The sequence below is a fragment of the Scomber japonicus genome, chromosome 19 (assembly GCF_027409825.1).
Source record: "Scomber japonicus isolate fScoJap1 chromosome 19, fScoJap1.pri, whole genome shotgun sequence".
Lineage (NCBI taxonomy): Eukaryota > Metazoa > Chordata > Actinopteri > Scombriformes > Scombridae > Scomber > Scomber japonicus.
In genome coordinates, this window is record NC_070596.1 from 14,451,797 (window position 1) to 14,522,326 (window position 70,530).

A 70,530-nucleotide genomic window follows, 5' to 3' on the forward strand; every position below is an offset into this window, starting at 1 on the left:
CACTGCATCTTCTGCTATGGATCCTCCTGTATACCTCCCACTGCTGCAACTGTGTTCTGGCTTCTGTTCAGTAGCCTACTCATCATCTTTTCCCCTATCCCATCTTTATGAAGTTTCACAGTCAGGTGTCTTATTTGTTCAGCTGAAAATGTTGGTCAATTAATTGTAAACTAATAGTTGTAAACTATTAAATTAATTGCTAATTATATTGATAATCAATTGATATTTTAGTCTTGTTTTTAATGACCCCAGAGGGTAGAGGAGAGTAGCATGACCATAAATGACAGCAAAACACAGTAGAGACTCTGACACTGAGCTAAAATGAAACAAGTGCACATAAACAAATAAGGTAAATGACATAAATAAAGTCTGTATTGTGTTTTTTTGTCTTTTATGGTCGCGCTATCCTCCTCTGCTCTCTGTGAGACCATGAACCAGGTGAAGTACTCAAATAGACAATGACTATACTCATTACTTTACTGTAAGTGCAATAAAAGCTTTGTGAGTAAAAAGCCAAGAAAAGTAATTTATTAATACAATCATCAAAAAAGATGGTCAAAGCTCCAAATGATGAAAAATATTAAACGATAGCTGGTTTTCTATCATCATATGTATACGATCATGTTCATTTGTCACCTGTCATTGAAGTCTTCTCTATTTACATTATCACCACTGTATACAATTTAAAAGGGCCAAGCTCACCCGAGACCCACTTAAATTCTTCAGGATTTTCCCAAAACCCATAATGTAAAGCTTTAGCTCTTAAACTTAAGTAAAAAAGCTCAATTTCTCTATTTTATTTTTCAAGTTGTTTGGATGCTAGCTGAATGAAAGCAGCCTTTGAATATGCAGCTGCGTATCATTCACATTACTTACAATGATTTAGGAGCAGGTCAGTTTACACTTCGTCTATACTTGATTTTCTTTTGTTGAGTAACAGACATTTGTGTAACTTTAACACAACAGCAGCATTGCCAGAGTTACACAACATTTTCACCCACTCCCTTCTTCATTTTGATAACTCCAACGTCTTGTCTTGTCGCCAAGTCCTCTCCTTAATTCCAGTCTTCCCACATGTACAGACCAGTGAGCCATCACTTGATATCAGGTATATGGTTACCTTGACACCCATAAACAGATGCATGAGTTGAATCATCATTACAAAAAGAAATATTTAGCCAGATGGTCCTCTACATTTGCATGTTACCATTGTCATATTCGGCCAACAAACATCTCTGTTTACTTATTACAGTTAGCGTGTGTGTTACTTGGTGCATCAGGGAGGATTTGGATTTCAGAGACTAAAGGGGATCTGCAATCAGGCTTCTGGCCCACATTATTCACATGGGAATGGATGTGTTATAAAACCTTAAATAATCTTATATTAACGTGCAGCTGCATATTGAATATTTGTGGATACAAGATCGTAGTTAAAATATATATATATTGTAAGACATGATTAGATGGTATTATCTGTTCATTAATCAAAATATTCCACCAGGTCTTTGTCAGATCAGCTAGTAACTTACTTTGTGTACTTAAATGGAAAATATTGGGAGTCAAGGCAGGTGATCTGTGCATTGGCACCACACAGCGGGACATTATTGGAACAGAAGATAAACTGGCATCCCAAAGTATAATAGTTGAGGGTTGAAATCTTCCACTTGATTCCTTCTCTAATGTCCTGTGATTAGTAACAGCTTGGGCCCAGTGTACAACAATGGGAAGATGATCCCTCACTCCATCTCAGGCAATAAAATCCCCCAATCATCTGCTGTATTTCTCACAGAATGACAAAAGGATGAGAAAAGTTGGTGGACTTTCTTTTGAAAACTTCAACCAAATCTGAGGCACAACTTTGTGTGAACAGGTCGGTCAACACAGAGAAGGTGTAAATGAAAGACCTGCATCAGTTTGCCAGGCCCACCCACTGCCTCATATGCTTTTTAAATCTGGGCCCACAGAGTAAGCTGCAATCTCGCCTACAACCCAAGAGATAACCCAGACTGTGTGGCATCAACCTTGAGCACAGCATCAAGATAAAAGTCCATACAGCAGCATATAGAGTAATCATGATGGAGCATGTCAGCAAAGCTGCAACAGTCAGAGTGGAATCCATCCATTTACCCCCAGTTTCAGTTTTGCTTCCAATCTGCCTGAACAACTTTAAGTTTGTGTTCAAACAGGAATTAGGAGCAAGACCACATCACAACCCTGTGGGGAGTTTCAGTTTGGCGGCGTAGCATGGACCATTCATTCACCCAGCTTTGTATAATTATAGGTCAAAGACACCTCAAGGTTTGTGACCACATGCATGTAACAATTCAAAGGGGGGAAACTCCCCCGAGGGTACCTCCCGCACTGTAAATAAAAGGATCCTGCCATTTTTCTTTGGCGGTCCTTGTACGTGGATTTATGGATCACTGTAGTGATCCATAAATTGTTTTGTGGGGTGTTTTATAAAGCACTCAACAAGCTCTGGGGTGGGAAACGCATTTATGAAGTGATTTAATGCACAATATTCTGTATGGTTTTTAGAGTAATATAAAAGACTGCAACATTAAGATATTTGCTGCTTTCAATACTGCATCCAAAATAGAGTGGGCTGGATCTATGTCTTATCCTGCCCCATCTTGTATCATCAGTATCTTAATCAGTCAGCATGCAGAGGCTAATGTTGAAGCACACATAAATTACATTTCCATATTTAGTCGGTGTTCTACAGGGTGTCATACTGGGAAATCCTCCACAGGAGCAGCAGCAGCAGTTTATCTGAGCCTTGAGCAGGGCAGAACAGCACATAGCAGTAGAGCATGATTCAAGATTCAGGATTCAAGATTCAAGAACTTTATTTGCCATTTGTGCATGCACTCTTGTGCGGTCATTCGTTCAAAGAGTCAAGTTAAAAAGACACACAAGAAAGACACATAAATCTATAAAACATATACTTATCTAGAAATAAAAAGGTCATAAAACCCTATATAAAGGGAAAGTGAGAGCAGTGTATATTGCATAGGTATATTGCACAGGCCCAGGAGACAATATAATATAATATCATATGATATGAGATAGGTCATGACGTCAGCCATCTGATGGTTGACAGCATTCTCTAAATGTATTTCAGTCAGGAACACTCTCGTCATAGATTAAACCATTTATTGCAACAAATGGTAATACAGCTTTACTAACCAGCTTGCTAACCCTCACCCTAACCCCCCCCCCCCAGATTGACACTAGAGCCATGATGGGACCCTGAACCAGAAAGGTGGAGGCTGGGATGGTGGAGGCAAGCTTTGCCAGCAGCAGTGTGAGCAATGGTGAAACTAGATCAGTGTAGGTGGGAGTCATATTTAAAAGGGATGCCTGTGATTGGTGTGTGACTGATAAGGTGTGCTGATTCAATCAGTGGCTGTAGCTGATCACACCTGGGGCATATGACTTCCGTGTCCTGCATGAATGCTTCATTATGTAAATGTATATATTCATATTTGAATTTGTAACAGATTGTTCACATAAGGATACAAACATGACAGTGATTTGGCTAGTGATCAAATGACATTACAAGTGGTGCTTTCGTTACACACATATACATTTTAAGAAACCTGCTTCATTAAAAGGTTATGTACAACACTCTCAGGTAAAACAGTAGATATATGCTTCCAAAGTGGAATTAAGCATTGCTTACTCATACTGGATTGCATGTAGCATTAGTGTGCTAGGTGAATACAAACACAAAAATACATGTGTTGTCATCATTAGATACCCAGTCAGTCACTCTTTCCCTCTCTCCCTCTCTCCCTGTGGTCCCTCATCCCCCTTCTTTTGAAGTCTGTTCTGAGACCCTGACTCTTTTTAATCATGTAGAGGACCTGAATTTTAAGGCCAAAATAAGATGAACTCTGGCTACAGAATACATCTGGCTGGAAGAGCTCTGCTGGTAAAACAACAGGAGAGAGAAAGGAGGAGAGATGTCAGGTTAAGGGCAGCTGCAGTGGTTTGAAGAAGAGGAGCTGGAAATGTGAGCTAAGAGTTTATAATTGATCAACCCATAGCTTCTGAGAGTTTGGATTTTGTCAGATAATCCTCATTATATGTTGTAAACTTCTATCTACAAATCTTCAGTTAATTTTGCCGCTGGATTAGCCAAGTTTTCTTTTCAAAATAGGTCTCCTCCCTGTAGTAGATCTTTGCTGGTTAAATGTTGGTGAAAATTAATGTGATGAGATGTCAGAACCCATCAAAAAGTTGTTTTAAAACAAATCCATCATCTTTATATTTACTTAAAGAAAGATTTAGGGTCCCTGATTTAGGGTCCCTGTTAGGGAATATTATACATTCAGCTATAGTTGAACAGAAAATCAGTATTTGATTGTGAAAGGTTGCCTGCCTTGCAAGTTCTCATGTGGTCCTGGGTCGCTCAACACAATGTCAATTTCATTGATTTGAAAATGAAATGCAGTTCAAGCTGAAACAAGCAAATAAGAGCCATGTGGGAGTGACGAAGAGTTCACAACCTAACTCGTCCGCAGAGAGTTAACACCTGCCCAAACGAATGGCACCAAGGTAATTCAACTGAACTAAACAAGTCAGGTGTGAAAGTGTCCTAAAAGCCCCATTTAGAAATACTTTGGATTTTGGTAACCAGTATGATAGATAGCCTTTTATAGATAGATAGATAGAAGTTTTTGATAATTATAAGTAATGTGGATATAATGATTGAGTGGGTAAATGCAAATAAGAGACCAGTCTGAGTTCAGAAAATTAAATCACTTTACTTAAATGCAGCCTCTAAAAGCAGGAAAACACATATGCAGTTCACGTAACACATAATGATAATATAACAAAATCTAAGAAGACATCTAGTCTCATATTACAATATTGATATAATATTACCCAGCCTTAATGAGCTCAGTGTGGTGTGGTACAGAAGCGAGTCATTAGGTGATAAAAATATATATGAGCCGCCCCACCACCCCACACACACACACACACACACACACACACACACACACACACTGCAATTGAAATTGGGTGTCAGACACAGTTAGAGGTAGGTCTACCTTATCAGAGACATATGGAACTGAAGAGAATTGGGCCAAACCTGTAATAAACACTGGTTTGTGTTTCTGCATGCAAGTGTGAGCCTTTGCTTGAATGTATATGTGTATGTGATTGCATATGGATGTTAATTATGTGTGTCTGTATCCCCTTGTAGTTTACTGTACATTTGCCAATGTTTGTATGGATTTAACTGTATCAATAACTGTGTGTGTGTGTGTGTTTGACGTAAAGTACTGTGAAAGCTCTGGGAAAAGCTCAGGCCGTCATCAATTCTATCCGATCCATTTCATGCAAGAAAAAGCACATCATCATAACACCCACCATATGGAGATTGTTACTATGGAAAGCAAAGCAAAAGAGGCTGCTTGTGAATGCAGGTCGCACAGACTGGACTCTGCAGGAGGAGACGGAGTGTGTACTACACACACACACACACACACACATGCGCACACACACACACACACTAAGGATATTGGACAGTTACCAGGGAGAATCAGAGATAAGGAAATTGAAGAGTCTCTTTCCTCTGTCTCATTCGGCTTGTTTTCTCTCTAAACAAACAGCCGGCAGCAGCACAGCATTTAGGGGCCTTTTATGAAATAGTCTGACATTCTTTATAGGACACTAAAAAGTTTTTAAAAAACTCCAGTTAGACACACATGCACAACAGAGCTTAACTCATTTTAGCAAAATAACCCTTCCCGCCAAATTTAGCAGCTGCAAGCTCTGAACACTTTGAACTGCTGGAGGTCCCCACCAGACACGACCAGAGTCGCAGTAGGTTACGAGCTATCTCACATCTGGATCTGTGGATGACCTGAGGCGATAGACAAAGAATGCCAGTCTAAACCACCACTGTCCTCGCACAGTCTTTATGCTATAGTGATCAAACAGTGGGGTGGTTGGTTGTCCAGCTGCAGCTTGGCATGAGGGATGAGAAATAAAACACACGGATGCACACATACTGTAGATGCTCACAGATGTACATGCAGCACTTTTACAAACGCATATAAAGCCTTTTTTTAGCACACGCTCTCAGACATACCCACAGAGAGTCTGGGCACAGCACTCCGAGTGACAATGCGGTTGGCCGTCCTACTCATGCTCTGCCATAACCACCGTTCTCCCCACAGTAAAAAGTCTGTGAGGCTGGCTGCATTAGATCCAGGCCACAAAGTCTCAAGTGAGCTGCGGTTCCTATTAGCCAGCCATCATTTTTGACAGTCTAATAAAGCCAAATCTTTTCAGGAAGGGCTTTTCCTTTTGTTTTCGCTTGTTTTACGCTCAAGTTCTGAAGTTAATGTCTGGTGCTATTGTCCACAGTGTCTAGAAAAATATGAGCAAGAATGTATTGTGGGACAGTTTTGTCTTTAGTTTTATTTGTTAAAGCTGTAGCAGTGTTGATTTGTGTGCCCATGTGTGAATCGGGGTGCCAGCCAGTGTCGCCTAAGGACACGATACTGTAGCTACTGTATCAGCAGGGACACGCATTACAGTGAGGTCACCTGCATGTAGCACATGTACAGTAACTGCTATTCATATTTACAAGTCAATATCTGACTGCTAGCCTATTAAAAAAATGAAAACTATTAGGATCAAATGAAGTCTCTGTTTGTGGGGAACATTATTATTGAACTCTATAAACTATAAAGAAATATCCAATATCAAAAAATGAAATTACATTATTGCATTTCAGTTTCTCATCGTAAGCCAGTGTAGCAGTATGACAACTTCTGACATTCTTATAATAGCAAAATCAACTTATTACTTAGAATACACAAAGCTTTCACACATGACTTTGATTACAATTTCAAACTGTGTGATTAATGGCAAACAATTGTGCCTCATATAACCTTGGGGGCTTGAAAGTACCATACTAAATAATTAAATGCAATACATGTGTTTTAGACAGTCATCGTTGCTATTATCTACGCTCGCCCTGTATGACGGCTGGAATTGGGGACATGGGGCCAGAAGCTGTTTATTGCTTTCATATGGAGCCAACATGTGTTTCACATTTGCCAGAAGATTTTTTTTTTTACTGTAGCATGTACACTCATGATGATCTTACCATTGAGACATCACACTGCCTCTATTGCAATGTTGTTATTTGTTAGTAAAACGAATACATCAACTAAGAATAACCAGCCATGAAAAAAACGACATGAAAACCGCAGTATTTTATTTTGGTCCTTCTTGTATTTCTACACCGTAAATGGATTAGAGAGTTTTCTTTCATAATGAATTGGTGCAGAACACATTGTGGTACACACTAACAATATTAAAGTCTAACATTACACTACCTGCATAAGCATGGTTGTGGTTTGTTTATAATTCATCTAGTAAGTTTATTTGGCAGCTTTTGATGAGTAGATTGTGATTTGATCATTTCAGTGTAAACAAATCCAGTTTAGAGTAACCAGTGTTTTCTCATCCATTTCACTCTTGAGTGCTCCTGTTCCTCCAAGCATTTTGAAGGAGACTTTTAATTGAGATCAGTTGAAGTTAGTGCAGTCCAGTGATGATACACTGTCATGAAGCGCTTGCAGAATATGAATCAGAATATGATCAATGGGATGTCTTCTACTGTGCTGAAAGGAAAAGTGCATCACTGAAAACCTCATCAGTGTTACTGTGGGCTCTGTGCTGTTAAGACCACATGTATGCATGTGTGTGTGTTTGTGTGCACTCACATACTGGACACCACAACCTAATCAACCCAGGACTCATCCTCTCCATCATTGCCATTTTCTGAAGTCCAGTAGGATACTGCTCAGTAGAAATGAAGTAAGCACTGTTTTCATTGTAAAGCAGATAGGAAGGGAGAGAAATGTGGGATTTGAAACATATTTTGTCAGAGCCATGTCCTGTCTCACCAAGTGATGGCTAGTTAACTTTAAACTTTAAACTAGCCTTTTGGTGTTACATGCAGCCCATGATCTTTTAATCATGGTTACTGTGCAACTCTGCTCTCAATCAGGTAATGTCAGATTTCTAAAAAGCCTTGGCTGAAAACATGGCGTCATCTTTCCCACAGTATTCTGTCAACGTTAAATAATTTTAAATACTTTAAATCTGTAAATTAATTTCAAGACAAGATTGTTTTCAAAGGATTTAGGACATCACTTGCAGATACCATCCATTCACAATCATAAATGTCAACCTCATTGTGGTGCTAGAGGAAAGTTCCCAGAGTGATTATCTTCTGTGGACCATGAATTTTAGGATGTGCCAGTCTGAAACAAAGGCCAGATGTCAGACCAACACTGCCATCCATAGTCATGCTGCTAGCACGGCTACAAATCAGATTTTGGTATTATGAAAAGTGATTTTCCTAATGAAATTTAATGTATGTTTTATATATTAAAAAGTATTAGTGTTAAATTGAGGCTTAAGGTGACCCTTACCTTTGTTAAATTTTTTATATATTTTTTTGTTTAGGTTAAAATACTATTAATAAGGTAATGGCACTCTAAAATGTTAGAGAGATCCACCAGGCATAGAACTCATCATTATTCCATTCTCATATGGTTCTGTGAAAACTCTGACCAATCATATCATTCAGTCCGAATGATATGATTGGAGGGGAAGGGAGTGTGGGGGTGGGACATAGGAGGGAAGAGGGGTTGTTGCTGTTCAAGTTTTTTCAAAGTGCTGTGTGAAATGCAAGAAAGGTAAGAGTCGCTTTAATCACCAAATGTTAAATCACCTGTTTCTCAGCAGCAATCATGAGTTGACAGAACAAGTTCATGATAATCTTCCTAAAACAACAGTTTGCGGGAGTCGTGGTGGTGTTGTCAATTATCGTCAAGAAACTATGTTGAACTTGGCTAGTGAGACACCCCTCTGGTGTCCATGGCTTTGTGATTCAGTGCAGACTTCCAAAGTGATATATCCATACATCCTGAGGCTAATGTTTCCAGGCTCCACTCTGCCATTTGAAACCCTGATGTGGTGCACCCACATAGACCCCTCTCAGTGCAAAACCTCATATTGCTTTATTACCACACTAAGTCTGTGTCATACCAGACTATTTTTACACTGATTCCAAACCCAACTGAGACATTCCAACCATTGGGCTGAATCTGGGATCGAGGGACACTCTGGCCCAACAGTCTGTGCAAATGATCATGTATGACAGGTTTGAAGACTACAGAGTACGTGTGAGTCACTTTTCTCAAATGTATAGATTTTCTTTGCTTGTCTGTCATGAAGTAGTCCAAGACTGTCCAAGAATGAGCTCAATTGTAGCAACAGTCAGTAAGAGTTTAGCTCAGGGGGTGGGGGTGGGGTCCCGCAGTGTCTTTAATGTGTGTTTATAATTCCTATGAAGAAATAACATTAACAACTCTTCCATGTTTATCAGAATACAAACACAACCTTTCCAAATAACCTTTCTACCTGGAAACGGCACCAATAGTGAGATTTTATCGACTTATTAAATTAACCATGCTCTGTACAAAAATGGAAAGAAAGAAAAATGTTTTTAGAGGCGAGAACAACAGAAGCAGCTGTTCAAGATGCTCAAGAAAGATGACGCAAGGTGGGGGGGAGCTTTAAAACTCAGTCAATTTGGTCTACAGCCTTTTCATTTGACTTTTCTAAGGTCCTTGTGCCTGTTTTTTGAGTCCTGCAGTAAATACATGGGCCGTATTTATCGAAAAGACCGTTCACAATCTATCAGATACATCTATACTAACATTTAATACATTATGCTGCTCACCTTACTTTAAGGTTGTATATACAAGTTGTCAATATTAATAAGGCTGCCACTAAAAACGTACAGTTCTTGCCCTCTCAGCTAACTAAAGGTATAAAACATCTTTTTGTGCTATAGTTGTATCCTTGAGTTATCACAAATATTGAAATGTCTATCTAATAAGATTTAAAGAATTAGAAAGTAGTCAGATTAAATTACTGGATTAATTATTAGATTTGAATTTGATTAGTTCTATCAAACTACGTCCGAGATTATGCTAAACATGGTGCAGATGGAAAAAGAAAAAAAACCTTCCTTTCTGTTTTTTTAAAAGAGCAGAAGGGAAGGTGGTGATGCAAAAAGAAAAAATGCATTAAATAGAGGCTTGTGTATCCCTAAAACCCAATTATATATCTGATTACTGTAAAGCAAACAAATAGTAGCCACAGTGTTTTGGTTTGTGTTCATCAAACTTGACCAACAACAAATTATAAAATTACTGCAGGTTGCAACTATATATTTTTTTCCTTTTTAAGACATTTAAAGTGTCTCTTTAGTGTTCTTTTGACATTTAGTTTAGTATTAACATTCATATCAACACCATCTCCATCTCCACCCAGTCCAGGGGTTGACTGCGTAATGACCTGCTGTCTTAGTAAATCACACACTGACCACACGCAGATTGTGGATGAAAACTAGTGAAATCTGCTGCATACGTTTTTGCAGTGCCATTATCTTAGTAAATCTATCCTTCAGTGTCTGAGGCTTTGCATGCAAGTACTGAAATGAAAATAGATGCTATTGAGGCATTTTAGAGCACAATATTTTTTGATATATTTCTCTCTCTCGTCATGCACAATTCACATATCTATTTGCACTTCATAGTTTTAAAAATGTTGTAACACCAACCTCATATAAATCTTAGGTAATGTATCTCTAGCACATATACACAGTCACTCTCTGATTCCCCTAAAATAGCACTCTCCTGCCACAGTACCAGTTGTAGGCAGGAAATCTCCCCACACTACCACAAAACCCACTCAATCCTTTTGCCACCTTACCTCATGTAGAGCACATTCAGCCTGTTCTTACTTTACACAAAGCCTCACCACACATATAAAACACAACCCCCAGCCACAACCACTCACATTATCAACCCTCTGACTACAAGTAGTGTATGGGTAGCTATACTTCCCTGCATGTGGTAAGGAACTGTGTGTGTGTGTGTGTGTGTGTGTGTGTGTGTGTGTGTGTGTGTGTGTGTGTGTGTGTGTGTGTGTGTGTGTGTGTGTGTGTGTGTGTGTGTGTGTGTGTGTGTGTGTGTGTGTGTGTGTGTGTGTGTGTGTGTGTGTGTGTGTGTGTGTGTGTGTGTGTGTGTGTGTGTGTGTGTGTGTGTGTGTGTGTGTGTGTGTGTGTGTAAAGATAGAACTACAAAGGACTGAGAGAAAGCATATTTCCACCAAGTCTATATAATATATAATCATGGTCTTATTATACAAAATGTTTAGTAGTTATTCATTTGGATCTGTACCAAAATATTTAGTGACGGATAATCATTTTGATTATTGGAAAAAAATGTCAAACTTTGGGAATATTAGTGCCTTGTACATGACTAATTGTCAATTTTTAACAAATTATAATCACTCAATTATGCCCATTTAAAGTTGTCTTGTTTCTGTACTGTAATTTCACCCTTATGGGAAGAATAGGAAGAAGGTTCTGCAGGATAAATTAGAGTTGATGTGCACATTTGTTATCGAAACATGGTTGCAATGGTTTGAATTTGCTCAAGAATTTCAGCAATTTATACCAACTTGACTAGTGTGTCTAAATCCCAGCCTGGCCTATATGTGTGTCTTCTTGGTGTTTTCCCTCTGCCTCCCAGTCTGTCTCTGTGTTTCTAGCGTATTTCTCTCCCTCCACACCTGCTGCTCATCCCGAACCTGCACAGCTGCCATGCTTCTTGTCAGTAACTACCTGCTACGAATACCCTGCTCAGTCTACCGTCCGTCCATGCCGGATCTTTGCCAAACAAGTTCCTAGTCTCAGTTTGTCCTGTTGGCACACATTTTTCCTTACTGCATTCTGCTTGTTTGCCTTGCTTGCCTTGTTGCTTTACCTGCCAGTAATTCTGTGTCTCCGTGTGCTTAGTTTGTCTGCCCTTCCTGCCTGTCTGCCCCTGTCTTGAATCCCTCAGCTGTGCACACCTGCAGCTCAAAACTCCAGCCAGCTCATCCTCCCACCTGTGTGTGTGTGTGTGTGTTAATAAAACGTTTTGTTAACTGTTACCAGTCTGTTTGAATTTGCACATGGGTTCACCTGTTAAGCCCCGCATAACATAGTCTTCCATTAGACTTTGTTTGATGTTGTTTTCTATTCTGAACATCACTACCTGTATTTTGTGTTCTGATGCAGCTTTTACTGTAAGACCTGACTTTTTCCTCCAGGGATCAACAAAGGTTATGCTATTTTATCTTATTTATGCAAGAAATTACAGGAAATTGTACAGTATATAAAATGAATAATACTTTTTAGGGTTCATAGATATGTTATATAGCAAACATTTGTAGAAAAAAGTGAAAAATGTGTTGAAAAAAACAAGAGCAGAGCATCAGTGATGGTAGAAATGGGTATGGCCTACATGGATGAAAATGTTGAACTGTAAAGAAACTACGTTTTGCTTCTGCACCTTAGTGTTCACTTTTATGAATAAAAACATAGTGTTTCATAAATGGCTGTGTGATCATGCAGTTTCTGCCCTAAATTAATCAGCTTTTCCTTCCTTGGCTTGTTGCCTAGTAGTTAACCAACTTTACCCTGAAACTACCTGATAAACCTTGGTGGAGGAAAGAAAAATGGCTGGAACCCTAAGCAGCACTGGAGTTTCCTTGGTTTGATTCTGTATAGTCTCTCCAGACAATGGGAGATCCCCCCCCCCCCCCCCCCCTCCGCCTAGCGATCATTGTAGTATTTCTAAATGCACGGTAGTTGTTTGAATGGCGACAGTTAACAAACCTACATGCCTTACATTTGATCAAGAACACACCTTACCAGAAATGATGTTCTTCCCCCATTTTTATCTTCAAGTCAACACTCAAATATGAAGGACCACTTTGAAGACTTTAGATTTTTACAACAAAAGCTGGAAAATTGTCATCAGTCTAGTTGAGCAAAGCTTTTAGAATATCTGCCTTGTGAGTGTAGATACTGTGATACTACTGTAGGTAAATGTGGTGCATAATGAAGACTTTACTGCAAATACAATGACCTTGTATAACCTTGTCATTACCCCTTTTTTGTGAGTGTGACTTACATTTGGTTCACAGCAGTGATGTTTTTTAGCCTACAATCAGCTTTACATTAAATTTGGAGGTCTGTGCAATTAGAAAAAAGCCCTGAAGGAGAGTGAGAGTCTCAGTTTGATGACACTTTCCTACATGAAAGTCCTCACAAATCAATAGCAGATGCTAAAGGCATTCTCTATCATAACAGTGTCTAATGCTTTGTATCAGAATCTGTACCCTTTGATGTAAACATGACATTCAACAAAATCCTCTTTTAAATCGGCTAATGCCTTCGAGTAGTGGTGATGGGGGAGGTGTGTGGGGGGGGGGGGGTCTGGTTGGCAGTAATGTTGCCTTTAAATTAAATCATTATGATTTTGGCTGTCAAATCATCTGTTGTTGACGCTCAAACCAGTTATGAATTGCAAGAATCCTCATCCCTGGTAGACCATATGTGCAATATATTTCATTGTTTCCACTCCTTTCTCCATATTCCTCTTTATCAGTAGTATAAAACATTTCTTCTTCCTTTGTTTTCTTTTGCTCTTGTAAAAATAATTGCCCCTCTTGTTCATTTACTTCCATTATTCATTTTAGCTAATTTAATTATTAAAAAACAAATCCAGGAAAGGGAATGGTTAATGTGGTTTTACTATATACAGGCACCCAATAAATTAGTCTTTATTTGATCCCATGTCAGGCCCTAATACTCTGCATGTTGACTCTGCTGTCAGGCAGCCAGTGATCAAGGACTAATAGAGGCTTTCTGCTGCCATAGCCGCTTCCAGCGACCCTGGGTCTAAGGCTAAATACGCCAGTGGAGTTAGAGGAGAGAAGGCCAACGAAAACAACAAATATATTTTCATTTAGACTGTAGGCTTATTTCTCTGGAGATTTGGGGGGGGGGGGGGGGGGTGAAGGAGGGTGGAGGAGTAAAAGTGAGGAAAGGAGAGGAGAGGTAAGCAGAGCAGAGGGGAGAGAGGAGAAACAAAATCAAAGTGAAGCAGATATGAGAAATGAGAGAAAATGCTGTTGGAGAAGAGAGGAGAAGAGAGACTAATTTTAGGGGTTTGGCTCTGCTTTGGCTCAGGCTCTGGAAAATGTTACATAGGTTTATCAAAGTCTTGACAAAAATATTAGTACAAAATACAAGTTTACATTCTTGTTTTATCTCCATGTAGCGAATGATGCATTAAGATGAAACACACTTGACTTGAGTGACTCACATTTTAGGACCTTTGTGTCAGGGTGACTTTCCCTGAGTATTTCTCTCTCCTGCCGACATGCTTTCACTTTATCGGGGGTTCTTTTTTTTTCTGTCTCTCCCTCCCTCTCCTAACTCTCTCCTCACTCTTTCCGAATTGATAAACAGAGGCCTCACCTTAGTGCAGGCCAAGGCAAATGTTTGAGCCACCTGTTGCAGGAAACTTGAAGCCCTCAGGAGATGTGAAGACGGAGCTGGAGCTATACGGCTGCGCTCCAGGTACAGGTCGCCTCTGAACCTGAACAGAGAGGGAGACGGAAAACGCAGAGTATAGTGAGGTGCGTGTTTGTGTCGGGGGCCAGGCAGGGGATGAACTACCTGATACGAGTGTGTGTGTGTGTGTGTGTGTGTGTGTGTGTGTGTGTGTGTGTGTGTGTGTGTGTGTGTGTGTGTGTGTGTGTGTGTGTGTGTGTGTGTGTGTGTGTGTGTGTGTGTGTGTGAGAGAGAGAGAGAGAGAAAGCACCTTTACAAAATTATTTCTATATTTAAACTTTGAGTTTAGTTTAAATCTGCTGACACCTTGTTAAAGAGGAAATAACTGATCTTCAATTTAATATGATTTTGACCTGCTTTTTGACATAATCATGTTCAAATGTCAAATAATACTGACATTTATATCTTTGTATCCAAGACTAAACAGCTATAAAATAAAGGTAAGGCAACGGCCGCTTTTTATCTAATGACGATTAAAAAGCACAACTGTTCTTCTGGATACAAGCATCTCAAAATGTATATCATTCTTCTAATGTTCAGACACACTGAGCCAAATTTTTTTAGATTCCACTCGCACATCATGTTTGTTCTCAACAGCCGACACAATGATAACAATTGTTTCACTCTATTTGTGATGTGTTGAACCACTTGAAAAGACCACTGTTTCTGTGTGTGAATGACGTCTGGCAAACTGAAGAAAGACTTATTATAGCTCTCTTTTGGTCACCAGTATCTCCTGAGACAAATGTGTGTATACTGGAGTGTGATTGTGTCCTTGTGTGTTTGTGTGTTTGTGTGTTTATTTCGAACTCGGCATCTAACTGAACTCAAAAGTCGCCAGAAGCTCCAGTTTTTTGTGTTAATTACCTTCAGCCTTCTTTTTACTCTTGACTCTGTACATTTATTAAGCTATTCATGCACATTTTCCAATGAAAGAGTTTCAACTCATGTGGATGCTTCTTCGTGAATTCCTCTTTCGAATGTACGTATAATTCCATCTTTACATTAACTATATGGAGTTGTGCCACATCTAACATGGGGATCGGTGGCAGCAGTGAGACTGGGTTTCTTAGTACAAGCAACAACTCTTATTTTCCATATAGTCATTTGCTTTATTGTTTTTATTTGAATATACATAATATTGATTAATTTAGCTTGAATGTAAGTAAAAGGTGTAAAGGTATTATTTATTAGTAATGACAATAAAGACAATGACAAGCAGGTGAAATATGGAAGACTAAATGGTGAAAGAGAAGAAGTAAAAATGAGCTGAGCATTAGAGAAGGAGGAGGAGGAGAGCTCCTGGTTCACCTCCTGGGTTCCAGGAACTCCCTTGGTCTGCTTCCAATGATTGCCCCCAAGCACCCCCACCACCACCAACACCCCCACCAACCCTCTTTACATCTGCAAATAACCCTCAAACCACCCCCACCCTCCAACCCCAAATTTTCTGGCAAGTTCTTTAATCGCCCCCATCACCCCTTCTTCCTCTCAACCACTCACCTCCCCCGCCCCCTCACCCCCTCACCCTCACCCCCACCCCCCTCCTCTCACCCTTTGGCATCATGTCCTTGCTGCTTCCCTCTCAGCAAACACCCCGACTGCCGTAAATACCCCCAGGACTGTGGTTCTTTTCAGCTATTCACCTCTCCTCCAAACCCACACATCTTTCTCTGATTCAATGCTTACAACCCCTCTCTCTCTCCCTCTCTCTCTCTCTCCCTCTCTCTCTCCCTCTCTCTCTCTCTCCCTCTCCCTCTCCCTCTCCCTCTCCCTCTCCCTCTCCCTCTCCCTCTCCCTCTCCCTCTCCCTCTCCCTCCCTCCCTCTCTCTCTCTCTCTCCCTCTCTCCCTCTCTCCCTCTCTCTCTTCCTCTCTCTCTCCCTCTCTCCCTCTCTCCCTCTCTCTCTCTCTCTCTCTCTCTATCCCTCTCTCCCTCTCTCCCTCTCTCTCTCTCTCTCTCTCTCTCTATCCCTCTCTCTGTCTCTATGACTCTCTCCCTTCTCCCCGGGATGTAAAATATTCACAGCTGCTGCTGCGGTCACGTCGCACGGCCACAAGGCTCTCTGAGCAAACAGAGGAGCTGTGAACGTGTGAAGCCGATGGTGTACGTTTCATTTGAGGTCCGACACAGGTCCGATAGATCCTGATGTAGTCAAAACAGAAACCGCATACTGAGCCTCGCCGCATGCCTCAACAAACCAAACACTAACCAAACATACCCAAGCACAACAAGAAAAAATGACATTGGCAAACAGTTTTTAGAAACATGTTAGGCATACTGTAGAAATGGGAGAAATGATGCGTGGCTCGGTGCCGCTGAACAGACTAACTCAGATGTCACTGGGGTTGATAATCAGTGTGAAACATCTGTCTTAAATAAATGCCCTGCTTTTAAAGTCTGGCCTTGTAATGCATTACGGTTAAAGGCAAGACCACATTAAGTCATGTTAAAGCTGCAATAAAACTACACCAAACTATTCCAAGGGGTCTACAGTACACATGATATATTTGCAGATTTGATTCCAAGTTCGCTGAATGAACAAGCAAACTTATTTCTCTCAAATATCTTCCAAATTTCCGTCTCTCTCTAATGCCGACTTCAACAGGAAGTTTTACATATATGTGGATCTATGATGAAGTCGTACCACCAAATAATAAAGACATCTTGGCACAGGAATGCCAGCCCTTGAACTTTATGAGGGAGGGCGAAGGTGGGGGGAGGAGGAGGAGGAGGGGATCAGTGTCTTGAACACATTTCAAAGTAATTGTACTTGATATGTCGTTTACAGAACACCCAAGTAATCATATAAACAAAGGACTAGATGCCCTGGGAGGATGAAAGGAAATTTGAATCTCCCACTGATGCTTACTCACGTTTTGACATGAGTGTTAGGCGCTGAGGATTCCTGAGCTAAAAAAGAGAATCGAGGACCTTTTTTGTAATAAACACAGCGGGACGAGTCGAGTCTGGTGGATTTCATCATACTCGGAAATTAACTTCCACACACAGAGAGAGAGAGAGAGAGAGACAGAGAGAGAGAGAGAGAGAGAGAAAGAGAGAGAGAGAGACAGAAGAACAGATGGTAGAGAGTTGAAAGTGATGGATGCAATGAACAAATTACAACTGCTGCAGCCCTGGGCAGAGAAAGGCTGTGTGTGTGTGTGTGTGTGTGTGTGTGTGAGTGTGTGTGTGTGTGTGTGTGTGTCTCTGTGTGTGTGTGTGTGTGTGTGTGTGTGTGTGTGTGTCTCTGTGTGTGTGTGTGTGTGTGATAACCTTGCTCCAGGTCTGATCCCTCTAATTGCTGGAATTTGTCTGAACTTAACCAAGACATGACAAAAGTTTGGAGGAGAAAAAAAAAAAAAAAAAACCCAACTGAAAAAGGATGTGAATGTGGCACACAGAGAGAAATCACAGGACCCAGACAGCAACAACACGAGAGAGAACAAGTTTTAAGAAAAAGAAAAAGGCAAAGCGAGAGATGAATAAAGAAAACATGACATCATAGTTAATTAGAATCAGGTGATAAACAAGAGAGTGATATTTACATTATACCATATGCCCCGCTCTCCATGTGTCTTTCAGGTCTCGGGGGGGTGGGGGGGGCGAGCAACAGGTTTTCAGACAAGTAAGGTCAAGGAGGAGGCTTTTCCCAGCTGCTAGACCACACTGATGCACACACCTCTTTACCCAGCCGCCCAAGTGTCTATCTGTGTGTGTGTGTGTGTGTGTGTGTGTGTGCTCGGCGGCCATTTCTAAAAGCCTGTTTTGTCTTTGTTGTTATCACATAAAAGACAGTGTTTATCCTCCAGGAAGCCATGTTTGCCATGTGTACTTGTAAGGGGAGCTGTTTTTTTTTTGCACAGAGAAATGAAAACCCCTGAACTCATTAACCAGGTTGTCTGCTGGGCTTCTTTCAAAAGTCTAATCTCTTACAGATTTGTGATTCACGTCTTGGTTTTAAAATTAATCCAAACACTTCTTCACAGTTTGTCACGGACCTTGTTTGCTTAGATAAAGGTTTACTTAGAAAAAAACAAGGATTTTGATGCTTTAGAGTAGAGTTGGCAACTACTTTTGAATATTTGAAGTGTTGAAGTTCGTTCTTGACATTTTGAAACCGTAGTTTAAAATATTCTCTCAAAGGGGAAAATTCAGCACTGTGAATATGTTGTCCTAAAACAGTGTAGTAGAAATGTGTGATTATGTTTGAAATTGGTGGTGACTAGAGGAAATTGGGCGAAAGGCTGTAGATTCCTCATATCACCCTTAAGTTGGAATCCTACAACAACCAGAATGCATTGCGTGCTTCCAATCCAATCAGTCTGCCCCACTCTGCTGACAATGTGTTTTACGGCCAGCGGAGTTATTGAGCTGTTCCAAAATGGCTTAGCTCATTGAGTCTGGATATAGGTGTGTGAGGATCAACAGACAGCACAGAGTTGTAATGTTACACAAGCCTGAATGCTGTCAGAGCTGCCAGTGGACAATCAAAAGCCCTCTGCTCTATTTCAGCTTTTTTTTGGGGAAATAATCATGGAAGAAGGAGTGAAAAACTCCAACTAGATGAGTTAAAGTGTGTCAGGTTTAAAAAGCACTGCGTGATGCTAGTGCAGGCATCTTTCTCTTAGCTGCCGCTGTAATTTAGCTTCATTCTGATGATGGTTTCCTCCCCCACACTGTATCATGTCTGATTCCACAGCGCAATATTCAGCCTTGTATCATGAACCTAATTTTCTTCCAAATATTGTGATATTGTAATTTTAAAGCATTTAATAGTATGATATATTAGCGTCTGCTTCTCCATGTCGCAAGCATAGGTGGAGTGTTTTGGGAGACCCACATTTGGCAAAACTGATATAGCCTGTAGTTCTTTCCTACACCCAACTACATCATTCTACATGTCAACTGATGGTGAATAAGAAAAACAGATTGTTCATTCATGCCGATACTTGCAAAACAACTACTTTTGTAAAATTTGGATATATAGAGATAAGGTTGAAAATGTAGCAAATTGGTCCTTTAACTCAAGGTTCACTTAACAGCTTTTCCAGAGCTTTTAACCACATCTCTTTTTGTCAGCAGATGGCGTGTGATCAATCAACTGAGCAGACTGTAAGATGCTGTAGAAAGCTCTGGAAACAGCTGATAAATACACCTTGAGTTAAGATTATGTAGTCAAATAATCTCTTAAAAAATGCCTTTTACATTTGTGTGATTATGATTATATATTTACATTTAAAATGGAAATGAACTACTGAATGTAATGTAGTTATGTAATCAGTTTTGTACAATCTACCACAGTGTAGCATTGAATTGATTAATTCCCAGCACTTAAAAAAATACAGTAAATCAATTATCTGTCAACTGAAGAGTTTCCTTTGATGTTTATTTATCCATTAATTTCTATCTATTTGTTTTCTATTTACAGTAGAGCAACCAATAACTGAGCCATAAAATGATCTAAAAAGAATTGAAAGTCAGTCAAACAAGTTAAAGACAAATATATTTTTTATATTTATTCAGGTTTAAATGATTAGTATTCAAAAAAGAGAAGCATAAATGGTTTTTGTGTTTTTGTTCTTTTTTGTTTAAATATTACACAAAATAAATAAATTTAAAGAAAAAAAACATGGTAGTGTTAGACTTGCTGTTGTGTTGGTGCTTTCTTGACTCTCATCATTCTTGTCTTTTCTTCTGCTTCCCTCTGCTTCTGCGTCTCTCTGTCAGCAAAACTTCCTCCTCCTTACTCTTCATCCTCCTCTTCCACATTTTGCCACATTTATTACATTTACTTCCTAGTCAAGTGTTTCACTTGGACACAAATCTAGAAATGTGAGTTAAGAATCACATTTTGGCACAGAAGTCATTTCTTTTCATATTCATCTACTGTGCCAATGTACTTTATAATTTAAAACAGAAAATAATATATACATTGTATAGTAATATATTTCTTTCTTTAAAAATAGAAATGTCTTTATCCAACATGAGATAAAATGTCTACAGGTTTCCTTTCTTTTCCTCCTCAGTGCATCATTCAGATCTGACTGAGATCTGTCCAATGTAGCCATCACTGTCACTTCAATAATGTCTGATCTCCCATGGCTGATATGTCCAGTCATCGCGGTTGTACCACAATGGGCAGGAAATGAGTAGCTGTGTTTTTCCTCCGCGTTTTCTTCCCCTTCATTGGCTTGCCATTGGCATTGAGTCCCACAAACATGTGCTTCTTCCTGTTGCGCCACTCTGCTGAAGCGTAGGTGTTGTACTTGTTCTCCTCGATGCGTTCAATCAGACGACAGTCCAGACCAAAGTCCCTCTGCAGGGGAAAGAAAAGAAGAAAGTGTAAATGGGAGATATACACATAGAGGTCAGTACAGAGACAAAGATTTGAGATGATTTACAGTTGTTGTGATGTATTTCTGCTCTGTCTGGTAAGAGCACACAATAGGTCATCTGTCATAGGGCAAATTCATATATCACTATTTGAATGACAAATGAATGGTTTAAAGTTACCCTGCCATCAAAATAGTGTTTAGTGTTCTTGTTCCTACAGATGTTCTAGTTTCACTGTGCAGATTGATTGTGGAGAGTTTGACACTAGAAGGCTTTTTCCACATTAATCTGCTGAACGGGGAAAGTGTGAGTTGAAGGGTGCCTATGATGATTTGTGACAGCAATCACAGCCAATTGATTTTTAATGTCCTAAAATATGTCTGACGGGGATCTTTTGAAGTTATTTTTCAAGCAAATTTGCCAAATTTTCTTAAATTCCAAATAGAAGGATCTTGCTGCATTTCTTTGTCTTAAATGTTAATAAACTGAATATCTTTCAGGATGTTGTTTGAACAAAGCAAGAAACCTGATGACATCACCATGACCTTCAGTAAATTGTGAAGCATGTATCACTATTTTCTGACATTTTATAGACTGAATGATTTGTGAAGAAAATAATCATTAGATGAATTAATAAATGCCAATAAATAATGAAAATAATGTGGAGCTTTAATGGTTTTGAAAGCAGATTTATGTAGACTGGTGTAAATATGGGCCAATGACAGGACTTGGATGATGCTACATGAGATCTGTGGATATGTCGGGGGTCATATTTTTTGCCTTTTTTGAATAACTAATCACTAAGTCATGAGGCTGTTACACAGTACAGCTGTGCTTGCTTCATCGCTGCATCTTTTATTAAACAGTTTGACTTGTAAGTGAATAAATCATATCAATAGATGATTTCAATTTGGGGTGAGTCATTCTGTTAATACAGCCTCAGCTTATTGTCTTGTCATCTTGTCCTCAGTTTATTTTCTTAATCTTTCAGGTCATTATCATCCTTTTTATTTTACCATCATTAGTAGCTGCAAGTGATTTCTCTTACTGGACTGGACATAGCAGACTTTGTCATCTCTGTTGCTTTTTGTTGCTGTTTTCATTCTTATGTTTTTTCTTTTGGATCTTGTCTGAGCCCAGCAACATCATGTCGATATTCTTGTATCAACACAGATCAACACACGGTCGGCTATTGCTTAAGAATAATCCCCAGTGTAATCAAGGCCGATTGTAAGCTGGACATGAAATGATGGTAAATGTTTGTGTGTCAGCAGACTGGACGAGTGAGGGGCGGGAGATCTGATGTCTTAAAGATTAAGGGCTTTTTGCCAGCAAAGAGCATCGTGACACCATGTTTGTGGCTTACATTACCACAGTGACCACCCACTGGTAAATGAAGAGAAAATGATCTGAGAGAGTAACATTTGTCAGTTTACTGGAAGCTGCCCTTGTGCTTCAGGCGAATGTCACTTAAACAGGCAGTTAACTGGATGCAGTTGATATTCGCAAGCAAAAATGTACTTGCCCCGAATGCACAACACACACACACACACACACACACTCACACACACACACACACAATATAACTCTCTTTCTCTCTCTCTGTATCTAGCCGCAGCTGTTCAAATTGGTTCCAGAAGTAAAACTGAATGTTCCCAAAGCAAAATGAGAATATTTTACAGACACTGTGCAGTTTTTTTAACTAACAGTGGTCTCTCGGTACGACCAGACTGTGTGTGTTCGTGTGTCTGTGTCTGTGTCTGTGTGTGCTGGAAGAATTTCAATTAAATGATTAGAAATGGGGATTAAAAAAAAAAGAAACTGTAATCATAAGTGACATCAAATTATTGGAATGAAAAATAATAATGTCAGTACCATTTTACTTACTAGAGTAAGTGGGCTAGGTAGAAAGTCTAATAAAATCTTTTATTGCAGACAACTGTGTGAATTTGTAGGTTTTCCTTTATAATTTTCTACAAATTGAATCATGGTAAGTCCTAAAGGCAATCATAATCCTCTGTGTAACATCGATGTATTGATCTGGCAATATAATGAAACAATGATTTCATTTGATTATCACTGGATAAAGAAGTCACTGTGTAAACCCATCAAGTGTAATCGAATGCCGGCCCTTCGAGCGCTGTGTTACTGTGGCTTGTGTTGCACGGTGCAGAAGACGTCATGGGAATTCAGTTTCAGGCCATGCAACAGAATGCCTCTCTTTCTTTTCTACCGTGTGTCATTTCATCTGTGGTGTGGCTCCCAGAGAGACACGCTGAAAGTTAGGGCTTTCAAAAGTAAGGAAAAAGAGGAGAAAAAAAAGGAAAGGGAAGAGAATGAGATGAAGAAAAAAAAGAAAGGAAAGAGAGAGAGAGAGAGAGAGAGGGAAAACAGATGAAACAAGGGCTGCTCTCCCCCCAGAGGGACTGAAGCAGAATACAGAAACTGAAGGATTGTGTTTCCTGTTTCTGAATGGAGGGGAGAAGAGAAGAGAAGAGAAGAGAGGAGAGGAGAGGAGAGGTAGGTAGCAGCTCGCACTGACTAACTGCGGTTCCTATTTCTGGAAAAGAGTCTTTGCTGCCTCGTCTGTTGTTTTAAAATGTATTTCAAAGCTCCACAGTCACACGTTTACACAGAAAAGTGTCTCGTTTGACTTTGATTCATTAAGATTGATGAATGGATGAGCACATAATGGATCTCCTGTGTAATTAATAGTCAGAAACAACTACTCACCGCTCCGTATAGATCTCCCTTCTTGCTGATTGCCAGGTAGTAGTTACTGCTGACGCCCCTGATGGCCACAACTCCCACATCCACTGACTTGATCTCCAAAATACCTGTAGAGCAGGGACAGAGAGACAAATATATCAGAACTTATTGTCATTATATATCACAATTTTTCTTTTTTTAAATGTCAGTACAAAACCCAAAGACAAGTGACAAAATAACAGAGAAAAGCAAAGAATCATCACACTTGGGCATTTATTATCAGAATTGATGTTGAATATTTTTTATCTAATTGATTAATTGACTGATCCTTCCTGCACTTGCTCTCAAGTTTATGGACATTATTGTTTCATATGAGTGTAAGTGTGTATGAAAATTGAGGGATTGTGGGATCTAAAACACCAACGTAAGAATATCGGTTTAAAATCCCTGAATATTCAAGCCGTTAAACCCTGAAATTGTGCAGGAGAAACCTAAATCATCTCAGTTTCTTCCTCACAAGTGAGCCCCAGTGTCGTCTCTCTCCTCTCTCTCTGCCTCACTATGTGACAGTCAGACCTCAGACCGGCCTCTTGCCCCCTGTTCATTTGCTGGTTAGCTTGTGGGCTGCATGCCCTGGGACCGAGGTGTAAGCCAGGAAAAAACATTTCTCTGCTCTATGTTTGTTTTTCTGACCAGGGGAGCGCAGGCAGGCAGGCAGGCAGGCAGGCAGGCAGGCAGGCACACGGACAGGACGGAGAGAGGCTTTCTGGCTGCCAGTTTGGCAAGAGGTCAAGGCGTCCGTATCAGTTTTCAAGCCTGAACCAATTACTGGTTTAAGCTGTGGTCTCCGGCCCTTTCTTCTCTCATCCTAAAGTCAGTTACACCAAGCCATAAAACTATCAGGGGTTTGAGAGGATTAGCTAACAGGGGCCAGTAGGAAGTGCAGCAATAGTGGTTGCAGGAATAGGAGGGAGGATGGAGGATGGAGGGAGAAACAGGGGGAGTACATCCAGAGTATCTCTAAAGATCTGTTATTGTCATTCTTGAGCTTTCAAAGTGTCAGATTCTTGTTCAAGTCATGAATGGACAAACCGAAAATCTATTTAATCTGTGTATTTCCATCATTAAAAAATGAATTAGTTGGACCTAATGTTCCAGTTACCAAACATGACTTGAGGCCAGAATCCAGTCGAATAAATGGTGATGAGCAGGAAAAGCAGCAAACGATAAATACAGTATGAGAAGATGATCAAATGGCTTCTACTTTAACTCTAAATCTTAAATCTATACCTGTCTGTTCACCAGATGCCATTTGCTGCCATCATTCCTCTTTCTCTTATACTCAGAAATTCACAACATCCTCCAGTCAGTCCTGATGTGATTGTTGTAGCTTCACATAAAGACATCTGGATCTGAAAGCATCGACTCACTGACTGCTCTGAATGTTGAGCTTTACTGCTCTCCAAAAATCTGTTTCTAAACAATAAGAGACACTTCTGCATTTCGAAATGTGTTTTTGAAAAAAAAAGGTTAAAAAATTAGCTGTGATGTTTTGAAGTGGCTAAGAGCTTTTCTTTGTGTACTTTATGTGTGCTGTTGGTTTATTTTTAACTGTTTATGGCCTTCGTGTTTTGTTTCTCTTTTTGTGTTAAATGTAGTCTTTGGCTGAGGTGCACTGGCATTAATCCATCCCCCTCAATTCCCTTACTTAGTCAATAAAAGGTCGTTAAACTTCTAAAGTTCAAGAAGATTTTTGTAGCTTCACAGTGCATGATGTTGGCTTGTTTTGTTAAGTCTATTACTCACACAGACACGCATTAAAAGCAGTCGCTGTACCACAACACAGCGCTGATCTATCAGCTTCAAAATGTTCCATCTCACTGCACCACAGCTGACATTTCTGAGCTGTGATCTGTCAAAAAAAAAAAAAAAAAAAAGAAATCTGTCTGTGCTGTGCTAGAGGCCGGTCCACCTGTTCAAACCCTTTCCCCCCCCCCTCATCCTGTTTGATGTGGTTTGTCAGAAACCAAAGCACAGGGCTCTTTTATGGCCCCCTTTACCAGTTACCAGAAGCAGCCCGTCTGCCTGTGAGTTAAAAGGCCAGGCTGCAACAAAAGGCTTAGATTGCAGCAAAAGAGTTTATGGCAAGGAGACGGAGAAAAACAGGACCAGAGCTTAAAACACACATCAGGTTTTTGTGATAAAAGCACACACACACACAGATGCAGGCAAATACACACCTTGAAAAACGTTTTAACTTCTGCTGTTAGACCTACAGTACTCTTAAAACCTTTTTTTTGTTATTTTACTCTAATATTCCTCATTCAACACCTTGTTATATTGGTGTCTTGAGACTTTTCATGTATTTTATTCCCTTTTCTGAACAGGGAAAAGTCTGTTTTTTCCCTCCCTGCGTTCCCTGAATCACAGGCCAACAACTTTATTATGAATTTAAGTGTAAAGGAAAAAAAAAAGTTATGACCCAACACTGAAAGTGCAAATAGCACACAGGATTCACTTAATATAAAAGGCATGAACATTTTCCGCTATCAACATTTTTGAAAGAAATTACCAAGGGCAAACACCTGTGTATAACAGGGCAACACTACAACTTTCATAAAAACGAGCCAAGTGGGTCTCTGCCAGTCAAACCCAAACCGTAACACTGACAGAGCCACAAGTACAAATAAACACAAACTGGCCCTCTAACAGTAAGAAACTGTTCATTAACCACTTCTTAAAGACCACTACCATATTAAATGGGTTTGTAGCCAAATCCCAACTCCACTGTGACTGTCAAATCCACAACATGACTAGAAATCTGCCTTTTTGAACGTGTAATACAAAATCAAACATACAGAATACAGGAACTCAACAGCAGCTTTTGTCAATTGAAACCATTTTCTGATCTATAGCTTTGGCTGTAGTCATGATTATTTGTGGTATTGGCAGGTCAGGAGTGCTGGTGTCTTGAGATTTTTACGCTCACCACATTCTGTGGATAGTTGTTGTTGCTTTGTTGTCTGGTTCCCTTAAACTTTCTAACCTCTGCTTAGTATGTGGTATAATTTCTTAACCTCACAAGCCAAGTTTCCATCCAGATTAACCACTAATTTTGGCAGAGTTTCCAGAATACAGTCAAAAGGAAATGAAAATTAAAGTGCATTTCTATCCTGTACTGTTATGTGAATATTATGCAGAAGAAAAGGAGGCAACGAGATACGATAGTTTGACTTGTTTTAAGATTTAGTGTTTCCATTTTGCGCTCATTGCCACTCTTCTTTTCTCTTTTCTCCTCTCCTCAATGATGCTGTTGTCCTCATCATTATTCTCATTAAACCAATTTCTTTTGTACGTTGAGCCTCTCAGGTTTACTCTGTTGGTCAGAATTTCAACTTTCCTCCCTCTCCTCTGTAGATTTAAGTCTTTAAAAATGACTAACCAGAAACTGGGGACACTGAGATCTTGTAAAGCTGTACCTTCATAACACACTCCGGCATTCAGTAACAATGGGCTTGGTGGGACAGTGAGTAGTCTTTTGATAATCTATTAGTCTCCATTCAATAAGAACTACAGAGGGTCCTGCTGGCCCAATTAAAGAGATACGCATTTCTGTTTAAAAAGTGTCACTATCAGAATTGGATGTACTTTTGACCTTATGCTACAGAAAATAAAGTCATTAGTTTTAATAAATATAAATTGTAAATATAAAAATAAATAAATTGAAACTTGCCTGTGTTACCTCCTTCAAAGTGAAACCATCAGTAACAAGTTTTGAGACAATTAATAATAACAACTACGGACAGCAGACTGAGGTAGACAATAGGACCAGTATCACAAATTGTGCAACTACAAAACTCACTAAATCTCACTCATATACATAAAAACACGCTCATGGATACAAACAGGAACACACACACACACACACAGAGGAACACACACATACGCAGACCTCCTCTCGACCTCCGGCCGGCCTCTTTGGGAACACTGTTAGTGAGACTCCAGCTGAACCTAAAGGTTAAGGGAGGTTGTGAAAATGTTTCCACTGTTTATCCAGGGGCTTTTTTGAAGATTATACTGCGGTTGTTCACATCGTGACCTCGACACGGCGACCAGCTGTGAGTGGGTCGACTACATGCCAGCAGCCCGGAGAGGTCTCGTTCTTTATTGTGAAATATTGTCACTAGCTTGTGTCATGAACTCCCCCCAGTGAGATGAACAGGGGAACGGTCCGCTTCTTTTATTCTAGCTCCAATGCTTGGATATTTGGATGAACCCCCCTGACTGTTCCTGTGTTTCTCTGCAGTGATTAATTCTCACACTGTTTGTTAGATTTAAACATCTGAGACACTATTTTATTTTATGAAACAAAAACGTCCCTGTTGTATATTATTAAAGAAAACAACTTTAATATGTGATTAACATCAGTTGAGGTCTACAACCAAGATCATTTTTCTCTTTGAAACTATGGCAACAGAGTGACTGACGATGTGTTGTATTAATGGTGACATGAGTGTTCATCCATTCAACCACTAAAGACTCAAAAGAAAAGAAAAAAAAGAATAAAAGGAATCAGAAGAAAGAAATGGACCACCAATATACTCAAATCAGATATGAATTGAATATATCAAACTGTATTTGATCATTCAAATACAATAACAATGAATGAAATGCTTTCGCACAAAGGTTTTTATGCAGAAAGACTCTCTCTTGGCTGCTTTCTAGCCACCCGTGGTTTGACAGGATTCATCTATTTCCTTTGCATTATTTTTCTTCGGAGTTTGGTGGAAGATTTCCGGCTCGTTATGAAGTCTGAGAGAGAACAAACATGTCTCGGTTGCGCAGTTTTCTGGGCGAGAGCTGGCGAAGATACTGGGTTGGAGTAGAAACTGCTGTATATTATGTGTTTTGAGGAGCATTGAGGTATTGGTTTAGACTGATGTGGTTGACAACAGTATCATCCTGTGTTAAGTGGCCACATCAAAAGCCTGCGCGGCTGACGGTTTTGACTGAAGATGGAAAAAACAGAGGCCTGTTTCTGATTTTCAATATATTTCTTTTTTTTTGACAAAGAGAAATTTTGGTGAACAGATTTGTGCTCAGAATGTGTTTTGCACATATTACATTTCTGGGTTGTAAATCATGTAAAACAGATACGATGTGCCCTTTGCGCACTACATTGAATTGGTTTCTTCTCAAGTCTTTTTTTCATTAGCTGGGTGGTTCTATTTGACCTGCACTCACTGTATTATTTAACTTTTTCTCACTCCCATAATGGTTTTATTTCCTTCCCTGACAGGAACACTCACATCACTGTCTTGTCGGACTGAAATAGCCGTAACCACACTGTTCAAGCTGTGTGTGATTTCGAAATTGGCAAAGGTAGGAAAAGAAAAACAAACCCAGATTATTCCCAAAAAAAAAAAAATTTTAAATAAAACAAAACGGATCACCTGAGTGAAATCCCTGTGTTTAAAATACCAGAGGTCTGTCCGCCTAGCCAACAGATAGCGTTAAGTTTCGTCTGCGTGGGTCATTCCAATCCGTATAATTTGAGATCACTTTACCGCGCACAGCAAGCTCACAGCGAGTTATGTCACACACATTTAAGAACAGCTGGGAGGAAACCCAAAAGAAATTCACTGCCATGTTAATGGTGATTTTGATCGGGAGGAGAGAAAAAAAAGAAAGAAACATTACCACCTGAGTTATTGTGATTCCTTTAACACAGTTGACTTTGTAACATGATAAAGTGCCAAAGCTGCCAGTTTCTGTCAAAACATTTCACAGGCCTGACATGGCAGGAGTTATGTTTTCAGGCAATGTGCTGTGACGCTTGTCTGCATTTCACACATTTTTCATTTACAGTTCAGCTGCCAGTGTGATGTTGCCCAACTGTTGTGGTTTGAGTTGTTGGCGCTGGACTTTCAGCTTCAGAAATCGTGTTATTTTACACCACAAATATTATTATATTTGCACAGACATGTACAAATATTATTCTGTTTGTCAAATGCATCTTTCTCTGTGTATTATTTTATTTGTTTCACGTTAAACTTGAATTTATGATCGTATACATAGTGTATATACACACACACACACACACACACACACACACACACACACACACACACACACGGTGTAATTAGCTGGCATTGCTGGCTGCTCTGTTCAAACGACCAGGCTGTCCAGATGCTTCTCTGGACTCAGCTCTGAGCTCTCAGCTCTACCTTTGATGACTCCATTAGGAGCCTCACTTTCATGGTGTGTGTCTTTGTGTGTGTGTGTGTGTGTGTGTGCATGTGTGTGTTTTTTTTACCTCTTGGGGACCTCTTCCGGTATAAACACCGGCCTTGTCGGGACCAGAAGTCCTCATGGGGGACTAAAGCCTGGTCCTAATGAGGCAAAACTTTATTTTGATGTTCTGGTTAAGGTTAGGTTAGGTTATCCACTATGAATGGAAGTCAATGCAATGTCCTTACAAGGATAGCTTCACAAACTTGTGTGTGTAGGGCAAGGTTAGGGGTGAGTGAGAGCAGGAGCATGAGGTGTGTGTGTATTTTCTTTTTTTTTGGGGGGGTGGGGGGTGGTTCCTATAGCACATGGTGTCTATATTGAAGCAGCCCTGTTATCTGTCACAGATGCTTTTCTTCACCTCCCACTGCTTTACTGGCTGTGAATTCTGCCTGTTCACATGCACCAGGTTGAGACTAAAGTGACACCAGTACAGTATTTAGCTTTGAGTGCATTTTTCAGTGTAGCTGCTTTTAAAAATATAAATAAAAAAAAAGTCTGATAAAATGATGCTACAGTACAGTTTGTTGTTGTTGTTTATTTTCTAAAAGGACTTGGGAGTTGGGATGATTCTATGGATTAGTGGAATATTTTGATGTGTATTCCCTCGACCTTGAAGCAGTGAATGTTTGGCAATTGAGACTGAAAAATGTATTCTAATTAATTATTAATCCATCATCAAAATATTTACAGTTTAATTTCTGGTTGATTGACCAAATCCTGAACTAGCTCTAGCTTCAGCTTTAAAAACTGAATTTCTGAAATAGCCTATAACTTCACTGATAGTAAAAAACATCCTATAACATTCAGAGTAGAAGAGATTAAACTCCATATTGTTTTCACTGCAGGTTGCATTTTTATAACTTGAGCTCTACATCGGTTTGATTTGATCTTTTCTTATTTTGTCTCTTGAACAAAGTAACACTGCCTCCAACTTCCCAGTGACCTCCATGATGTTGCTATAACAACATAAAGTATTAGAAAATGTAGTATTTGCTGTCAGCACAGTTTTTCTGTATGGCTTAACTTTATTATGCAAACAACCTTGAAATCAGTGATTGTTAATTATTTGTTATTTAGACAACAACCAAATAGTTGGATTGTTGTCAAGAGAATGCCAAGAATGACGTGAATGCTTGTAATATTTTAGAAAAAAGACACTATGAGCATATAAAACAACAAGAATATAAATGTGTGCTCCTGCATGTGTTCAGAAATCCATCTCAAGTGTTTCTGTAAAGTACACCATTACATTACCGATTTAAAAGATTTGTGTACTACATGCCAGTTACGTGAAAATGATCTACACTAAAGCTTGATAGTTTAGAAATCAGGTAAATGATTCAGGACTTGATGTAGAATATCTCCTCCTGTGTCTCTATCTCTTTATCTCTATCTCTTCTGATCATATTCAGCGAGAATCCTCCACATAACATAAACACTGAAAATTCACTGGCCATTCATCAAAACCTGAAAAAGTCCAACTTTAGATTCTTTGTGAACAGTAATGGACTCTTGGCGATTTGAGCTCTTTTCTCTGCTCCAAAGCTGCTCACGATCTTACAGGAACATGATTTGCTGCTGAAAGACTTTTGTTTAAGGTGGTCCGGTAGTGGTGGTGGGGTTTGCGGCGGGACTGCCTCAGTTTGCCTACAGAAATCTGGCTCTTATTTTAGTCCTGTTGTAGCTGACACATTAATGGACAGGGGAGCGAATTGATGGGAAAATATCAAGCAGCGATGACAGGACAAATGTAAACAGTGATGGAAAAATGAGACGGATCCTGTCGTTGTCCTTGGTGACTCTTGGCAAAAACACTCAGCGTTCAAAAAGTATAAAAACTACACTTTAACAATGTAGAAACTCAACTTAATATCTTGATGGGAAACTTTAACTGTGGAAGGTTTTTTTTGTGATCATTTTCAGTGCTCATCAACATTCCTGACACACTCAAAGCCTGAACACACACATGCTCCTTTAAAGACTCTGTACATGCAGTAATGGGGTCAAAGGGTACCTGCACATCTGAACCTCTGGACTCATCCCTGTGTGTGAGATGGGAAGAAAAAAAGTGCAGGGAGAGGGGAGAAGTTGCATAAATCATATTGCTTGTATTATATCTGGTAATGCAACAAATTATGTTTTCAATTCCAATTTATTTCAGAGTCATTAAAAAATGTGACTTGTCATTGTTGCATTTAATAACTTAAGTCCTGTATATCAGAACATGCTGCTTTTCTCAGTGCAGGAACATTTCAACGTTTTTTTCTTTCTAGACTTTAAGGACCTGATTTCTGGGGCTCAGATTAAATATCATTCCAAACTGAACATTTGCGACTTTGGGCATCAAAGATTTTGAAATGGCTTCTGCAAAATGCCATTATACATCCAGTAAAATACAAGTAAATGGCTTATCGGTGCTTTGGCTCGGATCCATTAATCATAAAGTCATTTCTAAATGTATGAGGTGAAACTACAGTGTATGTCAGCTACAGTAACATAACTTTACTGTCACGGATGATAATAATCAATATTACGCAAGATTTCAACAGGAAATTGACAGAGTTTCCTTTCGTGGATTCCAGTAAAACAAGTCATGAATCAGAGCTGACATGATTTGATCCAGACCCCTGCTGTATCTGAGACAAACGAACACAACATCACCATGAAGAGCGTCATACACAATGAAAAACCTGCTTCTCCATACATTGAAATTGTGGTTGTCTTGGGGCCTGACTCATTTCACTCTTCATATCCATGTTTTTTTTTTGTTTTTTTTCCCCCAGCCAATTAGGAGTAGGGCTGTGGACAGGTGATGCCTAGCATGGGGTTAAGGGCATTATCCTTATTATCACCATTTTTTTTCTTTTAAATGTCAAACACAAACAGATGCAGATGTGTTGGATGCGTTGTTGCCTTGGCTTGCCCTGCTCTAGGAGAACGACCATCAAAGGGGGACAACAAAATGGGGTTCCTAAGGAAACGGAAGTGCTGCAAGCCAAACTGCACCTACGCTAGGTTCAAATCTAACCACAGTCGGCCAGATCTCCCGTCAGTCTTCCTCGCCAACGTCCACCGCTCCATCACCAATAAACTAGACAACCTAAGACTGCTTCTGACCTCCCTGCATGGAGAGAAATGACAAACTGCTTTGCTATCATCTTCACCAAGACGTGGCTGCATGAAAGTATCTCCAACTCTATCCAGCTATCCAGGATTGGCTCATTGTCCAGTAAGGAGACTGGTGTACAGACACATCAATCATCTCTGCACACTGCTCAGCTTTCACACAGGTTCTTGCAGTCAAATATAAACCTTTTTAATCTATTAAAATTATTTTTGGACTCTCTAAAAAAAAGGGAACTGGGCATGTATCCCCTTCCGTTTCTTTTTCACTGCAATAACAATACATTTATACCATCACAGCCCTAATCAGGAGGTCTTGCAAGAAGTAAAAAGCACCTGTTTGTTATAGCCATAAGTAAAATTACCATCAGTGTAGTTGGAGGGAAGATCAGAGGGATCAAACATAGGAGGGAGTGTGTGGGTAGTATCGGTTTATTGTATGTTTTCAGAGCACAGCTGAACGTGATTGTACTTAACTGTGGCAGCTTTAGGAGTAGTCAATGATAGGTTCAGTATTTCCTGAACAAGCTTGTACCTCATGGCGTTTGCACACCGCTTTTATTTACGACTGTTTGAGAGGAGAGTCCATGAAGATGTCAAAGTAACTTAGAATGAAAAGCAACTCTGACACTAACCTCTGGTACATCCCGTATCTCCTCATAATTCTCTTTTATGGGCCACACTGTTACCTTTTCCCATGAGAACCCTAAACACGCTCATCAACCACGAGAGCAGAGAGGAGGAGGAGGAGGAGGAGGAGGGGAAAAAGTAAAGCAGACAGAACAAAATAAAAAAAAGGATCCAGAAACAGAAAGTGAAAAGACTGGGACTAGATTCAAGAATATGTTGAAAAATTCAAGAAGGTCAAGCACTTTTTTTGCTTAGCGTCATAACCCCACTGGGTTATTAGAAGTTCATGAATGCAGAGGAGAAAGAAAGACAACTGTTGGTCAGCCTTATTCAGATGCTTCTTGAACACAACTTTCTTCTACATTCTGCTGATGAAAACTGAAGAAAACTGACCATAGCAATTCTCAACGTTTTTCTCTTTTGTATATTGTGGAATATGACTTTGTTTTGAAGTTACTGACATTCACTGTTAAAAAATATCTTAAAAAAATGGATTTGTATTGGCAGATTGTGTCACATATTGTAAGAAAACATTGCATTTAATACTCAATAATTGAAGATGGTAAGATGGAGATATTTGCAGTGTATGAAAAATACTTAAATATCATTTCTCCATCAAAAATGAGTGTTGCATCCCAAAATCATTTCAAATGACTCAAACTACAAGACATTTTCAACCCCCAGCTCCAGTGCATAGCTACCAGAGTGACAGAAAAGCCCAAAGTGATGCACTATGTGTAGCTGTGACCTTTCCATTAACAAAGCTTCCTGACTCGGGTCAGTAGGTAAGGGTCAAACCAGAGGGGGCAGACCTGTGTAATTAGCCTACACATGGAAAACCTGCACTAAATCAAAATAATGTCCAGTGTATTAGACTATCCATAAATTGCAGTGCGTTTGGATTCATTCATGTTAGTGGGTAATGCGTCTACTGTGATTAATGTTAACAATAAAGATGTGTGGCAGCTTTTACAATCCAGGTGGCCGCAGCCAGATTCAAATCTCCAGCTATAGTCAAGTTGGCACCATACAATACTAATTGAGCGACGCGTTACCGCAAGTCTGCGGTCCAACTGCAAACACATGTCCATTTGTTTCATTGCTTTATTCAATTGTTTGTAAACAAGATGTGACAGTCCGTGGACAACAGCGAGGGAAGAAAACAAGGAGAGTCTTGTTGCTTATGGTCAGTGGAAGGATCGATGCTAATCACATGGCAGCCTGGCAGGGTTTTTACATTCAGACTCTTTTAAAGGCTTTATGAGGTGAGATGGATAGATGGGCACTGATCATGTGAATACAAATGGATAAACATGGTCACACACCACTGAACGCATGTTAACAATATGAGCCTTCAACCCTGAGTGATGCGCTGCACTTAACTCTGACAACATGATTAGAAAGGCTCGGCTGTGGAGAAGAAGCTCGACCCCCGAGCTGGACCTACAACTTCTTCATCACCTCTGACACCGTCTAATGACACTCATTTGCAATCTGACCTCCTGAACATTACCAGACTATTAGACCACCGTAACCATACTAACTACTGCCTCACTATTTTTCAATGTGACGCTCTTCTAAAACAATGGTCTGTTTTTCTGACTAATAAGCTCTTGTAGGGATATTACATTATTTAGTATGTTTATATTTAGTGGATTTTGAAAGCAATGTAGCTCTGCTCAGAGCCAGGTGTTTTTAATGAGCACATAAAGGCCAGAAATCTGCATCAAAGAATTCATTTGCCAAAAAGTCTGTGCAGTTTTGAAGCTGTTTTTGTCTTATCATCTCCACACAGTATAAAAAGAAGCTTATTGTAAACGTATTACAAACATGACGTGTAGCATGTCCAACACCTCATCCATGTTCTCAGTCAGGGCAGTTTGAAGGGTACAGTTTGTTCTCTGCTCATTTTGAAAGTGAATGCAAAATTGTGGGAGGTGGTTCATTAGCATACAAACTGCTGTACAAGCATGTGGACAGATGGATATACTGTAACGAATAGTATGTGTGTCGTATATTTTAGTATGATTGTGAGCAGACACACACATAATTTAATCATTATTTCATCACAGTTATATTTCTCCAGTTTCCACCCACCCTGTTTTTTGTCTGAAACATGTTAAACATCTGCACTTGCTGTCAGGTAGATGCAGCTTGATGAAATGCCTACTTAATATGCTGCCAAGACAAAATACAGCCTAAAAGTTTGGCCTCCACAGCCAAGTCTTCATATTTTAGATTTTGTTCCTCTATAAAGTTCATACTTACAATCAAGTTGTAGGAGCAGTTGAAATTGATGGATTGCGCCTCTAATGCCATGACCTGATGCCATTATAGTTAGTGACACGTTGCACCCTAATGGTTGAGCTCTTTATGTGCATGTGTGTAAAAGCCTGTGTGTGTGTGTGTGTGTGTGTGTGTGTGTGCGTGTGCGTGTGCGTATGTGTGTGTCAGAGAGGACTGCAGGCAAGGGGAGGGAGGAAGAGACGCTAATTGAAATTCCTTCAGCCATGTCTGGCAGAGCCTTGGTGTCTGAGTGGCACACACACACACACATGCACACGCACGCACACACACACACACACACACACACAATGCACACACATATTCACACTGGCCCCGGCCCTAATAAAAGTGGGCTTTGCCATATGGAGGCCATGTGCAAGACTGGCCTCTCTGTGCTCCAGCTTGTGTGTGTGTGTGTGTGTGTGTGTGTGTGTGTGTGTGTGTGTGTGTGTGTGCTCTCAGCAGGAGAGACTTGTACACACCACAGACCTACAGACAGATGCATACAAACCTATGACATGTGTATGAAGGTGTGCGAGTGATAAACATGCATTTAGGAAGATTACATTCCCAGACACACATGCTTAACATGCTATGACACATACAATAGACGTAACGCAGCGGGAAATTGTTGTATAATCTTTTGAGAAATTAGCTCGTGTTTTGGACGTCTCCCATCTAATTCAGTGAAATGGCAGAGAAACTCTGGGCAGGTAAATGTGGGAGTAATGTTCTGTTCTCCCTCAACAACTACTGTCAATGTGCCCTCAGGCAGTGCAGCTCCTCTGAGGCCAAAAGACTGGTCGCCCTGGAGAACTTCCAGATGTGTTTAACTAGAAGATAAAGATGTGGGCTATAGAACGATAACAGCTGATTTTCTGCTCTGGATCAGTCATAAATAATTAATTATGATAACCCTTACCTGTCTTTTTAAAAGTTTTTATATTTTAAGATTAGCCCTTTATGTCATGGTACAGTTTAGTTTTTAAGTAACCATTTTATTTTAATAAGCAATCTTAATGAATATCTTCACTTATATTATCTTAGAAGAGATTTAAACATTGATGCATTTATACATTATCAACATTTTAATCCACTGCATAGTTTTCTAGCTATTTACACTTTCAATTACACATTTCCTTCAAAAACTAGTCCGGGTACATCAACCTGCCTCCTGCCAGTGGAGTTACTCGGTGCCTGGCGTAGGAAGAATTCAAGGTATACCTAGTGTGACAGAGTGTAACTGTGTGTGGATGTGAGGCTGAGTGGTGCTGACAAAAGAGCATGTGTGCTCAGTGACCCTTCTTTGGATAAATAAAGGTTAAAATCACACAACCCACAAAATGTATAACCAGAAAAAAAGGAGCAGGAATGGCATGGTCATTATTCTACATCCAAGTCAATTTTAACCTCATACTTAGCATATGCCCACCACTATTATAGCTGTGGCACAATAGCAGCAAGGAATAAGTGTACTTGTCATTCTCCCCAGGGGTTTGGTAATAGCTGTGTTTTTGATATTTCCTCAAAGAGGAATAACTTTCTCTGGGCAATTTCTAATTGGTTCCAGTGGATCATCTCTCCTTCTATCTGCCTGGCTTACTCATTTTATTTTTCCTCCCTCTCTCCCTCTCTCTTACTGTCATGCTCTCCTTTCCCAAACTCTCTGTAATCTGGCAAATGTGGCTGCCTCTACACATGGTGAAAAGGCTGAAAAGCACGCAGCTCTGTTATTTGTTCCTTTGCCTAGTCACCTGTCTTATTGTGCACTGTTGCCCAGGGAGGGAAAACAGAAACATTACTCTCCACAGATAAACACAACCAGTGCATCTTTTACCACCGCGCTCTCATTAACAGATATGTGCATTTTTGGCAAAGTGGATTTCCCTTTGTGTTCAGCTGCTCTTGCATCCCTTTTTAGTACAACTAATATGTCTTGAAGGTAACAAAATGGCCAATATCATCAGATACTGTCAACCCCAGATAAATAATACATGATCTTAAGTAACCAGTAAACGCGTAAAACAATTCCAGGATTGCTTTCAAATTCTCATAAGTTGCCATTTTCACAGTTAAATACAGTTTAAAATGTAAGGAACCAATGAAACATATACAAACATACAAGATATTAGACTTACTGTATGGATCGTCCTCACTTTTGGTGCCATTAACTTTTCCTTTCTTGTCAATGCGAAGGAAGAATTTCTGGTAGGAGAACAGTTTCCTCTGGCGCACGTCTCCTTGTAGGTGGTTGTAGCTGCTCCGCACGTGACGCCCGACGACTGTCGCGGAGGATGATGACACATTGGTCGCCCGTGGCAACCTCGCAGAGGATGCGTGCAGCGGCGCGGGCGAGGAGGGAGATGGTGGGGGGCGTGAGACGAAGAAGTGAGGAGTGGTACCTCCTTGTGCATTGTGGTTCTTGTCAGAGTCCAACGACAAAGCGGAGATGGGCGAGGACGAGGACGGCCCGAGCAGGAGCAGCAGGAGGAGGAAGGTAATGGAGAGAAGGAGTGAAGGAGGTCTGCGGCAGGGGCAGGAGGAGAACCAGGCGACCGGTGCACCTTGTGTCACTGTCCATCTACACATGGTAGTGGAGCTGGCAGAGCTGTGGAGGTGCTCAGGGGCTGGTGCATGCTGAGCTGGGTGAAAGGAAAGGGAATGAGAGTGGGTGACACCCCCCCTGACTGACCGACTAAACCTCCTCTGTCTGGGGACCCACAACCTCTCTGGGACTGTAGGCGTCAAAACCTGTAGAAGGGCTGGTAGTGGTAGTTGAGCTGACTGCAATAGATGTGATCGGAGCAGGATTCGTGGTAGCAGATGTACACCTATCGTTGATATTCGTGGTGATGTAAATGCAGCTGCTGGTGGTGGTGGTGAAGCCTGCAGTTTTGCGGCTGTCTCTGCTGTAGTCCCCGGTGCTGTTTATTCCTCAGCAGCGCCGCAGGAATGCGTCAACATCCATAACTCAGATCACCTCGCAATGGGAACAACTGGGGGCTCGCCTCAAAGACCTCTCGCCTCCTCCCTCTCCTCCTGAGACAGCCGCTCTCTACTTCTAGTTACCACACACACACACACACATACACACACACAAACACACACACACACATACACCAACACACTCTCAAAATCCCCTTTTTAAAAAAAAAAAGTTTGAATACACACCAAAACTCTCGCATCCAAACACAAAAAGTCACAATATCAGTTCATTCAGATACACTAAAATCTACTCCGCACACATGTCCCCAAAAACATTTATCCTCTCCAGTCCAGGGAGGTGGAGAAGGTCTAGATAAAAGATGCTAAACTGCTCAGGACAAAATAAATAAATAAAAACAGGAAGTTAAAAAAAAGAAGAGGATTAACGCTGGTACTCGAAAATGTCCAAAGAAATCCACGCAAGGCAGGTCACGAAAAAAAAGAGTCAAAGAATCCAGACTTTCTTCCTTTCTTGTCTTCTTTTCTCTCTTTGTTTCTCCTGGTTTGTTGGAGTTGGTTTGAAGTTACTTGAGTGTGTAACTGAGCCCGGGAGCTCTCGTCTTTCTCTTCTCTTGTTGTGCGTCTGTCAGTGAGCTGAGCTCCCTATCTTGCCTCCGTCCTTGCCTCTCGGAGTCTGAGCGCTGGAGCGGTGCGTTGCCTCTCTTCTTTCCTCCTGTGTGTGGCTCCCTCTGCATTGGCCCCCTCCCTCTTTCCTTTGCCTCTCCTTCTCCCCTATCTCTATCAGCACTGCTCTCTTTGGTTATCTGGAGTTTCTCTGAGGTGACTGAATCTTGTCTTTCCTTTCACCTTATTTATCTGCTGCAGCTCCCCAGATGTCATCTCTTAGTGTAATTGGATGTCTATGAAAACCACTTGGCTTTGAAGAACTGTGTGCATTTATGTGTGTGTGCATGTCTGAGTGCACATGTACGTGTGTGTGTGTGTGTGTGTGTGTGTGTGTGTGTGTGTCTGCGTGTGTGTATGTGTCTGTGCGGGGGGGTCTGTCCCACCCCGTTTTCTCTTTCCCTCCCTCTCCCTCTCCCCCCCCCGTTTCTCTGTCTCCTCCCCTTCCCAGACCAAACCCCACCAGTTGAGCAGAGCAGGTCCAAAAGAAGGAAAGAAAACCTTTCCTTCATATCTCTCCTTCCTTTTCCACAACTGTTGGATCATTTCTCTTATATTCTTGTCCTTTTGATTGAAGCTGGTTATCATTATAAATCTTTCAATACAAGTACAGACACAATACGAGAATATAGATACCATAATTATACTTCTTTCTTATAACTTAGTTTAAGAAATGTTTTTTTACAAAGACGTTTTTATTCAACAGAAGAAATCAAAGTTGTCAAATGTTCAATTTAAAAATGTAAAATTCATGAACTATATGAACAAAAGCAGTTTAATACACAGTCCACTTTTTAAGGTGTGTTTAATAAATTCTACTACGTCATGCTTGTATTAGCTGATCATGCTTCACAATCAGTGGCTCACACATCAGCTGTTTGGCTGCCAGCTGACCTGTAACTTCCAATCATATTCATGTATATCTCCTCCTTCATTTTTGGTTATGTTGATTTAATGTAAATGTCTGTGAGTGACGAAATTCTTGTGTTTTAACGATTATTAGAATGTATGAAAATGAAACACTCCACCAGTAGTAGAGCAATAGTTTTCTCCATTACTGTAGGTGTTCTTCTCTGTTTAAACAAAACCCTGTTAACTCAGCCATTGAAGACACATGATGACCTTTCCCAAGAGTTCTTTCTTTTTCTTTTTTGAAGACGTTTTTAGCCGAGTGAAGTTCCCCTGAGCTGTTTTGAGAGATACGATCTAATCACTTTTTTTACCTGTATCATTTGGAGCTTAACCTTTAGATAAACATCTCCCTGTATTTGGATGAAATAAGTTGTACCTTACGTGTGTTGCTGCGTTTCACCTTTCAAGAATCTAGGCCTACTGTCTGGTTTCAACATTGTTTAATTTCCTTTTCACATTGTCAGACAATAGCCATATCTCCGCCTCTGCATCCTCTTCTCTTCTCTTCTCTTCTCTTCTCTTCTCTTCTCTTCTCTTCTCTTCTCTTCTCTTCTCTTCTCTTCTCTTCTCTTCTCTTCTCTTCTCTTCTCTTCTCTTCTCTTCTCTTCTCTTCTCTTCTCTTCTCTTCTCTTCTCTTCTCTTCTCTTCTCTTCTCTTCTCTTCTCCTCTCCTCTCCTCTCCTCTCCTCTCCTCTCCTCTCCTCTCCTCAGTTTCTCTGTTATTGCTGGATCTACTGACTTTTATCCAAGGTATGCAGCAGACAGATTGGAGTTATCATAGTCCAATGTATTCCTTCCTCCATTTTGCCCACCACTGTCAATCCATCATACATTAATACCTCTGTATTTTTCTTTTTAAAACTATTATTTTTGGGGATTCACCAACAGCATAGCAATAACCATGCAAAAAAAGACAGACCTGTACACTTAGTCATCCAGTATGTCTCACTAAGGCGGTTAACTCCAGATGTCAGGTGCTGCCAACAATCTGTCAGTTATGTCAACTTTACAGCTTTCTATTTCCCACTGAGGGCCTGACTTTGCAGATGTCAAGGATTGATTTGATGGGGGGTATTGGTAAAAGACCAACTACTGTGCAGAATTTCACAGGATGTGCAATGATCTTTAGTGAGTCATGATTTTTTTATTTATTTTTTTTAACCTTTTTTATGTAATTGGCACTTGGCTCAAGAAGGAAAAATACTGTGTGTGAGTGCAAGTGTTTAATTTTTTCAGCACCAAATATTTCTAGGGTTTACAAACAGAACCACAAGTAACCTGTATTAGTTAGTCTCAGTACTTCTCAAAAAATGGGAAACAAATTTCTGGCACAGTTTCCTAAAGCCCAAGTTATTGTCTAACCAACAACGATATTCATCTTTACAATTGAGAGACAACTACAGAAAAAAAGACATACAACCATTAATCCATAATCAAAATAGTTGCCAATGATTTACACTTTACACACAATATGATCATATATTCAAGTATCAGAGGGCCATTAACATGTCAACACCTGCTGATCAAATTCAGCACCACGGACAGCACTTTACGATGCGGATCCTCAACATTATGCATGTAATTGAAGACCCTCACCTTAAACGTCGCAAACCCTCCTTAATGTCAAGATGTTGTGTGTGAAGACTTTTTGTTTGTATTGAGTCTGGTGTAAGGAGCTCCTGTGTGGCAGCGTGTGCAGTACATGTACCAACATGATTGTTGAATCCATCAATCTAGAAGAAAACCTCCAGTAGTGCTCTTGGTAATGCATGCCAAATATAGAACTGTTGCAAAGAAATGGAAAAATATGATCTTTTCATTCATAGTCTGTGTATAAGTCTTGAATATATAAAGTTTTCTACAGGCTACAGGAGCCCAGACATTGAGCATAACATGGCAGCTGTTTGTTAAGGCAAAACAATGACTAAATAAATGAAAAAAATTGGCCTTTGTGAAGCAATAAAACTCTCAGGGAAAGAACACAGGAGTGAGAAGAAGAGACAGGAAAATATCAAGAGATAGAGTGAGGAGGAGAAAGAGAAAAAACATCTGGTCAGTGGCTTGAATTTTGGGTGTAGAATGACAACACATACACACACACACACACACACACACACACACAAGCACACAAACAAACACTCAAAGTATGTCCCTGACTCTCCTTTTAACGCATTGGAATGATGAAACTGTTTAATCATTGTGTTGTACTAGTAAACACGAATCGTCTTTGAACTAATTATCAGTTACTGATCAATTACTGACTGATCTCTTCATTGCCTCGCCCTGCAGTCTTGTTGTTCTGCGTAACAGTCCTAACAAGACTCAGATGTTGGAAGTCGGTCGTCCATGAGGGGAAAAAAATGTTTAGTCACACCAGAAAACAATTTGTTGGATGCAGCGAAGCACCACATAGTCAACTTTTTTTTTCCTTCTTTTCTCTGAACTACTTAGCTGAAGGGGCTTCCCTCTCTGGAAAGGATTGTCATTCAAATGATGTTTGCTTTACAATAAATAACACGTGATTCAATTGATGATGCAGCAACTAAAAAAATAGTTTAACAATATTACACAGCATGATATGATGACATGACTCGAAATTGTAAAAAAAAATATAAGAAGAATGTGACTGATGTGGCTAAAAATACATCATTACAGCTGTAAGTCTTGTACATTTAGGTCGTAATGCAAAAGTAATGCCTCTCTAATGATGAATGTATACTTTTTTTTAGATGTGGGCACATTTCTCTAAATGTTTTTTTCCCCCTCGAAGGAAAGTAATGAGTCAGTCTCACTGTCTTGTGGTTTTGGCTTAACCTGCTGTCGCAATCTGAGGCCCAACTTCAAAGTCCCGCGGGATGAATGTGCTGATCGGGGGGTCAGCACCCAATGCGAACGGCTATGATTTTATTTATTCCCGAAAGAGCGACACAGATTCCAGCCTAGATGAGTTGACATGGGTCTCCTCTGGCTCCGTTGGTCATGCCTTGGATAAGTCTTGATTGCTCATGCCTAGAAGGAGAACGCCATTAGGGACCTGCAGTTCGGCTCAGTGATTCTAATTGTTTCATTGCGGTCGAGCTGGTGGCTTTGAACGCATTACAGTCTTCAAACCGGCTCTCCAGAAATGGCTCTGGCAGTTAAGTTAAATTACAGACACATTAAAGCACTTATAGACAAAAAGGAGGTCTCATTCTAAGCTAACTTACAGATAGACTACAGTTACGGTCAAGCTGCTGAATGGATAATTCTGGGCGAATGTAAAGCATCAGTGACAATCTTAATAATCCAGAGTGCTCTGATTACAATCTGCTCTGAAGCAGCTTTTCCATTCCAAGCATGAAAGATCTAGTCATGATTTAAAATTAATCTGAGTCCTTATATAAAGTGCTGGTTTACTCTTCTCCTGGCTGAGCTTATTATTTTTTCATTGCATCGGAATGTATTACATGCACTTGAGATGGAAACAAACATGGATCAGTGTGTTAACTACCGCAATAAGAGAAATGTAAGTAAACGCCTCTTTCTCTGGCCGCCTCTGAGGGTACGCCAGAATCCTGCGTGAAGAGAAACGACCTTCAAATCATGTAAACAAAGATGTTCAGAGACTGTCACATAAGACCGATGCTTTGGTTGAAGGGTGTTTTATGATCCGCACCGCAGTATTTCCGATGGTCTCTGCATGCTCATTTTCCAAAAGAGCTGGTTTATTATCATGAACAAAAGCTACAAACAGCACATAAAGGCTTCGAGTAATAATGCTTTTCAGTTAAAGTTGCTATCAACACATATTAGACTCCTGTCGATCTGGTTTTCATCTCTGACAGGAATGTTTTGTCATTTAGAAATTTAATTATGCAACATCACATGAGTCACATATGAGTGTTTTTGTGAGGTGAGCATTACTGACTTTCAGGTCTGATCCAGATGATTACTGGATGAAGGTATCACATCCAGTCTTTCATAGGGGATTTCTCGAAATTGACTCTATGTGATCATTCAGCATGAATGAAGGTCGAAGGGCTAAAGGGTCATCTCCAATGGAAACAAACCACACAGAGCAGTCTGGTGCGGGGCTGCTGTTCTTCTTCATCCACAACTTTCCTATGAAATAGACAGAGAGAAGGAATAGTTTATTTCTAAGTGCCTCATTGAAAATTATGACTCAATATGAAGTCATAACAGAGCTAATTATACATTTGAAGGAAAGTGCTGCCATATTTTGGTTTTCAGACACCAAACCTAGCATCTGTGAAACAGACATAACCCACTGACATCTGCCTTACAGATATATCTATACACCAACTGCACTGATGCCATAATGAGCCACACAGTCAAACAAACAACACTCAGAAACATAAACTTCACAGAGCACATAGGAAGTGTGCGCGGCAGGTGTTGATTTTATTAATGGCTGTGGACCTCCTCGATCGGAAGTATTTGTTGCTTCTTTTGTGTGATGGCTCGGTTGGGTCAGTATAAACTAACATCATCGTTAGTGCTTGATGTGGTTTACAGTGAGGAATCACTGTCAGTGGAAACGCGGTGCCAACAAGGCAGGATCCAATCTTTGAATTTAAATAGATGCAGTCGGCCTCACCTGGTTTTTATGGCAAACCCTTTTGTGGTATGATTGCAGAAACGCTAATGTTTAAAGCAGTGAGAGCACTCTAGATTGGACCAGGCTCAACTCTTAAATCTGACTTCACAAAAATCGGATCCGTCTGCAGCCAGTTTCATACTTAATTTGTCAACTACTGGCATAAATCGCAAACTGTTATTCCCCATTTCAGATGGTGCCGGTCTCATGGTTTTAGTTTACATTTTGAAAATGTTTGATAACTGAGTGGCCCAAGCAGGAACATTATAGCCAGTGGAATCTTAATTCTAACGATACATTTGCCTCAGTTACAAATTAATATTTGGCCCTTTTTGTGAAGCAAAGTGATGTTCATTTCCATCACTTGGCTGGATGTTAACTTACTGGCAGCCGTCTTAGTGTCGATGAAAAGAACTCAGTGACCCAGAGAGCTGCTTTCACCTAACACAAACTGAAAAAAGATGTAGATATGAATAATTTTACTAGATCTATTCATTTTTGGAAGAATGAAGAAATATTGATACACAGGCAAAGTCAAGACAAATCAATGAACCCTTTGAGGGAATTCATGAATCACCTTTTTATAATGTACAGTATGGTGCAATATTGTACATTATTTATATATTATAACATTATTTGTTATCATCCCCATCCTCTCTTAGTATTCTGTTAGTCTCTCATCATCTACGATGTTGGATGTTTTACCAACATCCACATCTATGGGATAATACAGTTAGTACAGAGCAGAGTGGAGGTGCATGGTCTTCACTGAAATATTGATGCAGGGACTGGGAGTGTTGGTTCCGGGTGAATAATGCAACAGGTGGATTAGTTCTGGGTTCAGAGAAAGCGAGCAAATAAATAAATTAATGATCATACAGCAGCTCCTTCCATCTATCTCTCCGAAAAAAATAAAGGCGGGGAGGAAAGGTTGAGCACACAAATATACACAATTTAGGTACAACACATAAAATCAGAGTAACTTTTCAAAAGCAAAATTTTTACTAAATAATATGTTCTAGATTCTGTGGCACTTTTGGGCATAGAGCCTTTATGTGTAGTTCTAGTCCAAACTTTTGACTAGTGCTGTATGTAATATTTGTAATGTAACTGCCATGATGTCCTTGTTGTAAAGACCTGAAGGATATTGTAAGTACTGTATTCTTCAATCTATTTATAGTCTCCTGCTTAAAGCGAGCACCTTTAATGTGACCATAATGAAGTTTGACATTCAGCATAAACTGGCCCATCTGTCACAGTCCAGACATGTATGTAGTTAAAGAGAGACAAGAAGAAAGTGGTATACAAGATGGGTGAGAAGGGGTGGGGGGCGGGGGTGGTGGGGTTTTGGGAGAGACGGAGAGAGAAACAGAAAGACACGGAAAGAGAGATAATTGTCTTTGATGACTGATGATTCTCATGGTGTTCTTGTTTATTTCACCAGGCGGTAAGTTCAAAGCAGAACAAGCCTGTGACCAATCAGTGGTCATCATTAAAGGTGGGATGAGTGCCAGAACCAATCATAGGCTGGTTCATTAGAAGGCGGAACAAGAGCGAGGCAGACGTGCAGGCAAACAGAGGAGAGGTGTCTGTGAAGTGTAACTCTTGTTTTGGCTGCTTTTGACATTATACCAAATCTGCATGTGTTAAATGTAATAGTATAAGCCTGTTGTTGAAATAGGTAGTTAACACCTTTTAACTTTAATAAATTATTGTCATAGTTACAACTTTCTTACAGAATTAATTCACTTTTTAGAAACTAATTCCTAGATAGTATATTCTAGATAGGATATCTTTTGTTCTTCCTCTCGATCTACACTTTCTTTCACTTTTATAGGTGACATATCATGCTTTTTGTCATTTTTCTGCTGTTATGATGTTAAATGTTGATGTTAAACATGTTAAACAAGTTTCAAACCTTGTGATGAATGTATGTAAAAATACTCTCATCCTGCTCTGACCGCTCTGTTAAAGTTACCTCTAGTTCCCCATCGAACTGACATCAGATCATTCATGCATTCCCACAAACTGCTGTCTGTTCTGTTGCCTTTTCTGCTGTGTGTGTCAGAAAGGCTATTTCACATGTTATTCATTTGTTCATTGTCCGTTCACATATTTTGGACTGAGCTCAGGCTTGAACATGTACCGATATATTTGAGAAGTTTATATTTTGAGTAAAGAATGAGAAAAAAGAAGCAAAATCTGACCACTAATGTTTCGCTTTAACTGTTTGAGATAGAGACTGAACTGAAGGGCTGCATAAAGGGCCTGTAAATAATAAATAATCAATAAGGAGTTTTTTGAACTGTAAATAATGCAAAATATACCAGTACAGCCCCAGAATAAAAATATAGACCTGGAAATGTGCATATGTCCTCTTTAAAGCTTAAGGGAAGAAGGACATTCAGTACTACAATATGTGTTTATTCAGGTTTGATCTGTGCCGCCATGCTTCACAATACCAAACGTTTTCTGGAGGAATCCTCTGTAAGGGACACATCTATGGAGCGACTGCCATGACGTGCAGGATTGCGTCAGGCAGGAACTAAAATGGAGGCCAGGTGTGTGTGTGTGTGTGTGTGTGTGTGTGTGTGTGTGTGTGTGTGTGTGTGTGTGTGTGTGTGTGTGTGCGTGTGTGTGTGTGTGTGTGTGTGTGTGTGTGTGAGAGAGTAGAAACTCCAGGCTTATTTGGCCAAAATGCTCCCAGACCTTTCAGGCACGAAGACTGTCCTGCTTTAGACAACACAGTGCGGCACCTTGTAAAGATAGCTTTTGGTGCTCTTTTGACCTTGACGCTGCCACAGACGCATGCACCTACAGCCTTACACACTTACTGACGCATAAACAAACACGTGGGCACAATCATGTACACACATAGCTTGTACCGGGTCAGACGAGGGTGAGAGGTCAGAGGAAAGAGTGAGACATAGGACGTTCAGCTCCTTCCTAAAGTTACAGAGGATTTTGTAACCTCACAATAGGCCCAACCACACACAAACATAGATAAACACACACACCAGCCCACCCCCCCACCACTCTGGTCCATTACTTTGGCCGTAGTTGCAATTAGACACCTATCCTGTTCTATGTACTGAGGTTGGATTTCAGGTGTCAAGTTTAAATGGGCCAATAATCCCCCTCCCACCCCGTTCCCGACCTCTCTGCACACGCTCATTTTGCAGGTGATCAGCATACCTGTAGCTGCATCCTCCACATACATGTACATGCAAAGCTTTTAGGGACCTTCCCCCAACATCTCCACCGCCCGAGACATTAGTGAGGAGAAGAGAGGGCGTCAGGAGTTGAAAGGCAATTACGTATGGTCTCTGATGAGAGAATAAACCCAGGCACACAAAGGGCTGTGATGTGGTGAAGCCACCCAACCGTCCCCAGGTACACAGGTACAATAGAGGAGCGAACTCAAAGCTCTACGAAATGCACTCTGTCTAGACACGCGAACAAACCAAAGCAAAAAGGAGTTCATACAGAGAGGATGAAGACTTGCGTTAGCGGGTGACACAATAAAAAAAAATGTAAAAAAACGGTTGAGCTTTTGAAGCACTTCAACTTGTCCAGCGCTTGTTGCAGTAATGACACTCCACTTTAAAGATCAGTCAAGAAAGATTGTTTTACAGGTTTCTTTATGCTTAGAGTAGATTAGATGCAGAGACAACTCAAAGCCTGAAGTTGTTTTTTCTAGACATGTTCATATGCGTTATCTCGAACTACTTACATTACCTAATGTCTTATGCAGGCAGATGGGGAGATTTTTTTCAGCTCACATCAAGATGGGAGATGCAAATTACTCAATTGAGTACATAATGAAACACTGAAGAAAAGTAGATTATGTTGTAGGAATGGATTAGGTTTCTATAGATGTTTTGATTCATTTTTTTCTTCCTGTGGTTGGAATATATTGTAATTGTTGTGAATTGAGGCTGTCATGGTCCTCAATGAGAAAGCTACAAACTTTTCAAAAGTGGCAATTAGTCCACTGATTATCTTAAAATATTGTATCGTACAGTAAATCAACCCTAAATCCTATGCTTACTCTCTCAATTCCACTGTGTGACCATTATAAACTTTGCCGTCACAGATCTTTGTAGCTGTTGTACTAAAGCCCCAGAAAAAGTTGGTAAAAAGTCCCACTATGCTCACATAGTACATTGTGCAAAGTGTGACTACATCTACAATAATCTCTACAATCAAAATAATTTCTCTTTCCATTGTAGAAAAGTGTATTTTGACATTCACATCAACACTGCAGTCTCCCCTCAGTCTTAAATGTGTCTGTGATGGTTGAATGATGATACAAGTTATCATTTGTCTGTAATAACTGTGTTTCACGTTTTTACAAGATCAGCTTGAACACCTGCAACCACGTGCTCTGACTGGCTTTGATTCCACACCGGGGCTCACGACAACAAACGCACTCACACCATAAGAAGAAGAAAAAGAAGCACTGCTACCAGAGGTGGCACAGACGCACAATAAACACACACACATGAACCTGCGGTTTCCACAAACCACAACAAACACTTACCCCAGGACTAATCCCATGTCTGTATGTAGTGTTTTCTCCTGTTTACACTCTCCAGTAATGACAGGGCCATTAGACATGAGACGCAGATCTCACATAAAAGGAATCATCATGCTTCATCATCCCAACGGTCTGATGCCGGTAATGAGGATAGTAAGGCTGGGCTTCCCCTCGTCTACCTGCTGATGTCTTGACTCACTGATGCCCACAGCGGTAGTCTCTCCCTGACTGAAGGTGAATCCTGCTATACTCGATCTCAGCGGGTCTCAGCACGGGGACAGGGACTCCCTCAGGATAAATCTGAAATGTCTGAAGATGATCAACTAAAAGAGAGAAGCAGTAAAAATGTATTTCTTATACACAAAAAATACTTCTAATTTTCCAGAATCTAATATTTGCTTTTTGGTTGCAATTCATTGGAAGGTGTTCCCACTTCAGGCATTTAAAAGGCTACATATACACTCACAAGCCACTTCAGTAGGTACACATGTGCAATCTAATGCAATCCAATACAACCCCTCATGTATGTTAATGGAGTGGACAAAATATTAGAAACAACACTGAATATAATACACTCAAGTACAGGGTGGGGGGGGGCGTCATTCTTTTTAGGTATGCATTTATGTTATATTGTAATTGTAATGTAATTGGTTGTATTTATTTTAATATGGACCCCAGGAAGAGTAGCTGTTGCCTGAGTAACAGCTAATGGGGATCCAAATAAACTAAACTAAACTAAACAGCACCAGCACCCACTATAACCTCAATAATAAAAATAAAGTAGAATTATATGACTTAGATTGTCCAGGTGTACCTATTGAAGTCACCAGTGAGTGTATATTGTATGTATATCACTCTTTGGTTGAACTGGTCACAACTGGTAGACATATTCAGCCAGCTGTGTAGACACTGTATTGTTTTAGTGAGTCATATGAGTCAGATATGTTGGGAACTGCTGCTCTGCAGATATAGTTATTGGAGCATTCACTAGTCAAGGTCATTTAAACATTGCCTGAAATTATAATACATTCTCAAGACATCAATTGTGATTTCGCTCTTAAATAACAAGTCTGGTAATAATCTATATTTTTCTAATTGTCAACAAATCCAGTGAAAAGATCCAAACCATCAATAAACTGATTCCACTAACAAGCATTGCTCCTCTGTGCCATACATCTCCACAGTTGTCTGAAAACTATTAAAAACACACTAGTGAGCCATAATGTTGCACTGCCACAGTAGTTTATCTTAAATCAGCCTTACATATACCATCCTGCTGCCATATGTCTCTACTAAATGACCACACCCACAGCTGAAAATAGCCACAAACACACTGTTTACTTCTATTTGAATAAAGCTTGCTAAGAAGTATAATATCTAGTACATTTTTTTATTCTGTAGAGTTGCACTTTTATGGCTCAGAGTATCACCAACCCTATCATTTAAAAGTAACACTTTGTAGGATAATCTTTCTTTTGTGCACATGTATCAAATACTCACCCTCTGCAGGCTTGAGAGGTGGGTCTAACATCTGTAACTGCAGAGAGGAGCAGCTGTGGTCAACTTGGATTCACACTTTAATAATATATATATAAGCTAATCTTTCCTGAGCAATTGCAAACTGTCAAAGTATTGGCACATTCTCTTACAGATATGACAGTGAAGTACAGTATTTGGATGTCTGACATCTGTGTGAATCTTACATTTTCTAATCTTTGCAATCATTCACTTCTGACAGGCAGGTCCTCACACAGCAGCTTTGTGTCTTCTACATTCAATACTCACATTCAATATATAATACCATATACAATTATTCTGCATCAGCTGTGTATTCAGTTCAATCTTTAATGCCAGTGTTAGTAGTTGGGCAGCATTTGCTTTTTAACAGTGACTGTATAGTTTTGCAACCTGTCGCATACATGTGTTTTTTGCTACAGCTCATCCACATTTTAGATCGGACAGTTGGAATTAAATTGCAAAACCTTTGCTGTCAACTATTTGTACATCTGTTCAATATGGAAATGGAGATCTTGTTAGTCCAGATTATAGACAGATTCTCTCACAGATATGACAGTGACATACAGTATCTGGAGCTCTGACATATCTGTGTGAATTTCAAAAGGTTTTTTCATATGGTGGCCAGTACAACCGGCATATTGACCTCTGTCATCATTAGCAGCATGTGTCATGTCAACTTTGCCAAGACCCTCATATGGAGGCAACAAAACATAAATGACACTCTCTCTCTCTCTCTCTCTCTCTCTCTCTCTCTCTCTCTCTCTCTCTCTCTCTCTCTCTCTCTCTCCCTCTCTCCCTCTCTCCCTCTCTCTCTCTCTCTCTCTCACGCATTGAGTCTGCAGTACCCTTTCACAGTGTGTAAAAAAAGTGGCTGCTGAGGCCAACTCCCTCATATGGAGGCAGCAACACAAGATCTTTGATGTTTTGGATGCAGAGCCAACTGAGTCCACATGTTTCTTAAAGAGATGATTAATGACTAATAAAACAGAAACGGATTAACGAGAATCGCCGTCATACAGGTCATGACCTTCAAACACGACAAACTAGTCACTTCACGATTGTTTGTATTGTGGTTTTCATTGTTGATCTTGTCTGAGATGTTGAGGGATGAGGCAACATGGCAGCTTGGAGAGAGGAAAAATACAGTGTTGGTAGAGCTGGTTTGTGTGTGTGTGTGTGCGTGTGTGTGTGTATGTGTGTGTGTTACATCATCAAAGTTAGGTAACTCACAACACCGCTGGACTCTTAACAAGGGACCATGTCCAGTTTAATCAAAAAGCTAATACATTACATTCCACCTGTAACAAATTTTAAAGGCAACAATATTGAATACAGAAATACTTAATGGCCAACATTCATTATTATATAACTTTCCATTTATATCCTTATAATCCATTTTCATCTTCACAGGTTCAGGTTAATTTTCTATTTCTTTGTTGTTTGTTCTCAAACAGCAGGGCAGTTACAGACAATAATGGGTACCTGAATTTTATATACATTTCATTATTAAATACAAACAATATATCGCCTTTGAAGCTTTCGGCCTGTTTTCAGTAACTCTTGGCTGCTCCTTTCTGGTTCATTTAAGTATAATTTGGAGGTATTTGTTTGGTGTTATGATCTGTGCAGTGTAATTCTGAAATATCATACATTTCTGGCATTTTGTATCCAGGCTCGTTTAGTTCACATGTTTGCATCAACAGCCAATCTAATAACTGAATCTGACATTTGATTTTGATAACAATAACTAGGACAGACTTAGAGTATTGCACAGTATTTTCTGGACCTCACAAAAGCAGCCTTTGAGTCAGATAAATGAATAATGCTCTACTATTGCTTTAGTCTTTTACACCAGCTGAGCACATTCTGTTAAGATGTGGCAGGATAACAATAAAACAACAGAGACTGGACTCATCAAGAAGTGTATCTTTGATGTGATCTGTCAAGCATCTGGTATAAGTAAGGCATATCATGGGTAGACCAACAAGTCAGCATAGTGTCTTTTGTCAGCCATGTGGACTGACAGACGAAGACAGCTGAGCAGGCAAATTAAACTATGTCATCAGAGACACATTAACCACCTGCTGCTGTCGTGGACAGGTCCTCTTTCAACAACAAACTCTGCAGAAGTGGTTCCTCTCTCTTCATAACTTGTCTTCTGACACTTTCCAGCAGCTCAGCTGACTCAACAGGAGTTCTTGTACTCTGACCTCACATTTTTGCACCTACGTATAGTCGGTCTCTAGTGGATGTTTTCTTAAAAAGTGAAGTGAGGAATGTAATGGAGGGACGTGTACCACTTTGTGTTTGTTCATGTATGAATGTACATGTTTGTTTCATGAATTCAAAATTTTACTTGACAATGAAAATTCAACAGAGAAATAGTTTGAGCTTTAAGTCCATCAAACTCTCTGCCTACTAATCTTATTTTATGTATTGTTTAAATGTGGTGAAATATGTCTTCAAAATGAGTGGCTCCAAAAAAAACCATCAGCAAATCAGTAAGATTGACTTTGTGTGGATGGACTCTTATAGATAGTCCATGTCTGGCACTGGCAGACATTAGGTATGGACACTCTTGTATTACATCTACACATAATTTCTCTTTCTACCTACATGTTGGTCAGCTTTGCTTTTACTCTGTTTGCTTTTTTAACTTCATTTGCTTCTGGTTTCTTTTTTTCTCTCAAGGTGATGTAGGTAACACACATAGATGAAAACAGATAAAAATGTATTCATAACCTCGCCACCCAGCCACCCACCTCTGTCTTTTAATTTTTCTGTCTGACCCCCTCACCTTCTTCTTTATTTATAGGATCCATGACCTAAGTCCCCCTCACTGAAAATACAGCTCCATCTTCTTGTCTAAAAAGACCACACATAACATACTCGTACCCCATCGATGCTTTGAACATTGCAAGACATGTGAGGATTTGGTTTCTTATGACACACATAAAAAATATGATGACCATATAATCCAATTTTATTAACTGCTAGTCTTTTGAATATTTTACAGATTAATTAATATACTTTGATGGGTAATATTCGTTACCCATGTGCTGCATTCGTTATAAGGCAATAAAGAAACCTGAGAAATAACATTATTGGAACCTTCATCCATTCCCTGCAAAGACTAAAACAAACACATGTGATTCAATGATTAATCAACCTTTCACTGGTGGGAAGTTACAGTACTTTGTCCCACTGGGTTGCTGGTTTGAAACCTCATTATATCATCTGTGATTACAGATTTAATCCTGAACCTGACATTGACTGGCCCACTGGACCGAGACAAGACATCCGCTTACTCAACAGGAGGGACCTGGATCACAGCCCACTTTAACTACGTCTTAAACCGAGTTCTCAAATTCAGAAGTCTTTCACCTGTCAAGATGATAGACCTACATGCTACTGATTCAATTAATTAGCATGATGCATTTTTAACATTAAGAATAAATACATTATAGCTGTTTACAAATTCACACCTAAGGCGGATGTCTAGAGGGTTTGTAGTGAACCCAAGTGTAACATTGGTAAATTGGGCATTCATTGAAGAAGGTTCAAGCAGAAAGACAGAAGCAATGCAAGAGGCTGGCTGGGAATAAATTATACTGGACTTCTCCTCTAGTGCATGCAAAGTTTCATATGCACACACACAAAATATGCAGCAATCTAACCTGAGTCGTGTTTGTGCCCTTTAACAGCAAAACGACACAAAGAATTGAACGAGGCAGATTGTGGAATCTAAGTCTTAGTGCACACTACCTGATGTCTCAAAGAACTCATGAAATATAGTAAAAATGTGGTGCAGTTATTTGCACATTAACACCTGAGTGGGATAGACAAGTAGCACACATTCACACAGATGTGTTCTTACTGTAAGTGGCGTATAAGTGATTTCATAGAAATTGTGAGTTCATAGATTTTCTCCCTCCTGGGATTTTTTTTCTCAGCTACTGAAGAAATTCACAAATTTAGTTTAAATATCATACTGAAATGACTATCATGAAAATATATAAGTAAGACAAACTTAATACAAAATTCATATGATGTTTATCATCATCATCATCATCATCATCTTTTTCCAGCAAAAAGGTATTTACTGACTGTCACATTGCATCTCATATTAGTCAGCGAGCGCTTTGCTTTAGAAATCATTTCTTTCTTTCTTGCCATTTAACTTCATGTCAGAGTTTTGACAATAACAGCAATACAATGGTCATGTGATGCCTACTGCAGGGTTGAGCTCAATACCTTATAGCACCTTGTATTTTCTAAAATAAAATGTCAACCTCAACTGTCATATACCATAGTCTAAAGTGCTTGTGAATAGGTGATATATGGTAATACAGTGAGACATGGGGGCTACGTGTTATGCTGGTTAAAGAATACGTTGCGTTTTCACCACAGTGAGGAACATCCATACAGTCACAGCCCTACAGTATGTCAGACTGTATATTCCCTCTTTATTTCTGTCTCAGTACAGTGCTGCATTATTATTTTGCTACTTGCTTTGGATCCTCTTCATTTGTCCGCTAATTTCTGACTGTAGAACTTACTAACTTACTAACTTACTAACATTTTTATGAATGAAAGCTGCCAACAGAAGAACAGGTTGCCAGGGATATTGACTATGCTAATAACCAAATTCACAACTCACACACATTATCAGATTAAGTAAGTTTGTTAAATTCGACTTTGAACTTTTGGGATTTAGAAGAAAAATGTTCTTGCATGTAGTCAATTGTCTTTGTGTATCCAATGTAAAAATATTATCTGTTTTTTTTTTTTTGAGTGGAGCCAATTAAAGAAAAAGAAAAAATCTAACAGCCAATGTCAATTCAGCATGTGGGGGCCTCCAGCAGTAGGTCATACCAGCTCAGTCAGCTCAGTAGGAAAAGGTGAACCACATTCTTTCTCTGTGTTTCTCGTTACCTGCGTGTCTGTTTTTTGCGTACAGTATATCTTTGTCAGCTCTCCTCCCAGTTTTTTTTTCTTTCTCTCTTTCACACAAACACAAATGCATAAACACAACTAAATAATACATTTACTAATATTTTTGTGTCTGAAATTTAACAGAAATCTGCATTTCCTGAAATTGTGAAATTAAAAATGAAAAAGTTCCCCAGCATGCTCATCTGTTCCACTGTTAACCCAGCAGACGCAGTGATCCTTGCAGTGGTAAATCTGTCAGTATGTCTGATGTTATATACGTCTGTCCCGCACATCTAGCATATCCAGCCACTAGCGTGAAATCAACAGGAGTCTTCTTGATGTTGGGAGGTGCCGGAGACAAAAAAAAAAAAAAAAGCTTGGGATGGAGGAAACTTGGGGATAAGTTTAAAACCAAAAAATGTAATATGTTGCTTTACTGCACAAACACTTTTCCCCTAAACTCAGACTCAGATTACTTTTTTTATTTTTTTATGTGCTGCACTGCTTAAAACGTAAGAAGTGCTCTGAGCAAGAACAGCAAGAACAGTGATGGCTAGTGATATAGGCAATGAACTAAACCTTTTAGAGTGATGTGTGTTAGGGAGGGGGAGTATTCTAGAGTGGGTGGGCTGTGAAATATGTAACAAGGAATGATGTCATGAGACCATTTTTTCTCAGAGATAAAGACAAGGGTGTTATCTAAGAGAGATGGAGAGAGAAGGAAAGAGAGGTTAAATGCAACCAAATATATCACTTAGATATATTATAAGATAACAAGTCATCATTTGCTAAATGTTTGTGCTTGTGATGCTGCATACAAACTGTTTTTTGTGTGAGTTGTGGGAAAAGATTATTTGATTATTGCCAAAGTTAGTCGTCCAGTGTTCTGCAGAGTTCAGGAGCTGACAGTAAACAACGTCCTCAGGCAAATACACAACACATAAAAATATTGTGTATTTGCTTATTTTTACTATCCAAGAAGAGTCTCCACAGTGTTGCAACACTCTTCCCTCTTTCACTTCTTCCTTTGTCACTCCCTTGCAGAGCAGAGAGATCTTGTAAAAGTCCAGCTGTGAAGACGAATTCCAGAGCTTCCAGGAAAAACGCTATCAGACAGCATTAGCCCAAATAACGTTGTTGATTAATCATTTACTAACAGGCTCTGACGTTGCTTCATATGAGAGACATCCAAAGGCTAAGGCATTACTCACACCGCCTGGTGTTTCTGGTCACACACTGACACACACGTACACGCACATGCAGGAAGAACACACTCTTAAGCACACGTACAGAGAAACATGCATGCCTTCATGCACAAAAACACTACTTAGAGGACTTAGATGCATGTGTGCATACTGCTCTCAGACTCCTTTGGCCTGTTACCTGACTGTAGCTCACACACACACAGTTGGGTTTGTAATTCAAGCCTCTCTCTCCTCTGAACATTTGACAAGCAAAGCTCCAGCAGGTGACAGAGACAGAGAGCACGACTTGGATGAAAAGTTGATTTGAAGTGTTTTTTTGTTTTTTTTTCTCCCAGCGAGAAATTAACCTTAGCCAGATAAACTGTGATTAAGTTAACTGATCAGAAACACATGCTTAAACTGCTGTGAGGCCCTGATGAGAACTGACTCTAAGGGCCAGATACTGTAGATCTAATTCATTACTCGTAAGTACATGTAGATTCATTGCCTCAGCGGCATCAATGGATCAAAACAGTATCAGCAGATTGAGTTACTGAACTTACAGTAATGATGATTGCTTTTTACAGCGTGGCAGAGAGAAAGAGGCGCGGAGATGGAGAGAAGATTTAAAAAAAGCGAATATGATATCTCATTCTCGGTAATCCTTTGTGTGATGACAACATTATTTTCATATTGGTGTCTCCCTCATTACAGTAAACCAGAACACATGTACGTGGTGTCGTTTGTTTGCGCTTGTAATTAAAGACCTGTCACTTAGAGACACTAAGGGCTCCCTGGGCCAAGACACACACAGAGAGATGTCTGTTCTATAATAAAACTAAATGAATCATTGTAATTATTCTCAGACGGGTGCTGGGAGGGAATACCTCAGAGACCAACATTATAGTGTCATGTTAGCACGGGCATAGCTGTAGTTTTAAAGTGTGTGTATGTGTGCGGGCAATATATAAAGGAAGTTAATGTGCTTGATGCAGGTGTTTAGCAAATGGCAAACAGAATATTATGAATTCATCTGAATAGTAAGTAAGCTGAAAATACACTCCATGCTCCAAGAAAGTCTCTGAATACTGATGGCCTACCTGCTAACATATCATTACATGAGACAAATGGTTTAAACAGCGCTGAAACACTTTTTTTAAAGATGGAAAAAGACTCCCAAGTGCCGCAGGCCAAGTTGATTCAGCTACAAATGATATTTTCATTTTTTGTTGCTGCGGTTGGGTAAAATCCCTTAACGCAACTGCTGCAAAACCATCTGTCTGCAAGGAGAGTAATCAGTGTCAGGTGAAATAACATGGATGGACCATGAATCAGTGGAAAAATGGGAATGTTGATTAAAAATTTGTATTGGAAATCTTTAGTAATGCTTTGGATGGCTCTGATGCAAGTCATTTTTGTCAGGATTTTAACCTCTCTGCTCTTTACAATGTGACTCAGTTTAATGATGTTTTGGTATTTGCACCTGCCACTGTGTGCTGTTTCACTGTATTTCAGAGCATGACAGTTTGAAGGTGTAACACCTGGAGTTATTTGAGCCAATGTTTTCTTTCTCACAGGGTTTCCAATTTATGTCAAGCACAAGGTGGTTCGCATAAGTCGAGAAATGTTTCACGTTTTCTTCATGGACATAAATCAGACGTAATATTTTTCTACCATTAATTGTACAATGTAGGCTTCTTATTTATATGTTTTGCTTGTGTGGTTCAAATGGTTTTGATGAAAAGGATTTGTAGCCATACATTTATTCATTATAGTGTTCCTGAGTGAAGCAAATTCCCTCACCAATCTACAGAAAGGCATCTTTTGACATAGTGTTGAGTCTTTTGACTCAACACTGTAATTACACTTTAGAGAAATCAATGTAAACTTTTGATATAGAATTGAGACCTCAACAGACCTTAATACAACAGCAGGTTACTTAATAGTCTCTTACTGGATGAAGGTGTGCCGTTAATTTATGTGGTGTTTCACATACATTCTTCTTGTGTTTTTCTTTTTTATATAGATAGAACTATTCAGATCCCTGATGGTGGTCTTTGAGGAAAATGCTTTTTGGCTCCAGGGGAATTTTTTCCTGCAATACTGCAATTGACCACTGGGAAAAATTGGCTTCAAGGCTGAGCTACGGCACACTATCCAGCTCTTATAGTGCATCCATGCCCATAGAGTGTTATAATCCAAGCAAAGAAACAAGAAGGAAAACACATGAGCGCTAGTTGTAGTAGAATAGTGTAAAGTAACTTTGATTGGAAATAGTCAAGTAGAAATACCACAAGTTACTCTTAAGTACAGTACTTGAACAAAAGTTCTAACCTGTTAAATTCCACCACTGATACAAGATCCACTTCACTCTTGTTTGTGTTTCTGGATATGATCAAACCTTTTACTAATATTATTACTAATATTACTCATGACTTTGCATTTATCAATGGGATTATTTTTATGATTACACAACTTGAGTGCACATCACAGAGCGGTCAGGGAAAATTACAAGAGCTTTTTGCATGTAAACTGTGAGTGTGCGTCAGCTCTTCTCTTCCAATTATTTGATTTCAAGATAGTTTTTCTAAGAAGCAGTGTGACGTTTTTCAAACATCACTTTTTATAGATGTAATATTTTGCCAAGAACTTCTGAAAAAATAAACAAATGCATATTTGCAAAGAGCAAACCCGGTGAATGTAATAACAAGAGCTCACTGGAGCCTGATAAATTACTGTATCAATTTTATCAACACAGCTGAGCAAAAACACTTGAATCTCCTTTTTTATTACTTCCCAGTTTTACTAAAATATATCTAATCTTTCATGGGTTCTGTTAGAAGCATGGTGACTATACAAAAATATACAGAATATAGTCATCAGGCCCAAACCACTGTTTTTTCCTGGTAACTCAACAGTTGAAGTGTTGGAGATGGAAGGTTTTCCCTTAACAGCAGCAATATCGGAGAGTTTAAAGTCTCCTCTGGCTCTGAGTGTTTAGTCTGAGAGCTGCACTCCACCATCTGCTTTACAGCTGTTCGAGGGTCTAATTAGAGCAGTGATAATGTCCAATCATCTATGCTACATTAAGCTAACATCTAACTGGACCAATCAGGAGGTCAGGGAGCACAAGGGAACAAAGCTCATGAAAGGAGCTGTTACTGTCAAAGAACTAAATGAGAGGTTGATAAATATTTAGAACATGTTGGTTACTCGTGCTAATTATAGAGAGCAGTATTTTCTAATAAATATTGAGCTGATGACCAGAAAAGACACTCTGTTTATTGTGTAATGTGCAGACACGACATATATGGCTCTATTCAGAGTATCCGGAAGTCAAGTAAAGTTAAACTAGAACTGAGATGATTAGTTGTTAGTTGATTGACAGACTAATAATATAATAATTATCATTTATTAAGCTACAAGAAAACTAAGATTAGAGTTGTAATGATTTGTTGATTAATTAGTCAATTGGGGGAAATGAATCAGCAACTATTTTGATAATTGATTAATGGTTTGTTACATTTAAAGAAAAAATGACAAATAATCTTTTATTTCAGCTCTTAAAATGTAAGGATTTGCTGCTTTTCTTGATCATATTGGATAGTAATACAGACACTTTTTGGGATTTCGATTGTTGTTCATTAAAAAAAAAACAAGGAATTTGAAGATCTCACCTTGAACCCTGGTAAATTGGGCATTTTCCAACTTTTTATAGACAAGACCATTAATGAAGAAAATCTGTAAGAAAACCTGCAGATGACAGTATAATTAACATAATCATTAGTCTAACTGAACTAAAACTACAGCCTCACACACAGGCATCTATCCACTGATTTAATTACATATTGTACAAGGTGCAAACCCCCCCCCCCCCCAAAAAAAAAGCGTTTAGTCCACAGACCACTATTATAAAAGAGACATCTGTAAAACTATTGACAGCTCCTATTGAACAAAGTCAATTATTAGTCTTTGTATTATACATTTTTAAACCATTAACCTTTTATATTAAACTTCCACTGAGTCTGGGAAAGTGTGTGAGGTCACCACAATGTAAACTGGGCTGAGCAGTGCGGGAAGGGTAATTGAGGAAGAACACTTATTGCAAAATGTGGGCGCTTGAAAACATTTTTGCAACTTGTACGTCCTCTGTGAGCAATTTATATTCAAGTGAATGGGTGGCCATGTTTGTGTCCAGTCTAGTTGTTATTTCTTTGTATTACACAAATGGTTAGATAGATATTTGACGATAAACTTAGCAGGAGTTTGAGAAGATGTAAACCTCTTTTGCCTCAAAACATTTCTGCCCCTCCTCCGCTTCCATAATTGTCCCTCTCATTTTTTTTGCCTTCCATGAAAACATCTTCTCTTTCTCCTCATTTTCCATCTCTAAATGATTGATACATTATGACCCCAGCATTAGCTCTCTTCTCTCCTGAGTTCTCCCAGCTCTTCCCCTTCTCCTCCTCCTCCTCCTCCAACATCAGTTACTGTATCTTTTCTTCCTCCTCCTCCTCCTTCTCTTCATCCTTTCTCACTCCCATGCCCCTCAGCCCTGACACCAGCCTCCCTTTGAAGTGCTCTTTTAAGAGCACAATTAACCCCCTCCTCCAGACACTGCACTCACTTCTCACCTTTTTAATAAGGCGCTCATAGACAAGTGTCAGACCTTTTTTTTTCTTTCTTTCTTTCTCTCCCTCACACACACACACAGACACACACAGACACACACACACACACACACGCACACTTAGATCTACAGGTTCTTACAACACGCCTGTAAATTCTTTGTCACTTGGCTGCAAACTCAGAGACCCCTTCCTGTGTATATGCTGTAGTACTGTACACGTGTGGGTTTGTGTGTGTTTGTGAGACAGAGGACAAATGAAACAGGGAGACAGAAGGTTTTGACTCAGTGTGAATGTAGCTTCCGGTACTTTGATACAAAGTGAATCAGTGGTGACTGGGGGGTGAAAGAAGCCATTAGGGCAGCAGACCACCTAATTGCTCAGCATGGACTGTTTTGTGCAGCGCTCACAATATCTGTCTAGTTTTATTCCCACACCATGGTCTTAATGCGCTGCTTTAACAGTTTCCACTCCTCTGCTTTTGGACATTTTGCAACTTGGCTGGTCCTTTTCAGTGAAAGCTCAACTCGGCATCTTAAAAGGAAACAGGTCACATCCACTCTCCTGCGATTCGCACCCCATACCTCTGCGATCTATACATGCTCAGCGTTTCCGGCGCTGGCAGGATACATGGCCTTGGGTTCCCAGAGTAATTCGGTGCAGGTGAATCTGGCCTTTGTGGCTCAGCCTTTTGCACAAGGATGTTTTCTTCGTAATCCGGGATCAAGGCACTGATGAATGTTGCCTGATAGCAGGAGACATGATTTAGATAATAATGAAATTGCTTCTCCGATTTAGCTAGTTTTTGGTGTAGATATTAGATAGAAATTATTCCCTCTAAGGCTCAAAACTGCATCAAAGTCAAAAACTTTATTCCTATTCAGCTAGAAGAGCATTAATGAGGTCAGGACTCTGGTGGCAGACGTGTTCCCATTTATCTCAAAGGTGTTGGATGAGGTTAACAAACCCGAGAACTTTAAGTTTGTGCATGTTGAACCAGGAAAAGTTCTTTCTTAAATGTATGCCCCAAAGTTGGAAGTAGTTAAAATATTATTGGAGATATTATCAATTAGACAAAGTCGACAAAAGGTGGGTGTCCATATACTTTTGGACATTTAGTGTCAGAAGTGTGCCTCAGGGTCTAGAGTTCAGCAGCTTGAGGAGAAGTGACATGGGGCTAATCCTGCTGAGTACTGAGCTAGATTGAGAGGATATTCCATGTGCAAACACAGACAGGCTGCTTTCCTATAATAACTTCCTCAGAAGCAACGGCAGCTCAGTGTTGAGCTATTTAAGACCAGCAAGCCTTTGAGGACAGAGGATTTTCCTTCCCCACTTTTCTTCCCCACTTCTCTCTCTCTCCCTCTCTCTCCCTCTCTCTCTCTCTCTGTCTGTCTCTCTCTCTCTCCCTCTCTCTCTCTCTCCCTGTCTCTCTCTCTCTCTCTCTCTCTCTCTCTCTGTCTCTCCCTCTCTTTCTGTCATTAATAATAATATGATAGTGTCCCATCTGTCGGGGGAGCCAGCGTGGAGCACGTGTTTCCAGTTAGGCTCATCAGAACCTGATGTGGGGAGGCTGGAGTGAACGAGAGGGACTGAAAACTGGGAAGCCTGGCCTCGAATGGGCATGGTAATTAAATCACAGGGTCTCCACTATTTCAGTCCACAGGTATACAATTCAGTGATATATGAAAATTCACAAAGTCTGTTTGGAATAAGAGGGACTCCGACATCTCATGGGAAAGATGGTAAGAGCTGCAAAAAGTTCAGCTTGCACAGATTTTTCCCCCGTTCAGATTCTCTAGCTTTATCGCTCCCTGCCAAATGTTGACATGCACACATTTTCAACAATACACAAGTGATCATATAATTATATTGTCTTATATGATTGGTTTACAAAAGTAGGAGCCCTGGGACACAAGTAAGTGGACATCACTATTAACATATTTGTAAGATGCCATAATGTAAAACACAAACAAGGAAGTAGCTTGATCAAAGGCCTTGTTCTGCCCACTGCTATTAGCCCACCTCCACACATTGTTGCTGCAATCATTCTGCACTAAATCAGATGCAGAAATAAACATCTCTGGGGTTCGGATCTATAGCCAAAACCCTCGCTCACATCAGGGATCTCATCCAACTATCCCACATCTTTACAGAGAGGGCTTTCGGAAGGAAAGGAGTAATGTTGATCTGCTGATCTGACAATGTGTTATTGATTACAGATTGAATATCACTAATATGCATGCAAAAATCGGAGATATGTAAACACTAGAGAAAAGAAGACAGTGGGTTGTTAAACTGCTAGATTTCTTATGTTTTCTATAATTCTGAGGTTGCACTGAATTATGTTTCAGAACAAGAGGAATAATATAATCTTAAGTAGTGAAATATCCCAAACACTTTTGTAGCATCTATTCTCGTACATCAGCACAGACAGGTAGACATATTACAATCTATTTGAAATAATATCATCTCAAAACTGTTTTGTGACTGTTCACAGCACATCACTTGCAGTGTTTCTGTGCAGAGCTTTGCTGGTGAGCCTCCCTGTGGTCTGTTGCGTTGTGGTCTTCCAGAGGCGCGAGTGTAACTGTATCTCAGTGACCTGGGTTACTGCTGCCAGCAGAGCTGCAGTCAGCGTGCTATGATGTCAAGGACTGCATTGCCGTGCCCAGAGATGGTGTAGCGGTTGCAGGGGAATACCACTCAATTTAAGAAATCGTATCTGCTATCGGAACCGTCAAATCACTTTTTTAGGGACCCGAACTGTTTTTCTTCCAAAACAAGAAACTAAAGAAGTGATGTCATTCTGGTGTGCCGCCCAGAGCGACAATCAAGATGAGACTGAATTTTGTGAAATTTTATGTGATCTATTGGTGATGTTAGATTTGAGTCATAAAATGTACACTTTGCCATAGGAAATGTTCCAGTGTACGGTTACGGTCACCTTTTCCAACTTTTCCAATCGATTCTCTATGGACCTATGCACTGGTCACAGATTCTTTATTGTTTCTGACCGTGAGAAAAGACATTAAGTGTTCACATACAGTATATGGATTCAGTAATCCTAGAAATATACTGTAATGGTGTAATTCCTCATATTATCTTAGATCAAATCCACCCAAAGTCTCCCTCCTCTGATCCCTCTCATCATTTCTTTTCAGTAATGCCTCATGAGCTTTTACCAAGGGCCAAATACAGATTGCTCAAAAGCATCCTTGCATTAATTTCATCTTTTATCCATTAGACTTTAGTTCAAAGACCATCATTAGATTCCTCAAGGAAACACAACCCAGAGATATTGAATCATTTCGATTTGGTTTGCTTCAGAGAGAAGAGCCTTTTGAATATTCTCCATCAAAGGACAGCCTTGCAGTAGAGTTAAAATCTTAACTTTCACCAGCAAACAAACAAAAAAAATGTGTCTATGAAGTTATGTGGAGTAGAAATCCAGCCATCTTTGATTCTAGTACTCTAACACGATTTGAGCTGTTTGTGTTTTCTTTACTGCGTAGTCTATGAGTATACATATTTGATTGTGTGTTTGCATGCTCTTGAATGTGTGTGTGCACACTTTCATGTGCGTGAATGTGTGCGAGTGTGTTTGTGGGCCACAGTAGGCTACAGGCGAGGTTACATCTTGCAGCAATTAAGCTGCATGCGTCTCTTACGCCCCTCCATTCATCTACTGCGGGGTCTTGTTTCAAGGGCAGCCTGCATTAGACAAACTGAGAACATTTGACGGCTCGGTGGCTCGGGCTAGATGGGCGAACACAGCAACAACATGTTGCACACATCAGTTAATTACTTTACAGTAAAATGTGGTTCTATTAGATGGAACGAAAGCGTGTTAACAATGTTGACAAACCATTGAGATGTGCAGGAAGGAGGGGGGAGAGGAGGAGATGAGGATGTGGAAGGCAAAAGAGAGTAAAGGGAATAGAGAGATGGAGAAGAGTGAGAGATAAGTGAAGGACATAATGTGATGACAGCTGTTGAAAAATAAGGAACGGGATGGGATTTGCAGGCTTTAGATGATACTGCATATTTACATTTTTACATTTAAGGAAAACAAAAGTTAGTCTCAGCAAAGATTTCTAATTCGTAAAACTGTCAAACATGTTTTATTTCTCTGTTACATTCTTTCACTTCCACAATGCTCGTTACCGTCAGACCTCCCATCACAATACACATGTAAACACCCCTGTGGTCTCAGTGTTCTGCCAAGGAGAGAGCTGCGGATCAGTGAGTTTTCTCTGTTTTCTGCCATCGAGTTCCCCCGATGACAACATGACTGAAACCATGCTAGAAGTTCTCATGTCAGTGATCACTGACGTACTGAAACCTTTCCCTGTTTATGTGAGTCTGGATGCCAAAAGCCAATTGTCCCTAGCATTGCTGAGAGGCACTTAGCATAGCTCAAATGTCACAACAGAATTATTTTTAACTGTTTGTCAGCAGATAATCAACAAACAATCAGATAAATGATTTCTTGCAGATGACGACTTACATAAGTATTGATTATGGAGACAGTGATTACACTGAAATGGTCTTGGCTAGATCTATCTGGCTGTGCAGTGGAAAGTAGTGTTTAGATAGCTGCTCACTGCCCCAAGGCCCCTAGGTGGTAGGTGTAAGATATCTGGTTATTATTCCCAGTATATTTGAATGTAACCAACAAACAATGATTTATCCATTACTTTTTTCTAATGAAATCAACTTTTTCATTTGTTACTTGTAGCCAACAATTTCAGCTGTTGAGTCATTACTCTCAGTTAATTGCTTTGAGTGAAATTCACCTCTTAAAACTATTTTGTCCTTACTTTTTAAATTATATTTCAACCATTTCTCCATTATCTATAGCTAACTAAGTTTTCAACACTCAACTGCAACTGAAATTTGTAATGAAATCACAATGTATGCTGTTCAATATAAGCTGAGCTTTACACATACCCCATGGTAACCCTAGAAGTACCCCTTGTGGTACAAGTAACCCCTCATTGGGAATTACTGGTCCAAAATATGGGGACACCCAAACGTTTCACACATATGTGTTTGTTGAATTTTTCTATCTTCTCATGTTTAAGTTACAAGAACATTAGTGAGGTTGTCCACCATGGATGTTGGGTGGCTTGCTCAGACCATATATACAGGGTATGATTGAATGCAAATGTCTTGGATTCTGCACATCCAGGCATCTGTCTGTCTGTTGAAAATGTGGAAGTACAAATTTTGACTCAATGTGAGATTGATCCACCTTTCCACCGAAAAGAAAAGTTTCAAGCTTTGCTAAATCACAGACATAAACCACTGTGACACACGTGATGGCGTGTGCATGTTTTTTTTTGCACAAATGACAATTTGTATTTCCCATGGTGGGTGGAAAATGTGAACCACAGTGGAGTGATGTTCTGATCTGTGTTTTTGATACTACATTTTATTGTTGGTACGACTAACCACAGCTTGATCAGTCGCAGGGCAGAGTTCAGCTGCAGCCCAGATATCTTGATGGTTGTCACCAGGCAGAAGAGCCCCTGAGCTTTGAAGGTTTCAGATTTCGGTTTGGGGCAGCTGGCTACGAGTCAGCTCTGTCTTACAGCTTGTAAGAGAAACACAACAATAAATGGTAATAATAAATATTTCTGTAATTGTGCCACATTTATCTAAAAGAGTCCTGGTCCAGATGTATTTAATTCAAACCCAGAATATGAAGGAAACACTTAATTAAAACAACAACAGCAGAAATAGCAACAACACATACACGCTACTGGCAGATAACGGCGGCCTGCTCACCAAGAGCAAGCACACAGCCTTATGACGCACATGAGCGAGAAGTCATAGAACAATATTTACCGAAGACATAGACCTTGATTGGTTGGAAATACACAGAATAAACAAATAGTTAGCAAATTCATGAACATAAAATTAAAAAAATGTTCTAAAAGTGGCGAGTTGGCCGCTGAAACAGCACTTTATTGCTGCCATGTTTAATCACTATTGAGCTACGCTTGTCAAGAAAACGAACCAGAAAACTGACCTCTTCATCAGCAGTTTCCTCTCCTCCCGCCTCTTCCCCTCCTCAGCATGTTCCCCCTTATGGTTCTGGCAGCTGATACAGGTTTGTACGCTACTTCAGAGGAGTCTCTCAGTCGCAGATTAGTCATCCTTCCAGTGATTCAGCGGACACACTTGTCCCTCTCTTCTGATCTGCTACTCCTGCTTCACCACGCTTTTTTCTCTTGGCCACAACCTCTTCTCATTTCCTCCCCGAATGGGCTCCTTCGGCTGTAGTCTTCCTCTGCTGGGCTTTGACCTTCTGTTTTGACTTTTTCGCATCATCTGAACTCTGTCTCCACCCTTCTTTTCTGAGCCTTTTTTGTCTATACAGAATCATCCACTGCATCTGTATACATGCAAAAAAGTAAGTGAATTATATAATATAAGCTGTCTATCTTTGTCATTTTAGACTTATCTGTCCTCTGGGGCTCCTCAGGGTTCAATTCTCAGCTCCCTCATCATTCAATGTTTTGGCATTTTAAATCCATTAATCCCCAATATTGCTTCAAAGTAGGGCAGCAACTAACAATTATTTTCATCATAGCATATTTTCTAGATAAATCCTTACTTGTTGTTTTTAAAAATGTCATAAAATAGCAAAGAATATAGCCAAATTGCTTATTTTTGTCTAATCAACAGTTCATAAAACATACTAATTATATTTAAAACATATTCACAACATTACATCATATTCATATCATGTAACACAAAAAAGCAGCAAATTATATTTGTGTAAATGCAACCTGAGAAGATTTTGCCTTGAAAATGATGACAGTTTGTTAATACATTTCCAGTTGATTGTCTAATTGATTTATTGGCAAATTGTTTTACTTCTACTCCAAAAAGCCCTTGGAAAAAATAGATATAGAAACATATGTGTGATGTGTGGAACAACAGTTGTAGAGTATCTATCGTTAGAGCTAATGAAATAAATTAGATATCAAAGGAAAACACTGACAGGAGATTTTCATCAAATCAGCAAATACAAACACAGAAACGACAAAGAAAAGTTTAATGTCCAACATCCTCATCAGTTACCTTGAAACTTAAGTTCAGCCGAGCACAATTCTTCGTGCCACTCAAAGACTCCAGACATTGAGATTTCACTGCAGCCTGGGATGCCTGACAAATGCGGGCCATAGCTGGATTAGGATCACAGCACTAGATCTCTCTTCACTAACCCCTGAAGCCTGAGGGCAGAACGTGTGGGAAAGCAAGATTGACAGGAAGTTGTTGTGTAAAAGCAGAGGTGTGTGTGTGTGTGTGTGTTTACGCTTGTGTGTGTGCTTTCTTGCGTGCATACAAGCATGTGTGTTTGCCCAGCGGGCAGAACACAGGGCCAGAGCAGGAAACGAAGTGGTTGTGCCACCGGTTAGAGGAAACAGAACGGCAGATAAATTACCCAGAGTTGGGCTGGCAGGACATCTGAGAGCCAAAGCTGAGTGGACAGTGGACAGAGTGTTGACATGGAGGACGGTGTGCCTAACAGGAAAACAAACAATGCATGATATTTTTGAAGCTTGAATTATATATTTTTACTTTAATTCTGAATGTTAAATTAGAAAAGAAACAACTATCATGTGTTTGTATGTATGTGGGGACAAAAGTGTCTCAGTCAGGTGTTGGGCCACCTCGGTATATATTGTATGAGTGTCTGTAACTCTACTGGAGAGTCTGACTGAATATATTTACTCATTTAGTGTTTTGAGGATGCTGGTAAAACATGCTGTCCTTAATGTGTCACTTCAGAATCATCCATAGATGCTCAGTTTGGATGATATTTGCTGACTGTGAAGGCAACAGTGAATGATTCAGATCATTTTCACAAAGATCAAATATTTTTTTTATATATTTTTTTTTATCAATATTTCTCAAGATGATTTTTCAGCTTTTTCCATTAATTTGTTATCAATTTATACATTTTGTGAGCAGGGAAGACTATAAAAGACATTAGGTACAAGTTTGACAAAGGTTGCCATCTAGTGGTCATTTACTGCCTGTTCAGCCTTATCCTGTTACAGTATTTCACTTTATTTTTGCACCAAGTATGTGTCGCTTTTAGCAAATGTTTAATTAATAGAAGACTAAATTGATCTATTATGTCTTCATCTGACAGACTTCTATGTTCTGTCTTTTTTTATTATCTAGAAGCCAAAAATTTTTCACTGTTGAATACTGATATTTTTTCACTGGCCATTGTGTATGGTAAATTACAACATATTCAATCAGTGTGATTTTGGAGAAAATGGGTCCCATTACAATCCCATACTGTGATTTGAGATGGTCAATTCTTCATGAAAGTATTCTAGTGTGCAGATTATCAGAAATGGGAATGGTTGTTTGGTTTGTTACATCTGATTTATTTAGTTTTAAGTTAGTCTCAAATGGATGAACTATTTACTTTTTGTATTGATTTCTATATTTCTTAAGCATCATAATTATTATACTTTTGGTGTAGCCATGGTCTGAAAATCTGATGGTGGTTTTGATTTTGGAACAATTTGTGCTGTATTATTGTTTGAAAATGTATACATAGTCTGAAGTAACATTACCATTCAGAAATAACCAGGTCATTTGTACACATTCTGATTTATAACAAATGGGAAACATAAAACAGACACCAGAGAGTACAGTACTGTAAAAATTTATTAAT

The 70,530-nt window shown here is 39.7% G+C and overlaps 1 protein-coding gene across 1 annotated transcript; it reads right to left on the reverse strand.

Moving 5' to 3' along the window:
* Positions 1-20,386: 20,386 nt before the first annotated feature.
* fgf10a (fibroblast growth factor 10a) lies at positions 20,387-38,820 on the reverse strand. Its single transcript, XM_053340457.1, has 3 exons — positions 38,037-38,820; positions 23,590-23,693; positions 20,387-20,839 (listed from the first exon to the last, which is right to left on the reverse strand). Exons 1-3 carry the CDS (start codon positions 38,485-38,487, stop codon positions 20,639-20,641), a joined length of 756 nt encoding a protein of 251 aa, XP_053196432.1. The 5' UTR covers positions 38,488-38,820; the 3' UTR covers positions 20,387-20,638.
* Between the last annotated feature and the right edge of the window lie 31,710 nt (positions 38,821-70,530).

Coding starts and splice junctions, on each gene's coding strand:
- fgf10a (XM_053340457.1), bottom strand. CDS start 38,487: ATGTGTAGATGGACAGTGACACAAGGTGCACCGGTCGCCTGGTTCTCC. Junction 23,694..38,036: donor AAGTGAGGACGATCCATACA/GTAAGTCTAATA, acceptor CCTGCTCTACAG/GTATTTTGGAGATCAAGTCA. Junction 20,840..23,589: donor AGGGAGATCTATACGGAGCG/GTGAGTAGTTGT, acceptor TTTCCCCTGCAG/AGGGACTTTGGTCTGGACTG.